Source organism: Hyaena hyaena, unplaced genomic scaffold (genome assembly GCF_003009895.1).
Source record: "Hyaena hyaena isolate Hyena2069 unplaced genomic scaffold, ASM300989v1 scaffold_80, whole genome shotgun sequence".
Lineage (NCBI taxonomy): Eukaryota > Metazoa > Chordata > Mammalia > Carnivora > Hyaenidae > Hyaena > Hyaena hyaena.
Window position 1 is genome coordinate 883,992 of NW_024080712.1, and position 72,089 is coordinate 956,080.

Genomic DNA, 72,089 nt, shown 5'->3' on the forward strand with positions numbered 1-72,089 from the left:
GGTATTAAGAAAGAGAAAAAGAAATTTCATTAAAATTAGTCGGTAAATGGGTGATACTCTTCATTTAGAGATAACACTATTTTTACCATTTCTCTAATTTGCCATTTATTTCTTTTGGTATAGTAATTTAGGCCAACAAATAATTTACATTGAATGAATATTTGTTGACAGATGATCCCTATAAAAACATATTTGATAGAATTGTTCCTCATTGGAGATTTATCCATTCACCTAAGTTCTTTATGAATATGCATTTGGCCTGAAAGGCTCATGAAGGCAAGACTGTGTATGTGAATTTAGATTTTGAAAATTTTAATTTTGCTTCTCATTATTTTCCTTTGAATGGCTTTAAAATTATTTTCTCTAATTACATGAATGACATTTAAAAATTTTAAAGCTTCATTCCTTACCCCTCTGTATTGATGTTCATGCCTCCTTTCATGAGACCTATATTTTCCTTCTGTTTCCAAATTTTCTGTCTTTATTGGTAAGCCTATTATAGATCCATTCTGACACAAAGATCTTTTCATTTTCCAGTGTAATGTCAGCATCAACACCTAACACTTAATGTCCTTTGGTTGTCAGATTTTTTGAGAACCATAATTAACTGGATGCTTGCATCATTGATGTTTACATGCAACAGATGGCTTAGCTGGGAGAGGTAGATAAATTTAGCTTCGGTTGGGCATGTATGAGTAATATACTGGAAGGAAAAATGTGTAGAAAAAAATGACTTGAATTTTCCTATATTCTGAGAGTTTTGTACATTCAGCTTTGGGGAGCTATATCTTTTTATAAAATTGAAGTTCCTTGAAGGTAGAAGTCTGGTGAATGTTTGTCTTGGTGAAGAGGTGGCCTGAACAAAGGGAAGTTCATGGCTGTGGATTCTGGAGCCGGATACTCAGCTAATTGTGGATTCCCAGGGAATAGGCAGATCCTAAAGGACAAAATCTATTTATTATTCATTGTAGTTAGAATAGTTGCTAGGTTCTCAGTAAATGATTGCTGGCAGATAAATGAGTGAGGGACTGAGTGAATGAATGAACAAATGAATGACACTAGGGAGCATTAACAAGAGCCAGTAATGTCACAGTTTACAGAATCCTTCCATACCCATTTTATTTGAACTTCATGACAAATTCATGTGGTAGAAACTATTGTCCCCATTTTATAGCTAAGAAAGCAAAGTTCAGAAAAGTACAGTGACTTATCCACATTTCTTAGCTGGTGGCTCCAGCTTCTGGCTCCAAATTCTCTACACCTTTGGTTACACCCTGCCATGTCCTATTATTATCTATGTTCAATCTAAACATGGGTGTCTAGGAGGATAATGTAAGGATTTCTGGTGGTATATTGGTGGGGTTGCAAATTTTCTTGAGGGCCTAACCTAAGTCTCCATTTATTTACGATTTATGAGAGAGGGGACCCAATGACCTCTGACCTTGGAGAAATACACCTGACCCCTGTGAGGGTGACAAGCTTCCAACATAGAAACCAGAGTTAGCTAGTATCGATCGATCGACTGATCGATCGATCTACCTACCTACCTACCTACCATCTTTCTGAGGTAACTGACAAATGAATTGTAAGATAGATTGTACAACATGATGACTTGATATATGTATAAATTGTAAAAGGATTCACCCCATCAACTCCAGGAAGGTAGAGTCATATCTTGGGAAAATAAAAAATGATTTCTAACCATCTTCCCAGATTAACTGTAAACACTAAGAAGGCAGGAACACCACTGGTCTTTTCTATGACCTTTTCCTAAGTGCTTAACACAATTTCTAAAACACAGTAGTTCCTCCATACCCGAACCCTGAACCCTAAACCTAAACTGAACCCTCTGGAGAGGTCCCTGGACTGCAGGATACCAGGCACATACCCTCACCCTAGTCCTAGCCCTAGCCCTCACCCTGATCTTAACCCTAACCCTGACCCTAGTACTGAGGAAAAGAAGATGTGTGAGATATGTATATACCTCCACACACAATGGAATATTACCCAACCATAAAAAGAATGAATCTTGCCATTTGTGTTGACATGGATGGAGCTAGAGAATATTATGCTAAGTGAAATAAGTCAGAGAAAGACAAATACCATATGATTTCATTCATATGTGGAATTTAATAAACAAAACAAGTGAGCAAAGGGAAAAAAAGAGAGGCAAACCAAGAAACAGACTCTTAACTATAGAGAACAAACTGATTATCAGAAGGGAGATGGGTTAAATAAGTGATGGGGATTAAAGAGTGCACTTGTCATGATGAGCACCAGGTGACATATGGCATTGTTGAATCACTATATTGTACACTTGAAAATAATATTACATTGTATGGTAACCAACTGGAATTTAAATAGACACTTAAAAAACGTAGTAGTTTCTCAATAAAAATACTTACCCCTCAATTTTTGACTTTAAGTTGTACCCAAAAACTTGACTGCAAAGTGAGAAGTCATTAAATAATAAAACATTTCCATTAATACTAATGGGGGTGGTGCCTAGGTGGCTCAGTTGGCTGAGCATCCAACTCTTGATTTTGGGTCAAGTCATGATCCCAGGGACATGGGACTGAGCCCTGTGTCAGGCTCCACACTAAGCATGGAGCCTGCTTGAGATTCTCTCTCTACCTCTGCCCCTCTCCCCCACTCACACACACTCTCTCTCTAAAATAAAATTAAATATATATATATATATATATATATATTAATGGGAAAGATTATGCTGCATCTCATCCCAACCCTAGACCTCTCACTAATTTTTTACAGGGAGAAAAATATTTCAATTTAACAATGAAAATAAGCTTTTATAAATAATAAACAACAACGTGAAATTAAAGGTATACTATTTGACATGAAATATAACAAAAGTTTATTATACTTGGCAAAGGCAGAAGAAAAGTCTTGAGTGGGTGGTGTGGTGGAGAAGAGGTGTCAGGGAAACATTCCTTACAACAAGTGATTTTCTTACAGCCTAATTTTATCCACCAATTTTCCAACCTTTTGGGAGATTATGATTATTTTGCACTTACACTGGCCTTTTAAATATGGCACAGAAAACCATTTATGGGTCAAGATAAAGGCTAATTTATGAGAGGAGTTTTAAACACGTGGAAATATTGCATGCAGCCAACAGCTTGAAGATCTAGAAACAACTGTTGCCGGCTATATGAACCCAAAGCAAAGCCTTTGGATTTATTCCAATATGTCACACAATTCAAATATGTTCCATAAGATTTTCTCTGACTAAGAAATTGTTGTTTCAAGTAAATCATGGAAGTGTCTTTTTATGAAGTGGTCATGTTGGTATATTATTTCTTTTGTGTATTTATTTAGTGCTTTGTAGGTGAAAACAAACAAACAAAGAATTATTTCCAAAGTAGAATACTTTCTAAGAACTCCTAGGAGAACAACTATTAACTGACAGTCACTATGTAAAGTAAGTGTCTGTAGTTGATGATCGATCAATGAGCAAACTAGAAACTCTCAATTGACTTGGATGGTGCTGACCTCTGTTGATAAACATGCATAGCTCTGTCAAAAACTTACTAACTTTGCTTTTGTTGGAACAAAGCCCAAAACCAGTTGATCTGCTGCTTAAAGAGGGAAATGAGGGCACGGTAGGGAGACGGGTTGGCTCCAAAGACCCCCACAGCCTCGTCTTTCCCCCCTCAGGTCCCATCTGTCTACCCAGATGCCTTTCTCCTTGCTTCCTTGCACCCCTGTGATTCATAGCATTTTTAGTTTTGAAAGTCTCAAAAACGGTTTGAAAAGGCAACTTGAATTTCAAATCTTGGAGATACTTTAAAAAATCTTTCTGATGTTGTTAAAAAATGCACCCAACTCTTCAATTAGAATTTAAAGGTAGATAGACACTCCAGTAGGACTTTTAGTTGATAACTATTTTTACTTTACGCAATAATTACTAGTTCAAGTATCTTTCCTCTCAAGGTACATGCAATTCCTCATGGAGAGAACTTATCTCCTGTGCGTCCCATATATAAGGCACTCATGTCTCTTGAAAATATGAATGTGATGGATGCCACACTGACAGACTGGAAGAAGGCTACTCTAAAGATCTCCCATATATGTGCTCATACAGTCATGCACTTCTATGCATGTTGATTTCCCAAAGAAGAATCCAAATATGTGGCCGGTAGCCTTCATTATCTGGTTGACATGCATGCTAAAATTAATGTTAGGTTTTTAGTTTTGATCATAGCCCACTGTCTGAAGTCTAGTGACCCTAAGATACATTCCATAGCTGTGGTTAACTATATCCTATCTAATGCAGTGATTTTGTAATCTCTGCGTTTATTTCTGTATATATGTACTTTGAAACTCTCCTTGGAGTTTCATGTAGATATATTTGATTTTAGGGTCCCCTACCTTTGGTTCACGTGGTTACAGATCATCGTGGGATTCTGGCACATTTATCATTGGGGATTATTCTTTAACATAGCATATGATAAGATGACGTTTAGTTTTTAATTCTTTGTGGCATTGAAATTGACCCAATTGTATTCCTTGCTTCAATTCTTACCCATTTATTAGTTTCCATCCTGTAATACAGGAATTGGACAGTCCACGTAGTAACTTAAAAATTCTTAGGAATCTGAAATTAGTAATATGCAAACCTCAAGATATGCATTAAGTGTTACGTGAATGTTTGGACTTTGTAGAACATGTTCAATGATCATGTTTGTTTTGTTTTTATTTATTTATTTAAAATTTTTTAATGTTTTATTTATTTCTGAGAGAGAGAGAGAGAGAGAGAAAGAGACAGCATGAGCAGGGGAGGGTCAGAGAGAGAGAGAGAGAGAGAGAGGGAGATACAGAATCCAAAACAGGCTCCAGGCTCTGAGCTGGCTGTCAGCACAGAGCCCAACGTGGGGCTGGAACCCATGAACCATGAGATCATGACTTGAGCCGAAGTTGGACACTCAACCGACTGAGCCACCCAGGCGCCCCTGTTTTGTTTTTAATAAGAAAAAGTTGGTTGTAGCACACCAGTGATAATGGATTATATGAACACAAGATGGAGAATCTGGATTTACAAGTCTTCAAGAAACAGAAAGATATGCTGAAATCTAAATAAAAATGAAACATCCTTTGGTATTTGGAAAGGAAGATAGAATACAGAGATTGTTTCCCTCATCAAATGAGGGCTAATAAGAACTGATGACTGAGACAGGTGGTAGAATTAACTAGGCCAACCATCCAATCATACAAGCTGACACAAATCACTTGAATGTATTTTTTAGGCTGAAAACATGGGCTCTGAAACCCATCAAAATAAATTTTACAGATGGTTTGACAAAATGTCATCATGTAGGATGCAAATCATTTTCTGTACTCTTTTAATACATATTTGTTTTTTGTTTGTTTTTTTAAAGTTCCATCCTAAAGGTTTCTTTTAGCTTATAACGCTGCTAACAGGAGTTATAAAAACGAATCTATCTTAGGTATTGCATGACAGTATCTGAAAAAACACACATGCACACACCTATGCTTTTCCCCTTATTAGAAAGAATGTGTATTCATGAAATTGTATTTTAAAGTGTTTTTGATATTGCAATGCCTTAATGCCAGGTTTTAAGGATCCCGTCTCCTGGAGCAAGAAGGGAAATGAGAGGGTGTTGGTTATTCTTTAACACTGCTGATCTAATCTAGGCCATTGTCCTTCCCTGCGCTTATGGCATGATAACGTTCGTGACTGGTCCCATATGCTACCAGGGAGAAGGTTAAGTACTGTCCTAGGAAGGATCAAATATCTCACCAAATCACATAGTAGTTACAACCCAGAGGGACCTGGGCTGCCTTAGGCACAGCCTGGTCAACTGTCCCACCAGATAGAGTTGGGCAGGCTACTTCCCCAAATATGAGACGGTAACGGATTCCCATGGCACCATGTGAGTAGAGTTTTCAACATATGTCATCTTGGGAGAAGGGTATCAGTGTACTCTCGCACAGGAGCTCAAGAGACATTCAGTGACTTGTTCAAGGTTGGCTGCTCTATCAGCAAGGAATAGAACTGGTGTACTGGGGGGGCGCCTGGGTGGCTTAGTCGGTGAAGCGTCCGACTTTCGCTCAGGTCATGATCTCGCGGTTCGTGGGTTCGAGCCCCGCGTCGGGCTCTGTGCTGTCAGCTCAGAGCCCGGACCCTGCTTCAGATTCTGTGTCTCCCTCTCTCTCTGACCCTCCCCTGCTCGCGCTGTCTCTCTCTCTCCTAGAAATAAATAAAACATTAAAAAAAAAAAAAGAACTGGTGTACTGGGAGCTGGTTAACATTTGGGTCTCCAAGGGAAAATAAAAAAGGTCTGGCTTGTAGTAAATTCTGCCACGATGGTCTCTTTCAAGCTACCAACATGATGTCACTGTATGCAGAATTGGGAAGTGATGCACCAGTCACACATCATTATACAGTATTTTCAGCATACAGATACATTAGACACAAATAACTTCAAGCATATACATAATAGTAAAATAATTAGGAAGTAATGAGTTTGAGTATTACCTTTGTTTTGGTAATTTATTTCATTGTAAGTTTGTATAATTTAATTTTTAACAGCTAATGTTTGGTCACTGGCTTGCAATATTTTTAAATATTTAGCAATTGGCTCTCACAAGCCAGTACACACTGGCTTCAGCACACTATTGCCTGATATTTGCATGAAGACTAGGGATAATGAATATCAGCATTTTAAAGATTTCATGTTAAGTCCACAACTTACTCACTGTTACTTCTCATCTATCTCTGTGGTATAATAGGAATCCTTGGATGGGTGGCGAGAGAGAGAGAGAGAGAGAGAGAGAGAGAGAGAGAGAGAGAGAGAATGTGAGCTTCTTTTTGAAACTCTATGAAGGAGAAAATTTGGAAAACTGAGCCAGGCTTTGAAGCCAGAGCTGGAGAGCGGAACTAGGCAGGAACTGGGAGCTACCTCAAGATTCGGAAGGAAGTTAGAGCCTGAAGCAACAAGCAAGAAGGCCTTGCGGTGCTGGACTGATTCCCAGAATAATTTTTGTCATTGCCAATCACCAATGTGTTTTTCCTAGACAACTCACAGAAATATATGCTGTTTTTATTTTAGTGCTATAAATCGCTACAGGCCTATTAAAACTTTACTTCCTCTTTTCCCACTTCCCTAGATGACTCAGAATTTTTAATTTCCACGATGTAAGACCATTTGAGCTTCATTTCTGGAACAAACCCAACTCTTCTCTCTAGCATACAGCTCTTCCCTGATACAAGTTCTGAATCGCTAGCTGCCTATAAGAACACCCCTGCCAGGGTGGCCCTAAACCTCAATTTGGCCACAACAAACTCTTCATACTTTTCCCAAGCAAGCTGAGCCCACCTGACTTTCTGAGCTGGGCAGGCTAATTATGTTGGTGGCCCACTGTTCAGCTAGCTGTTCACACTTAAAAACTTCTGAGTTCATATTTGACTTTTCTCCTTTACCTCAGTGGCCAAGTCCAGTCCATTCTCTCATTGAAAGGTCTTCCTAATACGTCTCTTTACATCTACGGAACGTTTTCTTTCTTTTATCTAAGGGTTTTCCCCCCTAGCTTTTATTGAGATATCATTGACACATAACATCGTGTAAGGTAAGGTGTGCAAAGTGTTGATTTGATACACTTATATATTGCCAAATGATCACCACCACAGCATTCGCTAAAACCTCCATCGCATCACATAATTTGTTTTGTGCTGAGAACATTTAAGATCTACTTAGAAAGTTTCAAGTATATAATATAGTATTATTAACTATAACTGCCACGGTGTTATAGTGCTTTGGATCCCTAGAACCTATTCATCTCATAACTGGTAGTTTGTATCCTTTAACCAACATCTGATCCCCCAGGCCCCTGGTCCACAGCCAGGTAATCACCATTCTATTCTGTTTCTATGAGTTTGGCTTTTTTATATTCCACATGTCTGATATCCAAAGTATTTGTCTTTCTCTCTTTGACTTCCGTCGCTTGGGAGACTTACGTCACCTCTTCTATGGAACTCTTTCTTTCCACCTTACTGCCCCACACTTTTGTGTCTTATAATTGCACACTGCACTAATTTCCCTTCTTATCTCATTACTTCTGATTCATCCACTCTGCTCAGTTTTTCAGGTTTATCTTCCTAGAGTGTCTACCTAAAAGCTGGCATTGTCTCCTGAATCTAGCCCAGATGTCTTCTGGCTCTGCAGTCTTACATTCCAACTGTCTGTCCCATGACTCCAATCTCTACCCTGCACTAGTCAAAGTCATTGTTTTTTGAGTATTCCCTTCCCTTCTCCAACTCTCAACTTTTACCCATTCAGCTATTTCTGCTTGGAATTACCTTTTCATCAGTTATATCACTTTTTTCCTGACCTCAGCTTTCTATCCAGATTCCATCCTTCCTCTCTGCAAACCTCTGCGAAAATATTTGTTCTTCTTTTATAGCACCCAGCACCTTCTGCCTTTTATAAGTCATTTGGGTAATTATTTTAAACCTCCTACTAGAAAAGAAAGACCACATCTCACATTTATTTTTGCATTTTTGCAGTGCTCAGAATACAGACATTTGCTGACTTGTTAAGATGAGCAGCCAGCCACATTTTAGAGGGTTTCTTCCAGATTAACTTTATTAGGGCCATGAGGGGAAAAAATGCTGTGGACTGTCAATTGTCATGATGGGAAATATCAACAATCACCATAATGTAAAAGTATTAATAGTTACAATTTATAAGTGTCTGCTCTGTTAGATCCTTGCTACGTGATATATCTGTCTCCTGATCCTTACTGGTCACCAAGGGATGCATTATGTATATATATGAGTAAACTGCACCTCAAAGAAGCAAAGCGACGTTTGCTAGAATTTCAACTCAGGACTCCCTTTAACTGGAGCTCGTGTTTGTCTCTATTTGGGAAAGTGGTCACTGAGCACATGAATGTCTGACAACAGGAGGATGACCCCACCCCTCTCTTTGTGGCCTCTACACTCCCGTCAGTCCTTCTGCACAAACATTTAAAATTTGTCTCAATTTTACACTGTATAGCCCGTGATTTCAAGGACGGTATACTTCCGACTTCCTACTGTGCAAGGCCTAAAGCCCATTGCGTATGTTGAAGGTTGGGTCTTCTGGCTTGACCCCTTTCATATCCTATTTCATATGTATGCGGTATTAGCATTACCTCAGGGAAACTTCTTTATACTCAGAAATGTGGTAAGAGAGAAATGCTAAAGGGGCAAGAGATGTATAAATATCAAATCTAATAACGTCAAGTCACCCTCAAATTTGTGAAAAATTCTATTGGGGTGAAGAACATGGATTAGTATCTATAAATAAAATTCCTAAGTGTGATGCCAGAATGTTGTCTTTCAGGTGATGTTTTATTAGATATTAGGCCACTGGATAACCAGCTTCTGGGCTGGAACAGGGCATCGGGGCTCAAATGACAGCACTTCCCGCTGTTGACTACTGAGCAGCATGAATTTGTGCTCAAGGGGGGTTGAGATCATGTAGAAGTTGAGAGCTCTAAATTTTCTATTTATTTATGTACATGTTACCTTATAAACAGTATGATATAGGAGAAAAGGGGCTTTGGGATTAGGCAGGATCTGGATTCCTGGCTCTACCTCCAGTCACCTAGCCTCTCTGAACCTGTGTTTCTTCACAGATAAAATGAAGCTAACACTACTTACTTACCTCAAGGCACTGTTGCCAAAATAATGAAATACACAACCATTGTCTATGGATGTGAAACTTAGTGGCTTAAAAAAACAATCACTATTGTTTTAGCCTAAGGGTAATTGGATGGTTCTGTTGATCTGGACCAGCCTTGGGCAGGCTGATCTAGGATGGCCTCACTCACCTGTCTAGTGGCTGGCCCGCTGGTGGCTAAGATAAGAGAGTTGGCGCCTGCGTGGCTCAGTTGGTTAAGCGTCTGACTTCAGCTCAGGTCATGATCTCACGATTTGAGAGTTCGAGCCCCATGTCAGGCTCTGTGCTGACAGCTCGGAGCCTGGAGCCTGCTTTACATTTGGAGTCTCCCTCTCTCTCTCTGTCTCTCCCCTGCTCGTGCTCTCTCTCTGTCTCTCTTTCTCTCTCTCAAAAATAATTAAACATTAGAAAAAGATAAGAGAGTTGACCCAGCCACATGCTTCTCATCACCCAGTATGCTAGCTTGAGCCTGCTTAGGTGTAGGTTGAGTAGGGTTCCTTGAGCTCTAGCCAGAGCAAATCACAAGGCCAACCCAGATTCAAAGGTGGGGGGAGGGGGGAAGACTCCACCTCTAGATGAGAGGAGCTGTGAAGTCACATCTTAGAGGGATACGGTTATGGGATGTGGTATGGAAATTGTGGCCACTTGTGCAGTCTATCGCATGACCACTTTGAGAGACTGCCAGTATTTAAAAACAACAGCACATGCATTCTTTTTCACACAACAATAGCATTCCTAGATATATACCTAAAGGCAGCATTCATATGAGCTTGAAATAAGTGTACTGGAATGTTCATAGCAGTCCCATTCATAAAAGCCTTAAACTGTAAACTACCCAAATACCCATTAGCTTGCCTATTTAGAATAGATAAATACATTGTAGTATCTTTACACCATGGAATACTATGTGCAATGAAAATGAACAAACTACAACTACATGCAATAAAATGGATGAATCTCACAAGCATGATTCTGAAAGAAAAAAAAGGCAGACACAGACAAGTACATATTTTCTGGTTCCACGTATATAAACTTCCAAAACAGGCAAGATCCATCTATTCTGTCAGAAAACATGATAGTGGTTACCTTTGGGATAAAAGGATTGAAAATGGGCACAAGGCAGAGGGGGGAACTTAAGGGTTTTCTTTCTTTCTTTCTTTCTTTCTTTCTTTCTTTCTTTCTTTCTTTCTTTCTTTCTTTCTTTCTTTCCTTTCTTTCTTTCTTTCTTTCTTTCTTTCTTTCTTTCTTTCTTTCTTTCTTTCTTTCTTTCTTTCTTTCCCTTCTTTCCTTCTTTCCTTTCTTTCCTTCCTTCCTTCCTTCCTTCCTTCCTTCCTTCTTTTCCTCCCTCCCTCCTTCCCTCCCTCCCTCCCTCTTTCTTTCTTTCTTGTAAGCTCTAGGCCCAACATGGGGCTTGAACTCATGACCCTAAGATCAAGAGTCGTTTGCTCTACTGACTGAACCAGCCAGGTGCCCCCATGTTCTGTTTCTTGATCTGGCTGCTGATTAAACAGGTGTGTTCAGTTTGCAAAAATTTATTGAGCTATACTCTCATGAATTAAGTACTGTTTTGTGTGCATATTTTATATCAGTTAAAAAGTTTATTAAAAATGGCATACTGTGAGATCATGACCTGAGCTGAAGTTGGACACTTAACCAACCGAGCCATCGAGGTGCTCCAGACCATTGGGGAATAATCTTAATGATTACCGTATATCATCACATTGCAGGTCTTAAAATAGCTTTCTTTTGGTCAGAGAGTATAACTTGATTCCTATGCTCACTACCCAAAATATATCTTGATAGTCCTAAGAAGGAATGACTGAGAACTTGAATATGAATTAGCATAAATTTACCCTGGTATTATTCACAAGATGTTAGAGCTGGAAGAGACCTTCCATGGCATCTAGTTCAATCCCCTTATATTAAAGTTAGAGAAACTGTAACTCAGAGGTGACCTGCTTCAAGTTAAAGAGCTATTTATGATAAAGCCAGAACTTAAGCTGAGTTTAATGTTTCAAAGTGTCAAAGTGTCAGCCTTGTATGTAATGGAAAGAAGCTGCATATTACAATAATATTCCAAGCATTTATAATTATGGCCAGTTCCAGTCTTTGTTCATTCAATAAATATTTATTCAGCACTTACAGGCAGTGAATTAGATACTGCAGGGAATAAAAGATGAAATAGCAACAGAATCTACACATAAAGAAGCAGAATCTGACAGAATTTCAACCAAGTAATTGGGTAAGTATGGTAAGAGTTATAAAGGGAATAGCAAAGATCATTTTTGCTCTCTACAAGATTAACTGTTAATGATAGCTGGTCAAGACTTGATATGCAACCATCAACTGACCTTTGACGAGAATGCCAAGAGTACACAATGGTGAGCGGACAGCCTCCTCAACAAATGGTGTTGGGAAAACTGGACATCACATGCAAAAGAATAAAATTGGACCATTATCTTACACCATACAAAACATTGAACTCAAAATGGATTGAGGACTTAAACGTAAGACCTGAGATGTACAACTCCTAGGAGAAGACATAGGGGAAAAGCTTCATGACATTGGCCTTGGCAATGATTTCATAGATGTGACAGGCAACCAAAACCAAAACCAAAACCAAACCATGGGACTACATCAGCCTAAAAACTTCCGCACAGCAACGGAAACGATAGAGTGAAAAGTCAACCTGCAAGATGGTGCTTGATCTCCTGAATCATGAGATCATGACCTGAGCCGAAATCAAGAGCTGGATGATTAACGGACCGAGCCAGTCAGGTGGATTTTTCAAGATAGTTATATCATCTACAAGTTAAGATCAGTTAGCTCTTCATTTCTCATTCTCAAACTTCCTTTATTCCCTTTTTCTAGTATTATTTCATTGGGTAGGCATCCCCCCCATTAAATATTCATTGATAGTAAGGGGTTCGAACAGGGTAGCCAGTCTTTTCCTTGACTTTAGTGGGTAATTCTTAAGATTTTACCAATAAATATGATCTAATATAGGTGTTTTTAGAAGATTTTTTGTTGTTGTTATTTTTTTTTTTAATATTTTTATTTATTTCTAGGAGAGAGAGAGAGACAGCGTGAGCAGGGGAGGGTCAGAGAGAGAGGGAGTCACAGACTGAAACAGGCTCCAGGCTCCGAGCTGGCAGTCAGCACTGAGCCCGACGCGGGGCTCGAACCCACGAACCGCGAGATCATGACCTAAGCGAAAGTCGGACGCTTAACCGACTAAGCCACCCAGGCGCCCCAGATTTTTTGTTGTTAATGAAGGTCCTTTTTCTGTCAAGTTTTCTAAGAACTTCACCTTGAATAAATAGGTTTTGAATTTTATCAAGTGTTTTCTTTTTGTTTCTATTGAAACAGCCAAAAGACTTTTCTCATGTAGATTGTTTATGTGGTAGATTATATCAATGTATTTCTCTGTTTTACCAATTTTGTATTCCAAATATAAACAAGCTCTACTAAATTTGGTGTATTCATTTTAAAAACTGCTGTTGGATTTCATTTACTAATATTTTATTTAGAATTCTTTTAAAAAATCTACATGCATCTGTAATTCCTTTTTATTGTACTGTTTTTGGCTGTTTTAAAAAAATTTTTTCTTAAATATTTATTTTTGAGAGAGGGAGAGAGAGCGCATGCAAGGGGAAGGGCAGAGAAAGAGGGAGGGAGAGGAAGCGGGCTCTGTGCTGACAGCAGAGAGCCCAATAAGGGGCTTGAACTCACAAACTGGGAGATTTTGACCTGAGCTGGAACGGAATGCTCAACGGAGTGCCCCTGCTGGTTTTGATATTAAGTTTATACTAATTTTATAAGATGAGTTTAACGGTTTTCTCACAGGTATCTAAAACAGTATAAATGTGTGTGTGTGTGTGTGTGTGTGTGTGTGTGTGTGTACACACACACTGGAAAATTTTTATGGGCCAGCCCATTGACCAGAACTCAAACCTAATGACTGTCCACATCTAATCACTCTGGGAAACAGAATCCAGTTGTGTGGCCAGTAAGAAAAGAAGGACACAGATATTGATTAGCACTAGTAGTCTGCTATAGTTTATATTGTTCTAGAAAATTTCCATTGCATCTACATTTTTATAATGTCTCTAAAATTTATCCTTGGTATAAATTTATTCATTGAATTCTTTATGATTTTTATAAATTTCTATATATCTTTGGTTTTATGGTTATGATATTGTTTTTTATCATAGCCTCCATTTATCAGTCTTGCTGCTAGTTTGTTAGTAATTTCTTTATTAAAGCTACATTTTTGTTTTGTTGAATCTTTCTATCGTTTCTATTTTCTGAATTTCTGTGCTATCATTGTCATGTTTTTCCTTTTATTTTCTTGCTTTATTCTTACTCTGTTGCTTAGTTTCGAGTTTCTTGAGTTTTCCCATTGATTTTCAATCCTTGATGTTTTAAAAAAGTTTTCTCTCTTTTTTTCATAAATCCCACTGCACTCTTTCTCCATTTGTATCACCAGTGATACTAAAGACAGCTCTCAACCTGTCACATGAGGCATTTATCTTGCCTAACGCAAGGCAGACATACCAGGGAATAATCTGCGGTAGCAATAGATCCCAGACAAACTTACTGTACCCTAATCCTAGAACTTTATCAGTATAGATAGCTAGAAGAGCAAAATTTATTTTTTTTTAATTTTTAAATTTTTTAAAATTTATTTCTGAGAGAGAGAGAGAGACAGCTTGAGCAGGGAAGGGTCAGAGAGAGAGGGAGATACAGAATCTGAAGCAGGCTCCAGGCTCTGAGCTAGCTGTCAGCACAGAGCCCCATGCGGGGCTCGAACCCATGAACCGTGAGATCATGACCTGAGCCAAAGTCGGACGCTTAGCCGACTGAGCTACCCGGGCGCCCCTAGAAGAGCAAAATTTAAACCAGAAATTAAAAGTAACCCCAAAGCACACAATCTTAATTCCATCACAGTTCCTTTTACCATCTCAACAGGAACGTGATCCAAGGCACTCAGTTCTTAGCTATTATTTCTTCTTGTTCTACATTAACACATAACAACTGCATATGTGCATCTCAATTATATTTCAGTGTCTTTGTTTCCGGCTAGGTTGTGCATATAGCGTGTCCACATCTCCAGGCATTTAGAAGATGAGTTTACGTTGTTTTGCCAAATCACAAGATACAAAAACAACACGTCTGAGAACAATCCTAGTTGTAGAAATATACAACAAATGTGCTGAATTATTACCCACAGAAAAAGGTAGGACGGTGGAAAGATGTAGCACAATATGGAATTAGTCTTGTAGGGATTAATGGGGGAGAGAACCTGGGAGACAAGAATGTATACATTGGCCAAGAGTCTGTGGGAATGAATTCCTAGTTTGGAGTTGGGGGTGCTTTGTGAGATCCTCGGCAGTAGAGGACACGGTCTTAGTCACGTCTGCATTTATCCATCATGGTCTTGGCTCTTAGAAGATTCTCTGAATGTGCGTGTGTGTGTGTGTGTGTTTGTGGCTGATTAAAAAAAATCAGAACTGAGGAAAAGGAAGCATCAGTGTGGTCAACTCTGCAATGTACATGGTGAGAAATTTTGCAATTGTAAAACTGGAGGGAGTTATACATGTCAGACTGAAAGAGAATCTAGGAATAGTAGGGGCCAGCCCCTTATTGCACAAGTGAGGAAACGGAAGCTCATAAATATAAAGCATGGTTCTCATCGGACCAGGAATATAATGATTAGAATTGATAATTATAGGGGAATTCAGGCCTTTGGGGCCATTTTGTGGTGATAGTAACTTTGTATACATCCAGATTCGATGTATATTTGGAAAGCTTACTCTAGGTCAGCAATTGGCAAATGATGGCCTGTGGGCCAAATCCAACTGGACACTTGTTTTTGTAAATAAAGTTTTATTGGAACACAGCCATGACCATCCATACTGTCTATGGCTGCTTTTATACACCAATGGCAGAGTTGAATAGTGGCATACACCGTACGGACCACAAAGACTAAAATATTTACTATTTGGTCCTTCACTGAAAAGGTTTGCTGACCCGGGTCCAGGTAGTTGTATTATCAAAGGTATCTTTTTATTCCACAGCTGATCTAGGGGGCCTGTCTTTATTGCTTTTCTGGAGCTAAAATTAATCTGACAATTGATTATAATTGAAAGAGTGGCACGACCTGTTATTTTTGAGACATAAAGGCATCGAGGGAAAACTTACGAGCCCCCAAAGTAACTATTCGTGAAAACACATTCTTTCACAGACTGGGGCTTGTGGGTTTTCCTCTGGATGAGAGACGTGGATGTCGGGAAATGGGCTGAACCAGTAAAAGTCATTATGAAAGTAATTTCCAGCGATCCTGTAACATTTAGAGTTCATTTCCTCAAGAGCGGCATTGCCTTCGTGCGTCTTTAGACACTGCTCATTCAGCCAGATCGCCCTTTTGAAAGGCATTGGAATTTGCCCTTCTTAACACAACCCTCAGCAGCTGGAGGAGCGGAGTTTGTTATGGGTGAGGGCTCGCTGGAAGGTTTCCATGTAACCCAGTGGCAGGCATGCCGCTTGGAGGAAAGAAGACAGGAAGCTCAAGACCACAGCCAGTTTAAAATGCTGCCTCATTAGTGGCAATTAGCACTCAGTCATGCCTGGGAGATCGTCCCCGTAAAGCAGGTCAAATCAATTACTGCCTGCCTCGTAGACAAAGGAGGAGGCTCTTGCTGATCGCTGCGGCTAGTTCTGAGACCAGGAACAGTTTTTTGACTACATTTTAAAACCTTCTCCCCAGAGGAGGGCTTCCCTCTTTTCTTATGCTCTGTGTGCACAAAGAAATATAGCTCCTGTCAAAAAAGGCCCGGCAGCGTCTTCGAGGTTTTGGTTGCAGGAGAATTCGGGCCAACTTCAAGGATGCTGGAAACTTTGTGGCTCTGTGAATGGATGCAGGGACCTGGAGGGGTTTGCTGCTGGTGAGAGAGACTGAAAGAGAATGAAGTTCACACGTGATGCGGATGCTAATTCTTCTCACTGACATATATATGTGTGTGTGTATATATATATATGTATATACATATATATATATACCACCTCTAAAGAAAATCAAAGAATTGATCGTGTCCTTGCTACCAGCTAAACTGGTGACAGCGTTTTTGTCTTTTTAGGAGGTGATGGAGATGGGTCGGCCAAGGTGCTTTATGAGCTTCTGGGGAAAAAAGAAATGTGAGTGCTGGACAGAGCCCTGGTGTGGCTTCCTACCAGCCGCTGGATGTGCCCAGAGGCACTTTCTGTCCTGTATGCTGGAGCCCAGAGAGGAGCAAGGCAGATTCCTTGGGAAAGAGCTGGCGACTTCTCCTTTTTGTGTAACATTTTGTGTCAATAGCGGTTTGGGTAATTTTCAGTTGGTGTGCACAGTAAGGCGCTCCCAATTAATATTACTTCGCATTTATATAGTTCATTTCGTCTGATGCTAAACACATTTTACAAGTGCCAGGAGCTGCTATTCTGTAGAGCAGCCTCGTCCTAGATAATAGAAAGCTTTTCTCTTTACCTGCCCTTGGTCGTCGATGAAGAAAACTCCCTAGGCCCCTCCCAAAACACCCCTCAGAGGCTTCATTAGCTGTGACCAGAGGGGTCGGTTTTGGCACAGTGGCGAGCTCAAGGGCAGAGACCCCCTGAGGCGTGGCTGGGGTTCTGAATCTGCCTCCTGAGTCTCACCACGCCAGCCAAACGTCCTCCAGACAACATAGCGCCCCAGAAAAAACTCCAGTGGTCTTGCTCTGCTGAGCTTTAAGGCATGTCCTTTCTTCTGGCCCAGATGGCTGTCCCTAAGTCTCTTCGACACTGCAATTCACCGGTAACAAGCTTAGAGTGGCATTTCTCAAAGTATCTGAGACTACCTGCATGACAGTCACTGGGGGGTGGGTGCCTGCTGAAATGCAGATGACCAGGTGCATCCAAAGCCTACTGGGTCAGAATCTGATGGTAGGGTATTCACATAAATCTTACATCTACTAACGTCGGAGCCGTGCTTGTTTAGTTTCCCAGTGGCATGAAGTTTCACTTATGGTTAATAATACTGAAGATACAAGACCTCCTATGTGCTGTGTGTGATTCCTTAATTCAGGGCTTTCCAAATTGGTACTCGTAAGCATGAACCTTTCTCTGATTTCACCTTTTCTATGTTTGGCCAGTGTTCCCAGGATCAAGTTGCTGCCGGCCTAGGTCAGGACTCAGGGCAGCCAAGAGACCAGAGGAGTTCTTACAGCCCTAGTTCGCCATAAGTCATGGAGGCTTCTGTGGGAAGGAGAACAGAAATTGAGCCAGGCAAGGTATAGAGTGGCGGGCTAGGAGCTGTGGTCGGGAGTCCAGTCACTTAAGCCAAGACACCAGCATCCAGAAGGCAATGACATGAAAATGACCCTGAGCTTTTCAATAAGGCTCCCCAAATAAAGACTTCACAGCATGGACAGGGCTGGATGCACTTTGTCCATCACACCTACACATGGCCCTGTGTTTGCTTCCACTGCTGTCTTGTCAACACCCCTGGCAACGTCCGTACCGGATTTGTTAACCTGTTTATCTATGCAGCATTTCACTCACCTGCCCATCACATACTCTGAGGGCCCCACTATGTTCCAGGCATAAGCTCTGAGCCAGGGACTCAATGATGAAGAGGCAGGGCTTCTGCACTTGAAGGACATCAGAAGGGTCTAGATGGGTGAACGCGTAACCAGGGAAATGTGCCAGCTGCTCTTTCCAGCACCTTCACTTTCCTTCCACTACAGTCATTCCCAAGTGTATTCCCAGTTTGAGCCCAGGCTCATATGCATGACCTTGAATCCACAGTTCACCTCCTTAGAACCTGATGTCTTTATCAGCCATATCTCTCACTCTCACCGACTCTCTAACTTCATGCTGACATTTGTTCTCTCCCCTTTACTTTTCATCACTGGTTTGGACTTTGCTCGTCCTTTACCCATTTTCACTCTGGGTGCACCCTTTTAATACTTCCTTCTTGATCTTTAGAATTTCTTTTCTCCTTGAACTTACATGGACTTCGTCAGGTCAGTTCAAGTCCCTGGGTTCCATTTGCATTTGCTTTCTCCACTCACGTGCAGTGGTCACTGGGGTGGAGAAAGTCATGAAAATGTAGTGGCCGAGACTGTTTCGAATCCATCCTCTGTGGCCTCTGTCTGGCCCTTGCAGTGGCTCTGCTGTTTTATTTATATTTCCCATCTTGCATTTGCAGACATTCTCTCCACCTCTCAAAGCCTCAGTATCACTTCTGTCTCTCTCACTCTGAGGAGACAAACTCGTCTCCTAGGTTTTGTAGAATGTCTAGAAGACTCAGGTGAACTTTCTAATTCCCCCTCTTCCAGGTCATTATATCCTCACTGCTCTAAATTTATATTTCTCACCTCTTTTGTCTCAAGAACCCATCTCATCCTTTTAAGGCTAACTCTTGCATGTGGGTTCAATGAAAGAATATTTCATAATCAGATACTTTTTGGAGGTCTGGTATATTGTACTTCTCTTTTATGTGGTATATTAGCATATTTAAAAATTGTGAGTAGTTAGTGGGGCAGTAATAAAAAAATGTTTGACTTTGTTTAAACCCATGTTTATTATTAACCGTAGAACATTTTCTCCGAGCAATACGAATGAGATACTCTGGGCAACTCATTTCGGAAAACATCACTTAAACATCTAGAAGGTTGGGAAGTTGTTTTAAGAATTTTTTCATCCTATCTCCCAGTATAAACCCCTTTCCTTATGGCCTGGTGTTTTTTGTTTTTGTTCGTTTTTGTTTGTTTTTGCAAACAATTGATCTTCAGTAAATGTTTGCTAAATGAGGAAATGAGGGAACCTAGCTAACTCAATAATGAGTATTTCTTGAGTAATTACTGTGTTTTAGGCACTAGAGATACAATGACGAATAGGACACAAAATCTCTTATCCCCAAAGAGCTTCCTTTTTAGTGGAGGAAGCCAACTATAGATAGATGAATATAGACAGATAAATAGTGTCAGGTGACGAGATATGAGACATGAGAAATGAGATACTATTTCTGATGGAAGTGAGGTTTCAAGAAAGACCTCTGCATGGTGGTAACATTTGAACCAAGGCTTGAATAAAGTGAAGGAGTGAGATCTTGAAATATTTATAGAAGGAAGAATTCAGATAGAGGGAAAAGCAATTGTGTTTTGGTTTTAAAATATGTCTACACCACTCTGTTCGGGGGTTTTATCACAAATGGATGTTGTACTACTGAAATGATCATATGGTTTTTATCCTTTGTCTTATTGATGTGACATATCACGTTGATTGTTTCATGAATATTAAACCACTTTTTAATTCTTAAAAAAATATGTCTACAAATTCTCTGGTAAGCTCCCTTCAAGGGATGGAACTTACTACCCATCTCCATGAGTATGGGCTAACCTAGTGATCTATTTCTTACAAATAGTATATGGCAGAAGTGACAGTGTGTGCTTTTTTGGAGACTAGGTCATAAATGACGCTGCAGCTTCCATGTTGTAAGGACACTCAAGCAGCCCGAGGCTTATAGTTATCCTATTCTCGTCTGGCTTCATTTACATATAATACTGAGCAGTCCAAGATTATTCAGTCCTTCCAAACTCCACTTGGTTGGCACAATCTGTTGTGTTGAGCCTACTTCAGCCTGTGAAATAAAATCAGCCCGAATCCAAAGTCCTTTCAAAGCTAAAGAGATAAATCTGTGTGGTGTTGGCAGAATCTGAATTGAAGGGTAAGCAAACAGCAGCAAGGGATTATAAATCCCTGCTTGCTTCAACTATAAACCAATCTGTCCACAGCAAGAAAGCATTTAATAAAGGGTTTCATTGTACGGGAGGAAATGGAAAATGATACTCCATGAGTGAATGGTCTGCCAGCAACAGCCTGGGAACCAGGGGCATAGATGCCTTTTAATAGTTTAAAAAAATCGATAACTTTAGTCTTTTTAATTAAATTGCTATAAGTGGGAAGAACACTTAATTACAGCTTCTATTCCTTCAGAAAATGTTCTCCACGAAGAACTAGTATAATCATATTTGGATTCTTCCCAGACAGCATACATATGTATTTTTCATTGTGTTAGTGGGCTGAATTCTGTTTTTGGTGCCCTAGAAACAACAGTGAGAATAAACAGGGAAAAATAACAAAATGGAAGCCTACCTAGACAGCACCTGTGACATCATAAATCCCAACATGGGCACTAAGGAAAGGATGGGCGAAAAGAAAAATCAAGATTTCAAATAGCAGACACAGCACATCCTGTTCCTGTTCTAAGCAAGAGCAGGCAAGAATTGGCCAATGGCCAATCCTAGGAAGGCACCTAGAGATTTTTAATATATTGGTGAGAGCAGTGGGTATTTTCAGGGATAAAATGCTAGCGTGGTGCTTCTAAAAATATCCTTAATGCAATGGAAGTCACCTCTTCAGTCACTCTATTTTAATTAGATTCTCTCCTCTGATTATTTCTTATTTGTGCTGCTTTTCTTTTCTTTTTCTGATCCTCTTGCTGTCCTGGGGGCTCTTCTACGTTCACGCAGGCGGTGATGCTCACTGGTACTGACAGGCTGCCAGGCCGATGCTGCTCCTCTCCCCGGGAGCCCAGCTTACACCAGCCCCCTGCTCTGATTCATGATCTAGAAAATTCCCTCTGTTCAGGTATGACACAATTTACCCTGCACAGATGCTGGCCATAGCATAAAGACCCCCGCCTTCCTTATTTTCCATCACTCATTTTCTCAAGCCATAGACCTGAATCTCAACATAAAACCTTCAAACTTAAACACCTCTCTCTCTCTCTCTCTCTCTCTCTCTCTCTCTCTCTTTATCTTACATGTGAGCAATTTAAAAGTCACCTTGCCATGCTATGGGCGATGAAATAGTGTACGTGGTGGGAAGCCATCCTTTTCTCGACCACTATGCAAAGCGATGTGACTTTGTCACATGTGGTGTGAGAAGCCCGGGAAGCGAATGCAGGTTCAACGTGTTCGGTAAGTAACTCAGACGTACTCTAGAAGTTTTATATAAAATCAAATTGTGTCATAGATGAGCTGAGGAACATGGGTTGAGTATGTATCTAGCTATATATAAAGCTGCGGCATCATCAACCAGAAATAGCACATAGGACATGGCAGCTAACCCTTGCCACTACCTCAGCACTGTTCATTCCGGAAGATGTGCTTAATCTCACAAAAGGCAGGGCCAGTTCTCTTGTCTTATTTTACTATTTTAGGCCCAGTCTTCCCAGCCTAAAAGCCCGTAAGTAGGCTCACAGGAAAAGCACCAAGATGAACGGCTCACAAAATGAGTCCTAGAAATAATGCTCATAGAAATGAGAACTGTGGCTTGGAAAAGAGCAGCCTTATAACAGTATGGGGGAGCTTACTTTTCTCACCCCACAAGTGTAAAAGGAAAGCTGTGTGAATGGTCATGAGGAATTAGGTCATGCAATGGAGACCCCCTCTGAGTGTGTCTACCCTTGGCGGCAGTAGGGGGGCCCTGTTTGCTGGCAAATGGTCAGAAGAGGCCTATGCTGGCCTGATACTTCCTTCTGTCCCCAACCTTCTGCAGCCCACATAGTTTTCCCTATTGGGGTTGAGTTGGGATCCATCTCTTGCTTTTGTATGTCCATCGAAAGAATTATTATTTATAGCATTAACAAGGAATATTCTTTTGTGATGAAATTGGGATTTTCTTTACTGGCACTTCTCTGTCAGTCTTTCCTAGGAAACTTCCGAAGAGAGAGACCATGCACCCCTTCCTTGGTGAAGCTCCCAAAGAGTGATCTGGGTGAGAGGTCACCATCCTATAGCTAATTGCCCTTGAGCTCTGTCAAAATCTGGATTAGGCAGACTTGGAAAGGAGTGATAGGGTGTACCCTCTCTGACTGAAATATTGGCAACTATCAATCAGCACTGACGCAACGGGAAGGAAAAGGCTCACCTTCCCAAAGCACAGATTAGTGGAGGGAACTGAACTGCTATGGAAGATTTCTTTTTTTAATTAAGGGAAGAAAGCATACATTTAGGAAGAGGATCATACTTGCAAAAGTCAGAGGAAGAAAGAAATAGGAAAAGTATTGGCCCTTCCAAGAAATTGTACATGATAAAATTCTGAACATGCCATCTGATACAAATCTATTTTAGATACCTTCTGTGATTCCGTGGTAGGTAATTGGCTCTGTAGCCAACCTCGCCATTGCTAAAACACATGTGCCTCTCCCCTTCCTCCATACCCCCAACAAGCCCCATGAAACACATACCACTGAGAGCAGTGATTAGGGGGACCTACTTCTTCTAGAGCGCAGTGCCTTGAATTTCCGTGGTTTTAGCACTGAAAGTCCCATATCCCAGAAACCCCCTCAGTCCTAGGCAAACCAGGATGGTTGGTCTCCTATTTGGCTGCACAACAGAATCAGCTGGGGGGCACTGAAAGATCTTGATGCTCATGCCTCACTCCAGACCAACTGCATCAGAAACTCTGGGGGTAGGACCTGGGTGACTCCAGTGTGCAGTCAATGTTGAGGACCAGAAGCTGAGAAGATGTGCTAACTTTCTGTGCTGAAGCCAGAGCCTCCAAAGGTAAAATGACATAGATATATTTATCTTTCATATCTTATTTGTGATAAATGGTGCCTTCACTTTCACTAGATTAAATGTATCAGATGCATTTCCCTAGTCCTTTAGATTGAAGACCATTTTGCATGACAAAGCCATCCCTTGAAGGAGCTCTGATTATAAAAATGGGTAATTCTAACAGTGAGCAAAATTTGAACAGAACTTTGGAATGCCACCCTCCCGTCCTGGTCTCATTTTCTTTTAGCTCATTGAGATAGGAGACTAGAAGGAGCTACTTGGAGCTTCTCGTTCTGAGTATTGGTCACCATCTGCAGGGGTCTTAGTGGCCTGCTGCCTTTCTCATCTTTGGGACCATCACCAGGAAACATGTCACTTACCCCACTTGGGCCACCTCATTTTCTTAGGGCTTGGTCACCTGTACTTATTCTGAAAAATCTCCAAAAGAAGATAATATCATTTTTTCCTTATTTTTAAAATTTAATTTATTTTTGAGAGAGAGAGAGAGAGAAAGAGAGAGAGAGAGAGAGAGAGAGAGAGAGAGAGAGAGAGAGGGAGGATGAGTGGGGGCAGGGCAGAGAGAAGGGGACAGAGGATCCAAAGTAGGCTCTGAGCTGAAAGCAGTGAGCCCGACACAGGGCTTGAACTCACAAACCGTGATATCATGACCTGGCCAAAATCAGATGCTCAACCAACTGAGCCACCCAGGCGCCCCATAATATAATTTTTCTTCATGCAAGGAGGAGGACAGGTGTGTAGGTGTCCTCAGTGGCTCTATAGTCATTACCTTTCCTGGCTTTTAATGATGACCAAGGTCTTTTAGGAATAAAGGTAATCTGGAAAACTCACTCATCATGGAAGGCTAAGATTCTTGAGGGCTGACATCCTGGGGCCATTTGCATCTGGAGGGCAGTATTTTCCATTCATTTATATAACACATAGTTGAGTCTTTTTGTGCCAGGCTCTATGCCATTGGCTGCAAATACAAGGTAAACAAGGCACTCTATGGTCCCTGACTGCAAAGGAGTGGCATTCTGATGGACCTTTCATTACAAAAAAGGATTGAATTATTAATCTCAGAATTTCAAGCATTTATAGAGAAAGTTTTCAGTCATCTCGGATTTCCTTATATCATCGTGTACAGGACACCAAATACTCTACTGGCAGTAAGTGTGGCCCTACAGTTCTCTTTTTTGCACGGTCTGCGTGATGTTTATATAAATGTATTCGTGTGCCCACGCACAATTGTGTTGGAATATTACTTAAATTGCAGGCTAAATACTTACTGAAAGCTTATTACAAAGCAGGTACTGCTTGAACAGACGTGAGAAAATGACTTTAAAGACAAAGAACATCTTATTTAAAAAATTACTACCAATACCATTCTCTTGTCTTTCTGTCACTCTGGTATGGAGTGAAGCCTGTAGAAAGAAGAATCATAGAGGCCTGTGCCTAGATTTGCTTCCACAAGAGCCTTAAGCCACTGAACCTCTGGCGTTCAGCACACTCCAGGCAGTTTGACTCAAGAGACGGTTGATAAGCTTTGAAGAAAACAAATCTTAGCAGGTTACAGAAGGGGAAAAATGAGAGATGACGAGTGCCGCTCACTGGAGTGGTGTTGGAGGACCAAGGGCCGGCTGTGCCCCATTGTACCAATGCACAGATGAACATGCTGAAGAGTCACTTATGTTTGTCATTTAGTAGGATTATTGCTTGGCATTTCAAGACTCTCTCTATTGCATAAATTGTATTGTTTCCTTCTTTCCCCAGAATTACTTGTTTTTCTTAATCTTTGAGGAGATGAAGTTTTACTAAATACACTTTTTGTGTTGTGCTTGGTTTTAACTCTCAGCATGAATGCTATCTAAAATCATGCACTTACGATAGATTGTATTATGTTACTAGGGAGGAATTTTTTTTTAATAAAACAGGAATCATTTGGGAGAATGAAAACAGTCTTTAGGCAGTTGTAGAACCTTAATAATTTCATCTATGTACTTTCATTTACCTATTATCATCTATCAGTCAGTTTATTTCCTTTAGTATATATGTCTTTATGCTTAATATAACCAGGAATTATATAGGAATATGAAGGTCATAAAGACAAATAACCTTTTTCCCTGGTCTTCATTGTTATATAATCTGGTCTTTAACCTAATAATTGCCTGATGTGTTTTTGGTGATGGTGACTTAAAGGCAGTTCCTAACATGTAGGATGCACACAGTAGCAGGTGATGACAATTCAAGGACCCTTTTCTTTTCTAAAGTCAACAAAAACATTGCTGCCTAGGACAGCTTTTATAGGTCCCTCTGGACTGTGGCAATCAATTACACCATAAGTACTAATTAGCCACTCTGGGCAAGGCCCTCACCAAGTGTGTTTTAAGGGATGGATGAATAATCCTCCCTCCCATTTCTATTTGTTTGTTTGTTTGTTTTGAGAGAGAGAGAGAGAGAGAAAGAGAGAGTGAGAGAGCGCATGCATGTGCAAGGGAGGAGCAGAGATAGAGAGAAGGAGAGAGAGAATCCCAAGCAAGCCCTGTGATGTCAGCATGGAGCCCAACACAGGGTTCGATCTCACAAATGCTAAGACCATGACCCTGGGCTGAAATCAAGAGTTGGATGCCCAACCAACTGAGCCACCCAGATGCCCCCTCCCTCCCATTTCTAAAAGAACCTATGATCCAGGTGGAGACAAATGGATAGTAGAGTGGACAGGCATGGCCCCAGGCACACTTAGCCAGGTGAGTGTGAATGATGCAGAGGGATGTACATGGGGTCTTGGAAGCTGAGTAGGGGATAGACAGGTGCAGAGGAGGTGTCAAGCATTCCAATCTGAGCACATGGTTGCCATGGATAGCTTGAGAACGAGAATTTCCCCTGGGCCCTGTGGCTGACAACATAACAACTGGCACCAGGCCATACTGTCATGTCAGACACCTGCTCCTCTTCCTTGTCAAGGTCAGCAAACTTTTTTAAGATAAGAGGCCAGAGAGTCAATATTTCTGGCTTTGTGGAACATGCAGTCTCTGTTGCAACTACCTAATTCTGCTGTGATAGTGAAAGCAGCAGTCAACAATATGTAAACAGATAGGCATGGCTGTATTCCAATAAAACTTTATTTACAAAAACAGGTGGCAAGCCAGATTTGTGCTGTGGACTTTCATTTGCTGGCCCCTTTTCTATTCTATAAATCTGCTATTCAGTGGTCCCCGTTTTTCTTTCTATTCAACGGTAATAAAGCAGCCATTTTCTAAGTGGAAACATAACAAGAAATGAAAACCAGTGAGCCCATATAAGTCAGCTTAGAAGATAAATGTTAGAGAACAAATGATGGACCAAACAGAATCCATAGATGATCTTGTCTCTAGTTTACTTGTCCCTTTCTTGGCTCTAACTCCATCTTAACAAACTCCAGTTTCCAGCTTACTTTCAATGATGAAATGGTTTTGGGCTCAGTGACTGGATAGATGTTATCTGATTTACCCATGTTTTGTCTGAGCCTCATCTTTTGGGCAAGGCCAAACTGGTGGGGAATGTCCCCTTGAGTCACCAAATTGCATCTTTGCAGCATATGCTATTGTAAACGTACAGTGAATTCTTAGTCATTAATTCCCAGCAAGAGTAGAAGAAGCATTTCCTTAGAAGTCATGATCTATATTATGTACAGTGACAAAGCCCATTCTTTTATGTAGTGCATAAACAAGACGTTATTAATGATATGTAGGTAGATTATATTAGAGAGAGCATAATATCTTCAAATTTAGCATTCTATTTCCCACACAACAGTATGGATCCATTAATCTTTATGGAATACAAGGTACAATGATAATTTCTGATTCTGAAGCCCTTAATAGACCATAGTTCACTCACACACAAGGGATAGAAACAGCGCCAGTGATATTAACAGAGACGATTTACTATAAATAATATTCTCAGGCACTGGAAAACTAAAAAGGCAAAAAGGGAACGTGTATCATGAAGGTAGCAACTGTGGGAAGTACTATCACCGCTATGGCTCAGCAAAAAAGAAAGAAGAAGAAGGAAGAGGAAGGGAAGGAGGAGGGAGGAGGAGGGAGGAGGAGGGAGGAGGAGGGAGGAGGAGGGAGGAGGAGGGCAACGAGAAGGAAGAAGAGAACCGGTTGACATTATTGAAACTTAGATGCTTGAAGGAGGGGCTCACAGAAGTGGCTGGTGTTGGGGTCTTTGAGCTCAAAGAAGGGGCATGTGGAGCTGGGGCCTAGACCTCTAGGAAAAGTACTTCTCCAGTGAGTGATATCTCCTAGAGGACACTATGAGGCTGGTTCTGAGAGGGTCAGCCAAGCTCCAAAGTAGAATCAACTGGTACTACTTGGCATAAACTGTCACTGCTAGGACAGAGAAGCATCACTAGGGTGACGCTGACAGAAGTAAAATCAAACAGAAAGCAGCAATCAATTCCCTTTTTCCTCTTCCGGGCTTGAAGTGTTCCTCTGGTATCTCTTAGTGGCAGAGCCCAACAAAGCCACTGGTAAGCTATAATGTGGTTTGGAGAGTCCCAGCCCTGGCATCACAGAGCTGAAAATGGATGGGTGGGTTTGGAGCTGAGAGTTAAGACCATAGCTGTGCCCTTTAAGAGTGTGCTTCTGAAAAGTTGCATGTAAATACAAATTTTACTAAACGGAATCATTTTTTTAAGAGAGAGAGTGTGAGTTGGGGAGAGGGGCAGAGGAAGAGAAAGAGAATCTTAAGCAGGCTCCATGCTTGGCACAGAGCCCGGTGTGGGGCTTGATCCCATGACCCTGGGATCATGACCTGAGCTGAAATCAAGAGTCAGTCACTCAAACGACAAAGCCACCCAGGAGCCCCAAATGGAATAAATTTTTTTTCACCAACTGTCAGAATGATTTCAATAGCTGCTTTATCTATATTCTGAAAAAAAGAAAGGAAAAGAATGCAGACGCTTGATTACTGGTCATTTTGAATTTTCCACATCTCTCCTTTCTTCAGACCAGGGGATGGCAACCTTTTTCTGTAAAGAGCCAGATAGTAAATATTTTCAGCTCCATGGGGCCATATGGTCTCTGCCACACTACCGAACTATGCACTTGTTGTGTGAAATCAGATGTAGACAATACATGGAAATGGCTGTTTCAATAAAACTTTATTAACAAAACAAGTTGCCAGTAGGATGTGGCCTTCTCTTGCTCTAGTGCAGTATTTCTCAACCTTGAATGAACAATTTAGGTTAATCCTGGAAAGTTTTAAAAACACCTATGCCTAAGTCCAGCTTCCAGAGATTGTTATTCAACTGGTTTGAATGAGACCTGGGCATTAGTATGTTTTAAAAACTCCCTAAGTGATTTGAACGTGCAACCAGAGCTGAGAACCACTGCTTTAGACTCCCTGTAATTCCTTAATCAAGTGATCAATCATCAATGATTCTTAAATGCCCTAAGGGGATTCACTATTTGAAAGAACCCAGAGGTGATTTTTTTTCATGAAAAATTTTTTAGAAGCCCAGCAACATCATATTCTCATTGATCTTTCATGAATTCAGATTTCCATATATTAATTTTTAAAAAGTAGGAAGCAAGTGTATATATACAAACAGGGCTCTTATGCATTTGTCGGTTTGGTGTAACAAGATCTATAACAAGACCCTCGTGTCTTATTCCTCTTTGTGTGTCTGGAATGCAGTGAATGGTTGAAAAATGTTTGTTGATGGAATAAATAAACAAGTGCATGAAGAAAGGAAGGAAGGAGTTATCTTAGAAATCCTAATCATCATTCAATTGAGATTATACCAAGCCTTAAGTGACAACTACCATTGAAAATCTGTCATGGACATAATAGCCTTTACTTCTGCACATAGATTAATTTCCTTCAGGATATTGGTAAAAAGGAAGTTACATGACACCATTATGACATGGCAAGACCCAATGGCCACTTCATTTCCTTAGGCCACACTTGTAAAATTCTCACTATTTTTATTTACAGTCTCACATGTAGACTCCTCAAAATTGCAACAGTGGCTATTACTGCAGTGGGGATTATACCTGAGGTCATTAAGAAATCAGCACTGCCAGGGCCACCTAGGTGGCTTAGTCAGTTAAGCCTCTAACTCCTGATTTCATCTCAGGTCATGATCTATGGTGGTGGTATTGAGCTGGGCACAGAGCCTGCTTGCGATTCTCTCTCTCTCTCAAAATAAATAAATAAACTTTAAAAAAAAAAGAAATTAGCATTGCCAAAGCTTTATAGTCCAAGGTTTCCCTATTATCTTACATTGAATGCCTTAATTACCAACAAGTACCCCTCTTTTGGAAACACCCAACTATTTAGTCCCTTTTTTAAATAACGAGGTTTTAAAGTATTTTGAATAGCTTAGACATTTTAAAATTGAAGTCAAAAGTGGAAAGAAGCCATTGTAACTTGCTAATGTATTTTCCCCATTAAAATGATTCTGTAGGTATTATTATACCACAGAACAGCTGCCAAATAAGATGCCAATTTCTATGACTATTGTGTGTTTTATATACATATACATTTGCACAGCTAAGTAAGGGCTCCTAATGACATTTTTTTCCTCTCCTGCGGGATTTCCAGGCTTCTAGTCTCTTAGTGAGTCCTGACATTAGTTAGAGAGTTAAAGATGTATAACATACTACGCACTACTCATCTGTTCTCAGCCTTGATTTTACACTGGAAACACCTGGGGAGCTTGAAAAATCACTGGTGATGAGGTCCCACCCACAGATGATTTAACTGGTCTGGGGGGGGGGTGTCTGGTGGTAAGTTTCCCTAGATAATTCTTTTTTAAAAACTTTTTTAACATTTATTCACCTTTGAGAGACAGACAGAGCACAAGTGGGGGAGGGGCAGAGGGAGGGAGGGAGATAATCTGAAGCAGGCTTTAGGCTCTGAGCTGTCAGCAGAGCCTGATGCAGGGCTTGAACCCACGAACCATGAGATCATGACCTGAGGCGAAGTTGTCCACTTAACCAACTGAGCAACCCAGGCACCCCAATTTCCCCATTTCATTCTAATGTGTAGTCAATGCTAAGAACTTTTATGTTATGTCTTGTGCTGCTGATAACCTGCTTTTCTAATTCAAACCATTTTGCTCCCCATCCCCTCCATATCAAAGGTCTTTCTGGGACTGGAATCTTGTCTTTTCTGAAGACCAGAGAACTATCTTTGAGTGGTCATGTAGCAAGGGTGCTTACTTGCTTATTGACCTTTATTCTATCTGCTTATATTTTGAGTTTGAGCTCTTTGTGGAGTCTTTGCTAGACCTTCCTGTTAAAATGCGCTCTGTACTGGACTGCTAAGTGCTGCATGCTTGGCTGGGTGGCATTTATTATTTTGCCTATTATCAGCACACACAGGCTTTCACACTCTGTCTCCCAGCCCTTGCCTACCTTCCCAGCACCTTTTGCACCCCAGAGGACAGATCTCATTTATTCTAAGCATTTGCCTTTCTCAGCCTCTCATTACGTTTCAGTCTCCTGGTCTGTATCTGATTGTGTCCAAAGATATGGGAAACCACACATAATTTACATAAGCCTAGATATTTCATATAAAAATACTTTTGCTCAAAGAACTCAGGTATGTGTAAATGATGTCAGAATTCTTAAGTCTCTTCAAGTCACATGGTTTGAAAAGGAAGTAAAAGTTTTCTTCAAGTTCTTTAGAAAGAAGGGAATTCTCTAGAAAGAAATGTACAAGATTCAGTTTTAAACCAAAGCAATCAGAAATCTTATAAAGAAATTTATTTTATTGACCACTTTCATTACTTTATTCTCCATTCCCATAGTGGTGGTGATAAGGCTATCTATCTAAAAAGTTCAACAAACTCTGTTTCATTTTCTTCTTCCTGGGCATACAGGAAGACTCATTTCCCTGGCTTCCTCATAGTTGAGACGACAAAACTAGGTTCTGTCCACTGGGATGTTGGTGAAAGCTGTCTAAGCCATTCCTTTTCTTTTTTAAATGTTTAATTAATTAATTTTTTCTTTTCTTAAATAGTTTATTGTCAAGTTGGTTTCCATATAACACCTAGTGCTCATCCCAACAAGTGCCCTCCTCCATGCCTATCACCCCCCTTCCCCTCTCCCCCACCCCCATCAGCCCTCAGCTTGTTCTCGGCATTCAAGAGTCTCTCATGGTTTGCCTCCCTCCCTCTCCCCCACTAGTTTTCCCCTTCTCCTTCCCCATGGTCCTCCATTAAGTTCCTCCTAATCCACCTATATATGTGCAAACATATGGTATCTGTCCTTCTCTGCCTGACTTATTTCGCTTAGCATAACACCCTTGAGTTCCAACCACGTTGCTACACATGGCCAGATTTCATTCTTTCTCATTGCCATGGAGTATACTATTGTATAGATAAACCACATCTTCTTGATCCATTCATCAGTTGATGGACATATAGACTCTTTACATGATTTGGCTGTTGCTGAAAGTGCTGCTATGAACATTGGGGTACATGTGCCCCTATGCATCAGCACTCCTGTATCCCTTGGGTAAATTCCCAGCAGTACTATTGCTGGGTCATAGGGGAGTTCTCTTGTTAAATTTTTGAGGAACCTCCACACTGTTTTCCAGAGGGGCTGCACCAGTTTACATTCCCACCAACAGCAGTACTCACAGGTGCAGAGTGCATAAGAAACTTTTAAAACTAACAAGAGACAAAAAGCTTGCCAAAATGATGAAATGGAAGAACTCTCCTCTAAAGAAATTCCAGGAAGAAATGACAGCTACAGAACTGCTCAAAACAGATATAAGCAACATAACTGAACAAGAATTTAGAACAATAGTCATAAAATTAATCGCTGGGCTAGAAAAAGGCATGGAAGACATCAGAGAAACTATTGCTACAAAGACTATGGAGCTTAAAAATAGTTGTGATGAATTAAAAAATGCTATAAATGAGATGCATAATAAAATGGAGGCGTCCAATGCATGGATCAAAGAGGCAGAGAGGAGAATAGATGAATTAGAAGACACAATTATAGAAAAAGAGGAAGCCGAGAATGAGAGAGATAAACTGATCCAGGAACATCAAAGGAGAGTTTGAGAGCTGAGTGATACAATCAAATGGAACAATATCTGTATCATAGGAATTCCAGAAGAGAAAGAAAGAGGGAAAGGCGCTGAAGGAGTCCTTGAACAAATTATAGCTGAGATCTTCCCCAATCTGGGGAAGGAAACAGACATTGAAATCCAAGAGGTACAGAGAACACTCCTCAGATGTAACTTGAATCAATCTTCTGTCCAACATATCATAGTGAAACTGGCAAAATAGAAGGACAAAGAGAGAATTCTGAAAGCAGCTCGGCATAAAAGGGCCCTAACATACAAAGGGAGACCTATCAGAGTGGTGACAGACCTATCTACTGAAACTTGGCAGGCCAGAAAGGAATGGCAGGAAATCTTCAGTGTGATGAACAGAAAAAATCTGCAGCCAAGAATCCTCTATCCAGCAAGCCTGTCATTCAGAATAGAAGGAGAGATAAAAGTCTTCCCAAATAAACAAAAATTGAAAGAATTCGTCACCACTAAACCAGCCCCACAAGAAATCCTGAGGGGGACTCTATGAGGGAAATGTTGCAAGGAACAAAAGGTACCAGAGACACCACCACAAGCATGAATCCTACAAAGAACACAATGACTCTAAACCCATATTTTTCAATAATAACACTGAATGTAAATGGAATAAATGCTCCAATCAAAAGACATAGGGTAGCAGAATGGATAAAAAAACAAAATCCATCTATTTGCTGTCTACAAGAAACTCATTTTAGACCTGAGGACACCTTCAGATTGAAAGTAAGGGGATGGAAAAATATCTATCATGTTACTGGAAGTAAAAAGAAAGCTGGAGTAGCCATACTTATATCAGGCAAACTAGACTTTAAAGTAAAGGCAGTAACAAGGGATGAAGAAGGGCATTATATAATAATTACAGGATCTATCCATCAGGAAGAGCTAACAATTATAAATGTCTACGCACTGAATACGGAAGCACCTAGATACATAAAACAATTAATCACAAACAGAAACAATCTTATGGATACGAATGTGCTAATAGCAGGGGACTTTAATACTCCACTTACAGCAATCAACTAGACAGAAAATCACTAAAGAAACAATGGACATGAATGACACATTGGACCAGATGGATTTGACAGATATATTTAGAACTCTACATCCTGAGGCCATGGAATTCCCTTTCATCTCAAGTGTGCATGGCACATTCTCCAAGATAGATCACATACTGGGACATAAAGCAGCCCTCAATAAACATAAAAGAATTGAGATCATACCATGCACACTTTCAGATCACAATGCTATGAAACTTGAAATCAACTACAGGAAAAAGTCTGGAAAACCTCCAAAAACATGGAGGTTAAAGAACACCCTACTAAAAAATGAATGGGCCAATAAGGCAATTAGAGAAGAAATTTTAAAAATATATGAAAACAAATGAAAACAAAAATACAACAATCCAAACTCTATGGGATGCGGCGAAGGCAGTCCTAAGAGGAAAGTACATTGCACTCCAGGCCTATTTCAAGAAATCAGAAAAAGTGCAAGTGCAAAATCTAACAGCTCACCTTAAGGAACTAGAGGGAGAGCAACAAGAGCACCCCAGACCCAGTAGGAGAAGAGAAATAATAAAAATCAGGGCAGAAATAAACAATATAGAAACCAAAGAAACAGTTGAACGGATCAATGAAACCAAGAGTTGGTTTTTGGAAAAAATAAACAGAATTGACAAACCTCTAGCCAGACTTCTCAAAAAAAAAAAAAAAAAAAAAAAAAAGAGAGAGAGCATTCAAATAGACAAAATCATGAATGAAAATGGACTTATTACAACCAACCCCTCAGAAATACAAGCAATTATCAGGGAATACTATGAAAAACTATATGCCAACAAATTGGACAACTTAGAAGAAATGGACAAATTCCTAAACACACACACTCACGACTAAAATTCACACGAGAAGAGATAGAAAATCTGAACAGACCCATAACTAGTGAAGAAATTGAATCAGTTATCAAAAATCTCCCAACAAATAAGAGCCCTGAGCCAGATGGCTTCCCTGGGGAATTCTACCAGATGTTTAAAACAGAGTTAATACCCATTCTTCTCAAGCTATTCCAAAAAATAGAAATCGAAGGAAAACTTCTGGACTCATTCTATGAAGCCAACATCACTTTAATTCCCAAGCCAGATAGAGACCCAGCAAAAAAAGAGAACTACAGGCCAATATCCTTGATGAATACGGATGCAAAAATCCTCAACAAGATACTTGCAAATCGAATCCAACAGCACATAAAAAGAATTATCCACCATGATCAAGTGGGATTAGTTCCTGGGTTACAGGGCTGGTTCAATATTCGCAAATCAATCAATGTCTAAGCCATTCTTAAACCAAGTCCTTAAAAGCAGCCACCCAATTGTTCAATCTTCTCTTCTGCTTCTGTACCCTTGGAGGCCAGATGCAGCTACAAGATGGTAGAGTCTCCACCATCATGTATCCCTAGAGATGACAAGATCCTCTTTGACCATCTATGTTGGATTTTTACCTTGGTTAAACCATTGTGTGTTTTGGTCACCATACAATAGCCTATATATCCAATTAATACATTTCATTTCTATGTTTTCCTTATATTTTGCTTCAAGATATAATTGAGGGAAAAGTACAAAGTTTGATGTAGAACCACTGAAGACAAGTGGTCAAAATCTTTTACCATGGCAGGAAGGCAATACTATGAAATATTTCTATTACCATAGGAATTTATTACATTTATTTATAATATTTCTACAGTAAATGAGTAATTGACCTATTTTATGCCATATATACACATAGCAAATGTTTACTAACACAAATTCACACAGAACAGAGATCTAACTCTTTCATGTATGTTTCCATACATCCATAGTGTCATGAGGCCCCAAGATGGAAGTTGCCACAATATCAATCACATCCTTCTCCTTGAAAAAAAATTTTTTTTTGTTTCTAGGACACCACATACTTCTTGTTTCCCTCCAATCTCAATATTTATTCATTGTAAGTCTCTTTTACTGGTTTCTTCTTATCTTCTTCAACTCTGAAGGTCTCGTTGCCCCAGGCGTCAACCCTTGGATTTGTTTTTTTATTACATAAAATTCTCGTTTAATTTTCCAAATTATTTTCAAGGCTATAAATATTATATATACATAAAGGACTCCCAAAGTCATATTTCCAGTTTTGATTTTCCCCTGAACTTTAGATTTGTATATATAGCTGACTTCTTGACATCTCCATTTGGATATCTAACAGACATGTCAAATTTTGCATAAGCAAAACCAAACTCATGATTTCTCCTGGAAACCTACTCCTTCTAAAGTTTTTCTTGTTTTGATAATAGTCCATTCATTTTACTATGTGCTCAGACTAAAATTTTGGGGGTCATTTTTGACTTCTCTCTCATCTCACACATTCTCAGACTGACTGCATAGAGAAGAGCCTCCTTGACCACTGACAGTGGAATCAGTTGCACTCTGTCAACACATATAGAATCTAGCTACTTATTTCTCCACTGTTCCCAGTATGTTCTCTGTTCAGATTATTGCCTTCCAACTGCATTACCATAATCTATTCTCAACACAGAAGCTAGAGTAATCTTACTAAAATGTAAGTCAAGGCACAATATTTCCTTGGTAAAATCCTTCCATTGGCTTCCTACCACACTCATAGTAAAAGCCAAAGTCTTTATAATGGCATTCAGAATGTTACAGGATGGATCCTACATTGCCTCTCTGACATTCTCTCCTACAGCTCTTTCCCTGGAATCAAGTTAGCCTGGTTGGTCTCCTTCCTCTTCCTTGAACAAACCAGGCATCTTCCCAAGCCAAGGCCTTGAAAGGGAAGTCTTGCCATTGTTCTTCAAGGAACACTTTTTCCTCCAGATACTCACATGCTTTCTCCTTCATCTCCTTTAGGAGTTTGTTGATGTGTTATTTTCACAGGGAAGTCTTTCCTGACCAGCCCATTAAAAAAATATACCCCCAGACCCAGCCCTCTTTATCTTCCTTCTATTCTTTAAATCCCTCCACATCACTATTCACCATTCAACACTTAAATTTGTAGTACTTACTTGTTTACCTCTACTAAAATATAAAGTCTATGATTATTAAGGTTTTTGTACATGTTATTTACTATTATATTGCCAGCACCCGGAATAGTGCCTGGCACAAATTAAGTGATAAATAAATGATTATTAAATGGATAAGTAAATAAGGGAAGGAAGAAGTGGATTTTCCTCCAGGATTTAAGTGGCACTGGCCTGAAACCATTTCAGAAAGATGCTTAAACTATTATTGAAGGGTGGCCACTCATTTAGTGGATTCCAATTAAATTCCATTACTAACAGGATATACATGCTGATGTTACAGCTTTCATTGTGTGTGAGTTATTTATATCTGACCTGCTGAGGTTTAAAGAGATTTTTATTCCTTGCTCAGTGAAGATGGAAAAACTGATTATAATGCTTCATATGATCATATTATCCAGGGTCTAGTAAAGAAAAAACAGAAATCATAGTCAGCACTTCAACTAAAGACACTTAATGCAGGGAACTAATTGCACAGTATTGGAGTTTAGAAAGAATGAAAGGGAACATGGAGGTCATCTAGTGTTGATAAGTGAAGGGAGAAGTTGCTACTCCTGGGTTTGTGGGAATATGATAAAGAGATAGAGATGATCAGAATTAAGAAGCTTGGAAAGTATCATATGGCTCAGTAATTCCACTTTTAGATATATACCCAAGAGAAATGGACACATAGGTATACACAAAATTTTTACACAAATGTTCATAGTAAAAAAGTTTTCATAATAGCAAAAAAGTAGATGGGGCGCCGGGGTGGCTTAGTTGGTTAAGCGTCCAACTCTTGATTTTGGCTAAGGTCATGATCTCATGGTTGGTGAGATCGAGCCCCATGTTGGGCTCTGCGCTAACAGTTTGGAGCCTGCTTGGGATTCTCTCTTTACCTCTCTTCTTGTCCCTCCCCCACTTTATCTCTCTCTCTCTCAAAATAAATAAATAAACAGTTATTAAAAAACAAAAGTAGAAGCAGTCCAAATGTCTACCGATTGATGAACAGCTGAACAAAATGTGCTATATTCATACAATGAAATACCATTCAGCCATAAGGAATGAAGTACATGCCACAACATGAGTGAACTTTAAAAAAAATATGCTAAGTGAAGGGAACCAATCACAAAAGGCTGTAAGCGGTACAAATTCATTTACACGAAATATCCAAAATTGGTGAGTCCCTAGACGCAGTAAGTAAAGTAATGGTTGCCTCGGGCTGGAGGAGGTATGGAAAGTGACTACTAATAGATACTGGGTTTCTTTTAGGGATGGTGAAAATGTTCTAATTTTAATGTTTTTTGTTTTTTTTTTTTTAATTTTTAAATTACACTCCTCACCCAATGTGGGGCTTGAACTCAAGACCCTGAGATCAAGACTCACATGCTCTACTGGCCGAGCCAGCCAGGTGTCCTGAAAATGTTCTAGAATCAGATTGTGTTGATGGTTGCACAACCCTGTGAATATACAGAAAAACACTGAAAGGTATACTTCAATGGGCACATTTAATGGTATGTGAATTATATCCCAATAGAGCTGTTGGGAAAAAAAAAGAAGCTGGGAAGAGAGGCTCTGTGGATCAGACTGCAGATGAAGGGCCCAATCTGACTGCTTCTGGTACCTCTGAGGCTGGTTTGGGGGTAAAAATAAAAGTTGGAGGCTGGATTCTTTTTTTCTCCTCCAGCCTTTTCATCTCTGTCTAGCTCCCCCTACCATTTGAACTTCACGGGAAGCCATTGGCCAAGAGGAAATGTAGTTTGCTGAGATCCAGTCCCAAAGCAGAGTAGAGGAGGGTAGATTGGAGGTATCAATGGCATAATAAGTGACAGAATGCAGACCCACGGCATCGCAGGATCTAAACAGACTCTTGCACATATTTTAAATTCTATTACACTAAAGCCACACAATTCTTATTGCGCCTAACAATATACAATTATCCTCTGCAGAAACAAAGATGCTCTCATATTCTTTTCAAAAAGGGGAGAGACTAAGTCCCTACTATCATGATAGTCATCTGTGGTTGGCAGTCACTATTTCTCTTTCTGGATAATTTTATCCCTCCTTGAGTTTAGTCACAATCACACTTGAATATTCTGGAAGCTATAGGCTAAACTATGACAATTTTTGCAGTTTCTAAGTGAGTCTAAAATTACTTCAAAGTAAAAGAAAGACTAAATTTTGAATTAACTACCATGAACAATACTTACATTAAAAAAGGAGAGAGGAAAAAAGGAGTTGGTATCATATGTACACACATACATGCATACACACCCAGCAGGAGGCAAGGAAGAAAATATAACGGAAGGCTTCATTTCTATAACCTAAGACCTATAGCCATTTGCAGTGCCATCACTGAGGCTTCTAACAGCCTTCTTCCGGTAGCCATTTCATGTTCCTTTTTTTCCTGGGCCAGCCAGTTGCAATTCTATTCTTTTACCTGGTTGGGTGGTTCTGCCTTTTTTTTTTTTTTCCCCCAGGGGCAGGGGAGGGTTAATGCTGCTACCATTAACTTTTACTCTTGGACATTGAAAGTGCCAGAAAGATTCCCAGAGAATTCCCTTGGATTCCAGACATAATCTACTCTAACCCCACTGAGTAGCAGCAACTCGAGCTCCCCTTGGTAATCCAGATCATTTGTCTCAACCAGGACAGGTCTTTACCCTTCTTTGCCTTTGGATTCGGGGACCCCAGGAGAACAAAATGGCCAGGGCCAGTGTCAACTACCAATTTAATGAAAGCATGGTCATGTCCCCTGCTTGTAACTAAGTCCTCTAAACCAGCAGAACCCAAAGAATGGGTTTTAAATGAAATATTTTGTGAGTAGGATATTAGGTGTTAATGGTGAGAGGAGCCACTCCCACTTCCTTTCCTTGATTCCTGGGCCCATGATTTCTGCCTATGGGAGCTAGACACAGATATTTGTTGCTGATTTAAAGCATACTCTGCCTCCTTTCAGTCGCCAATCTTTTTTTTGTTTTGCTTATCTCCCAACTGGTCATAACTAAATCTTTAGTCAGGCTTTCGTTTCTTCTATTAGACCAGCTGCTTCTGGGTGATGAAGTACATAGTAAGATCAGTGAATTCCATGGGCATGCAGTCATTGCCACACGTCTTCCCCTGTGAACTGAGCTCTGGTCAGAAGCAGTGATGTGTGGGCCATCGTGATGGTGAATAAAGCATTCTGTGTGTGCACAGATGGTGGTGCTGACAGAAGCATTATTGGCAAGGAAGGCAAATCAATATCCAGAAAACATGTTGCCCAAGCGAACAGAGAACACTACTCGGTGGGTGACAGAAGGGATCCAGTGTTAATTAACCTGCCACCAGGTGGCTGGTGTGTACCCTGAGAGGATGTTGCCATATTGGAGACTTAGTGTTGGTTTCTGCTATTAGTAGTTTAGACACTCAGCGGTGGCAGTTGCTGGATCGGCTGGATCAGGAGGAGCTAGCTTACAGGAAGAACCTCCCCCCCTTTCCTCCTCCTGCCTGCCAGCCTTTCTCTAGTTCCCCTTATTGGCAAACCCACACAGGGAACGAACTGGTAAAGGAGAAATGTAGGTCAACGGGGTCCCAGCCACAGCGTCATGAAGCAGAATAAAGGCTGGTGGATTTCACTGTGAGAGACAAGAGCTGAAAAGCCATGTGTACTTGGTAAATGTAACTCCCTCCTTCCGGGGCAGAAGACACAGCATGGTGGGCTGGTGAGGCTGAGCCTTTTTCAATTTGAACTGAGAATCATGAAGGCATAAGAGAATGAGCATGAGCTTTGTTGCCAAATCTCCACTCTACCACAGAACAGTTACATGGGAAGTCGAGCAAATCGCCTGATTCTTCGGAGTCTCTGTTTCCCACCCATGAATGGGTAATGAAAACTATCTCATAGACCTGTTGTGAAAATTACATGAAATATACGAGGTCATCTGTCGAGATACGAGAAATATCTGTCAAAGCACTTATTGCTCAATAAGTATTGTTTCCTAGCCCCCATATGCTCCCAGTTTGAATCTATGATCACTTACCTTGAGCGTGGAATTACTCATTACCTTTTAGCAGTGGTTCTCCAAAGGAGTGATTTTGCCCCCCTCTCCTCCCCCCGAGGGTTCACTTGGAAATGTCTGCGGTTATTTTTGGTTGTCACAACTAGAGCAGGGGTGCTAACAGCACCTAGTGGGTAGAGGCCAGTGGGATGCTGCAAACATCCTACAATGTACCACTCTCCACAACAACAACAAACATCAGCCTTCACATGTCAGCAGTGCTGAGGTTGGGAAACTCTGCCTTATAGCCGGGGCCACTATGATTATTATATGCTAATGCCGCCTTCTCAGATGGGAAGCCCAAATAGAAGTAACTGCAAAAGTGGCTGGACTTAGTTAATGGCCTCCTTGCCACGTTGCCTTGATTTAGCGCCGAGCCTTGCTCACAAATGGGTTCATAATGGCTCTTTTAGATTATATTGCAATGGAGGAGCAAAGAGCAGTTACAGAAGATAAACAGCAGCCAAACTGGCCACAGACAAGCCATCTTCCTTTCTAAATTTATAGCACTCTGTCCCTTTGCCTCACGGAACAGAGAATGAGCCAGCCACACATTCGCTTCCCCAGGTTAAACAACAGTGACATCTAGGACAGCTTCGGCAGCAGCATGAAGAGCTAAGATTTATGTATGGTGTGTTCACTGTGTACCGGCCACTATGCTAAACACTTTCCATGCATTATCTCATTTTGCTTTTCTTCAAGGGTTCTGCTTTTTGGGTTTTCTTTCACACTCAGCCATCCTATCAGAGCAGATCAAAGTGTTAACCCTTTAAGTGGTGCTGCAAGGACATTCACAGGGCCCAGGCATTAACTGTCTAAACGGTAAGTGCTACTGTTGGTGGGAATGTAAACTGGTGTAGCCACTGTGGAAACCAATACGGAGGCTCCTCAAAAAGTTAACAACCAAACTACCCTACGACCCAGTGATTGTGCTACTGAGTATTTACCCCCCAAAACACAAAAACACTAATACAAAGGGATACATGTACCCCCCCTCTGTTTATAGCACCACTATTTACAATAGCACAAGTATGGAAAAGCTCAAGTGTTCATGGATCGGTGATTGGATCAAGAAGATGTGGTATATGTATGCAATGGAATATTAATCAGCCATAAAAAAGAATGAAATCTTGCCACATACAAAGACATGGATGGAGCTGCAGAGTATAATGCTAAGTGACATAAGTCAGTCCTCTTATGTGGAACTTAAGAAACAAAACAAATGAGCAAAGGGAAAGAAAAAAGAGAGACAAGCCAGGAAACTCGTAACTACTGAGAACAAACTGATGGCTACCAGAGGGGAGGTGGGTGGAGAGAATGTGGGAAATATCTGGTGGAGATTAAGGAGCACACTTGTCGTGATGAGCACTGTGTGATGCGTGGAACTGTTGAATCACAGTGTTGTACACCTGATTCTAATACAACACTGTATGTAAGCAATACCGGAATTAAAATTTAAAAAAAAAACCCAAAATGGTAGGTGCTATGTATGTATTATGCTTTTAGCATTTTCCTTCCCTGGGAGACAAACTAGCTGAAGAGAGAAATAAATCATCGACTTTCAGACAATCAGTTTGATGCAAGTGCTGTCTACATAATACTCAGTAGAAAAACAACGTCTCACAATTTTCAATTTAGGAAATTATTTTGCACTTGTCTTTTGGCTACCAGATTACAATAAACCAAAAGAAAATAACATCACAAATCTTGCAGAGGAAGGCTCAAAGGCACTGTGATTTTTGTGTAGGACAGAGAAATCTTCCATAAATTTTGATCACTAAATATTTAGCTTTGTTAATCAGTAACAAAAGACTATTTCTGAGTCTGTGACTTGACAGATCTCTTCCTTTTTAAAAACATTTTTTAATGTTTCATTTATTTCTGAGAGAGAGAGAGAGAGCGAGAGCGAGCGAGCGTGAGCAGGGGAGGGTCAGAGAGAGAGGGAGATACAGAATCTGAAGCAGGCCCCAGGCTCTGAGCTAGCTGTCAGCACAGAGCCCAACGCGGGGCTCAAACCCACGAATGGTGAGATCATGACCTGAGCTGAAGTCAGACACCTAACCGACTGAGCCACCCAGAAGCCCCTTGACAGGTCTCTTCCTTGAGGACAATAAAATTGAGAGTCAAACTCTAGGAGAGTGACAACTCACACTTACATGTGCCTGGGTTTGCTGTTAATGATTTCCTATGCTAAAGAAACATTTGTCCAGTGCTGGGAAAAGCCCTGGCTTTGGAGTCAGACAGATCTTTTATGACTTTGGGTGAGCTACAGAACTTTAAGAGACTCAACGAAATGGGGATAATGAGATTTACTCTACAGTCTTTAAGATTATAGGAAGAACAAAGGCAGTGTGCCTAGTATATAGTTGATGCCTTAAAATACTATTTGCACTCTCTTTCTGAAGCATTAAAATGGCATTTCCAAGAGATCAAGGTAAACAGCACCAAGTAATAAGATGTATCAACATCGTGAGACTCTCGATATGATGTCCTCTTGCCAAAAACACTTAACTTCACTCCAGCTGTTAGAAATATCAGACAAATTCCAAATGAGGGATGTTCCTCAAAATACCTGCTCAATACTTTTCAAGTTTCAAGGTCGTGGGCTCGAAGAACCACGTGGGTCGTGAACCCACGAAGGGCGAGATCATGACCTGAGCCGAAGCCAGACGCTTAACCGACTGAGCCACCCAGGCGCCCCTAATTTCCTCTTCTTGATAATTGTGTTGTGGTAGCATATAAGGTCAGGAAGAGTGGGCGAGGGATCCATGGGGACTGTCTATTATTTCTGAACTTGTATGTAAGTCTATAATTAGTTTAGTGTAAAAGAAGGCAGATCCAATAATTTGTTGGAGTTAAATAAATACATTTATAACTTGAACCCAAGTTCAAGTTATGTTAACATTATGTGTTAATGGTATTATATTAATTGTGAAGAAGTTTCAAAAACACTTTTGTTCTTCTCTAAGGACCAAATGTACATTCTCTTCCACACACTCACACATTATATAAAAACGTACATACGATTGCAGGACAATTTGAAAATATATACCAAATGTTGTAAAATATGCATACATTTTGACTCTGCTACTCCACATCTAGAAATGCATCCCAAGGAGATCATACTACTCTTTTATAATAGGTCCTCAATAAATATTAGTTAAATAACTGAATGGATTGACGTATATAAATAAAGATGTCTTTCACATGGTCATTTATCACAACAGAGAGAAGAAACAGCTTCAATCTATATAAAAAAGGAATTGATGAAATAATGGTAGATTCCATACAATGGAATAGCTTTTAATTGTTAAAAATGCGAATGTAGAGATTTACTGACATGGGAAGATGCTTAGAATACGTTGTTAATCGACAAAAATTCAGGTTACAAAATAACCTCAGTTTTGTTAAGAAAAATATACTTTATATATATAAAAGCATATATATACAAATGTTTTCAGTGATTGTCTCTGGACGATAGAGTTTTGCATGTATAACCATGTTAAGATGTAAGTTTCAGGCCAGATAAGAAATTACAACAGAAATTACAATAGATATGAAAGTGTCAGATGAGTCAGTGCCAGCATCATAAAAGTGATTTTATTTTTATTTTTTAAATGTTTTATTTATTTCTAGGAGAGAGAGAGAGACAGCATGAGCAGGGGAGGGTCAGAGAGAGAGGGAGTCACAGACTCTGAAACAGGCTCCAGGCTCTGAGCTGGCAGTCAGCACAGAGCCCGACGCGGGGCTCGAATCCACGAACCGCGAGATCATGACCTAAGCGAAAGTCGGACGCTTAACCGACTAAGCCACCCAGGCGCCCCATCATAAAAGTGATTTTAAAGGAAATGAGTCTAAGATCTTGTTCTAGGACTCTTGGACTCCTCAGCTGTGTCAAGGCTATAAAGCATCAGAGAGAGGACTTAGTAAAGGAGATTGCAAAAGAAATTTCTCTGCGGATGACTGCCACTGACCTATGGGGTGTCGTTGCCTTTAGAGGTGGTCTGGGAAGGGGCTGCGTCCTAGCCCCACCCTAGGCAGGGGGCCATGGGGCAAAGCACCGAGAGAGTTTGAAACGCGTTGGCTGCTGTTGAGAGATCCAAGGACTCTGGCCCGAGAAAGCTTCAGAGGCCTGAGGACTAAAGTCCGACTCTTGCCCAAGCAATGAAAACAAGGGTTCAGAAAGGGCCAAGAATCAACTTCATTTCCAGAGCCAGGAGGGGGCATGTGGATGGCCCGAGCTTCCAGTTTGTGGATGTCACATATGCAAGTCGGAGTATTCCCTGGGGAGTGGAGGGAGGGTGTAGGGGCAACAGAGGTGTGCCATGAAATATTCAAGGTCTAAGGGAGAAATCAGAAGGAACTCAGTACAGAGTAGACCGGCAGGGAAACACCAGAGAGGACCTCCCATGTCCCAGGAGACAGCTGTAAACATCTTTGAAGATCACAAGCGCAACGAACGACATCTTCTGGTGTTATAAGATCACATATGAGCATCCTTCCCTTCCCCTCCCCTCTCCTTGCATCCAGCCAGTCTAAAGGAGTGATAGGGTGTGGTGTAGCCCGTGGGGATTCTAATGTGCATTTATCCAAGGAGTGACAACAAGCCAAAGCTCAAGTGGAATATCAGAATTTCGCAAAAGATCACATTCGAATTGAGGCCCCAGTCAGGAGCTTGGGTGTTCAAATGTTTGTGGGTCCCTTTCTTGTCAATTATCTCGGGTTATGTAGTACTAAGGATGGTGTGAAATGGAATGATCCCTGCCTTCAGGAAAGAATGGGCATAGCATCTGTCCGGGAGCAGGGAAGTTTCAGCGGGGACATAGGACAGGTACTGAAATTGGAGGCTAAAAGCCACCTGCACTCTTTTTCAGGAGAATAAACAAGTATGAATCACAGAGGAAGTTCATATTCTACTAGAGAGATCTAGGAAGATATATACAAATAATTTAAATACATGGATTAGGTTTTCACCAATGCTGTGCTCATTGGAGAAGATAAAAGCACTGGAATTTAATCACTGAAAAGACGACACGTTTATTTTGGGAAACATGGCGATTCTTTTGTCGAGACCACCCTTCTTTTTCTTCTCTTCTAACTCCCTTTTGGCTGTGTCCACTACATTTTGACTATGTTTTCATGATGATTATGCTCTAATCAGCTTGACATTCCTTCAACAGCTGTACTAATTTCCATCCATAAAGCTCAATCCACTGCTGTTCCAAGCAGAGCGTGTCCATGCTTGGGCTGGACTAAGGATCTCTCCCGGGAAGACTCAATATGTACCTCTTAGATCTTGGGCTAACTCACTTGAACTGGGCTTTTATCTTCGTTGAGGATGAAAATGACAACTATGTTTCTTTTGAGGCATGCTCTCACTCTAAACATAGGAAATGCAATTCCACCAACTTCTTTCAATAAAAGGATGGAAAATCCTCGTACTACTTTCCCTCCTCACATCCAGTTCAAGCACCGGAAGAGTGTGGTCAGAAAGCAAGAAATTCCACTTAACTGGTTGCTGAATCAGCCATTACCTTCCTTCTATGGAAGGCAGTGACCGATGGCCACTGCCCAGGGATTGCTTCCGTATGGAAGGATGGTCTCCTTTATAGCCCCCTCAACACACACACACACACACACCTAACACACCTATTCCCACCATTAAGTTCTGTGATTATTAAGTGTTCATTTCATTCGCTTTTAAACCTACTTATGCCACGTTTCTTTGTCATAGCAATTACACAATTTAGTAAGGAAGAAAATTGCTATTTTAAGATTGGGTGCTTTGGCAAAACACCGGTAAAGGCAAATTTTTCAAACAGTGCTGTCAAAAATTGTGTTGTGGGGGCGCCACTGTAAAAGATTGGGGAGGTTTGTAAAAACTAGAAGCATTCTGTACCTTGAATGAATTTGTAAAGCTTCAAATTCTCAACCCTTTTAAGGCTAAACTGAACTATAAACTTTAGTCTGGGGCACCTGGGTGACTCAGTCATTTAAGCATCCGACTTCAGCTCAGGTCATGATCTCATGGTTCACGAGTTTAAGCCCTGTGAGCTGGCAGCTCAGAGCCTGGAGGCCGCTTCAAATTCTGTGTCTCCCTCTCTGTCCCTCCCCTGTTTGTGCTCTGTCTCTGTCTCAAAAATAAATAAGTATTAAATTTTTTTTAAAAGAAGAGAAACTTTAGTCCAAGTGTTAAGTTAGGCTATCTGAAATCTAACTGGCAGACTTCTGCTAAAATAAAAAGTCATGGAGCTAGAGTATACTATGCTAAGTGAAATAAGTCAGCAGAGAAAGACAAATACCATATGATTTCACTCCTATGTGGAATTTAAGAAACAAAACAGATGAGCGAACATAGGGAAAGGGAAGGAAAAATAAAATAAGATAAGAACAGAGAGGGAGGCAGACCATAAGAGACTGAAGTATAGAGAACAAACTGAGGGTTGCTGGAGGGGAGGTGGGTGGGCTAGATGGGTGATGGGCATTGAGGAGGGCTCTTGTTGGGATGAGCACTGGGTGTCGTTAAGTGATGAATCGCTGAATTCTACTCCTGAAACCAATATTACATTCTATGTTAACTAATTTGAATTTAGACAAAAACTTGGATGAAAAATAAATTAATTAAAAGTCACGGTTCTCTATGGAAAGGACTGGTAAGGAAATATATATTGAGCGGTTATTATTTACAGTAGTTTACTAAAAATAAGTATCCTTATTTTGCCGATTCCTGACTTTAACTGGCTTTTTCAACGTAACCACCAACTTCCACTCAGTCCTAAATGAATTGGAGAAATTCTACCCTATGGCCAAGAGCAGGGGTTGGCAAACCACAGCCCCAGGGCCAAATCCAACCCACTTCCTGTTTTCAGAGAGCCCGGGAGCTAAGAGTATTTTTACATACCTAAGCGGTTGAAAAATACTAAAAGATAAATTATTTTGAGCTCTATGAAATCGCAAAAAACTCACATTTCTCTGTCTGCTAATGAAGTTTTAATGGAAGCTGGACACGCCTATTCTGTGGAGTTGTGCCTATGGCTGCTCTGCAGCCACTCGAGCAGAGCAGAGTCACCTCCACAGGGACAGCACGCCTCCCAAGGCTGAAAATATTGACTATCTGGTGTTTACAGAAAAGGCTTGCTGACCTCCGTCCTAGGGCGTTATTGAGCACTTTCCTCCTCACCTCCCCCCTGTTCTCTCGTGGTGTGGCGGAGGGAGTCAGGCTGCCCGCACCCCCCAAGGCTGTCTGGATTATTGCTGCTTCTCTGTGCCCTAGGACTCACACCAGGACAAAACCCTCCTCTTGGCCATCAGACTTTTTTCTGTGGCGGGACTGAGTGAAAGGAATCAAGAGTGACCTTTTAATGAACATTATTTACTCACAGGAAGGCTTTATTTAAGGACAGACAACTCGGAGTTCATCTTTTCTCTTCTGCTTCCTTCGGGCCAGGTTGTCTGAAAGAACAAAGCAATTCTTTTGCTTTGTTTCTATTCCAAAGGAATGATGTAGGTGAACGACCTGGAGAAAATTGATTTTTTTTTTCCTGCTTGTGCATCTTGGTTTGATTTTCCTTTCAGGGTTGACAGATAATCCTCTTTTCTGATTTACTGGAAAATACTGGTATTCAGAGTTAGGTATTGGACAGCCAAATATACAATTTTAAAGGGGAAAAAAATAAAAATAAAAACCACATCGATTTCTCCCGTTTTTGGCAGGAAGCAATCAGAGGCAAAAGACAAAATAGGGAGGATCTAGGATTGCAAGCTTTTTTTCTTTTTTTTTTTTTGAGGCAAAGCAATACCTTCTTGACTATTAAAAAGTGTTCCAGGCTCCCGTGATGCACAAGAACGCCGAGAGGAAACGTCTGGAAAGGAGTGGAGAAAGCAGGAGAATGAAGGGGAGAGATGAAGCAAGAATGTGGTTTCAGGTGAAGCGTAGCCTCAGCTTGCAACTTTGGGGAGCTCTGGAGCCTGAAGGGTACCTGGGGGTCTGCTCTCCCCTGGCCCTCCGGATGCTGGTGAGGCATCTCAGGTGGGGCAGTGAAGCTCCCCGGCCCTTCCAGCAAGGCCACTCCCACTGCCAAGGGCACGCTTCTCCAGCTGGAGAGGGTCGCAAGGGAGTGAGCAGCAACCTTCAAAGCAGGTGGTCAAAGGAGCCAGGGGAGCCACACCCAAGCCTATGGGATCGGACCCCAAGTCAGGTGTCTAGGGCCACCATTACACAGTTCTTGCAAAGAGTTAACAATTCTGAAGCCTCTCAGCTTCGCTAAGAAGCTAAAGGTGATTGGGGCAAATCTTCACCCCTAGGAGAGAGCCAGCGAGGTGCTTTTATTTTATTGTATAGTGGACCAGACCCGGGAGAGGAGAACAAGGGCCTTCAAGTGAAGATTGAAGGGTTCGTTATTATATGGGACTGAACACTGATGGGAGACTGCGTTCTGAGATTTAAAGTGACCACTGACTTTGTATGACCGTGGACTAAATAGAAACGTAATTGCATTTCCCAGTATGAATCCTGGAGCAAGGGAAGATTGAGCCCCACCTGGGGGAATTTAAAGAGGGCAATGGGGGGTGGCAGGGCGTGTGTGGCTCAGTCGGTTGAGCGGCTCACTCGATTTCGGCTCATGACATGATCCCAGGGTTGTGGGATGGAGCCCCGCGTGGGGCTTTACCCTGAGCATGGTGCCTGCTTAAGATTCTCTCTTTCTCTGCCCCTCTTCCCAGACCATGTGCGCTCTCTCTTTCTTTCAGATTAAAAAAGATAAAAAGAGGGGGCAATGGGGGACCAAAAAAATGTACTTGCTTTGTGGCAGCTTCCTGCAAGTCTTGTGGAAACAAGGTACCACTTATGCAGAAGACAAATTATCAGCTTAGAATGTGGGTGCTAGAATTGTATCTAGAATTGATCATAACCGTCAAATCCAAGGAAAATGATTTTTCATGTTTTTAAAAACTCTATGTCTTAGAATCCTCTTTGGATTTTAAATTTCTTAAAATGTTTATTTATTTTTGAGAGAGGAAGAGAGACAAAGCGTGAGTGGAGAAGGGGCAAAGAGCGAGGGAGACACAGAATCCAACGCAGGCTCCAGGCTCTACGCTGAGAGCAGAGAGCCTGACGCGGGGCTCAAACTCACACACTGTGAAGATCATGACCTGAGCCTGTCGATGCTTAACCGACTGAGCCACCCAGGCGCCCCAATCCTCTTTTGATTTTAAAACATCAAACTTAGAGATACAGATGTAGAGAGAGGCACAAGGAAGTGTTGCTGGCAGTTTTCCATTTCCTGGTTTTGATGGTCACTGGGCTCCGAGAGATACAATAATACCTTCTAATCAACTTCTGCTCAGCTGGCTTGAATGGGCTTCTGACGCTCAAACCCCAAACCTTTGTCTTATTACTTGGGAGGGTCTTAGAAGTGGTGATCTAGTTCTAGGAGGGCTGGAGGGAGGAAATGAGAAGAGTTTAAGGATCTAGCTTAAAGATTTGTTTCCAGGGCAATCACGCTATTGTTAGTTTATCTGTCCTGTGGAGGCTCTGGGGATGGGTGGTTAATGCAAATAAGGGAGGGCCTTAGGGCACACTTCCCAAGCCATCCCTGGGAGGTTGTCCTGGACAGTATCCTTTACCTCCTTTTCACAGATGAGGACTGGGACCCGGAAAATCAAATCAATTGCCAAAGATCACAGGAAGGCCAAGTGGTGAGGCCTTTCCGGAAGCTCCTTCCCAGCACGGTGGAAAAGACCCAGCTTTGGGGAGAAGTCAGTTTGAATGCATCTGCCATGTGCATCGTGGAACGAAGCTTTTGTTTGGGAAGATTTGAAAGGCTCTGGAGGAAGGTTATTTGTTTCTGTGCATGTAATGCAATTAGCCTGTTGAACGTGAGATGAGAATGAAATGTTTTTCTCTGCTCAGTCTATCCATTTTAAGAAGAGAACCAGATCTGCCGCTGCTGACACTAATGTGCATGGGGAAGCTCACCAGAAGTGAAAACACTAATTTATCTCAGTCTAGTTATTACTTTGGCTCTTTCCTTCCCTCGGAGTGTAAATTGCTCAGAACGTGAGACTGTGTCCTGAATGGAGGTTTGTTATCATGTTGCTTAATTAAATAACTTTCTCCAAGGCATGGAATTGTAATTATTTCCTCTCTTTCTTATGCCCATTAGTTGAAATCCTCACATTTATTTATAAAACAGGGTAGGTTTTGCTTCCTCTTACTGCTCCTGCCAGCATGGTGGATATTTCTTGTTCTTTGATTTTCACTGTATTGGAACAGATTTTCATTAAACTTTATGGCAATTACTTGTACCACATTTACAGGATTCATCTTTTCTCTATAGATGGCAAGATTCTCATCTTGGGCAATTTTCTTGGGAAGAGATTTTGATCATGTAATTTTAAAATTCTATAAAATGAAAAGAGAGGAAATTATTATAAAGGCTTAAAAAAAAAAAAAAACCCAAGCAGCTGGTTTCATTATCATTTTCCCCCTGAGTGCCTGTTGATGTAAATAGTAAGCTTTTGCATTGAAGAAAGTAATGGTTTTATGTACAAGTTTCATCAGAGAAACTAAGCCTAATAGCATCACTATAATGGGCATATTCACTTGTAAGTCCATGAGGGGTAGGTGCTCTTAATTTACCCTAGGTGGATATTTTATTCCACTTGAGATCAATTTCTTTGGCCAAATTCAACATCAAAATCATGGGCAATGGAATCCCTTCTATTAAGTTTCTTATAAAGCATCAAAGTTATTTTTTTCAAGGTAGAAAATACAAAAATAATACCACATAATAGTAGTATGTCTGACCCTGTGCCAAGTGTTTTACGTGCACTATTCAATTTTTTATTTATATATTTAAAACCACATAATTGAGGTATAACATGTCAAAAGCCGTATTTAATGTATGCAACTCGATGAGTTTGGGGTCAAGTACACACTTAGAAAGTCATCATCACCATCAAGGTGACAGGACATAAACATATCCGTCACGTTCCAAAGTTTCTTCCTGTTCCAATTATTGTTATTATTATTATTACTATTATTGTTGTTATTTTGACATGTACTATTCTAACGTCCATTTAATCTAAAAATCCCTATGATTTAGGTATTATTGTTATTATTTCCACTTTACACTTGAGCGAACTGAAGCTTGCAGACGTGGGATTTCAACTTTTCCCTGTCCAATCTTAGCTCTTAATTTCTTTCTTTTGCTAGTTCTCATCCCAGAATACGAGGGGGGGGATTCTAGAGAGTTAAATTTGGAACCAGAACCCTTTCCTACGGTGTTATCCAATCAGAGAGTGAGCTAAAAGGAGGTAGCCAAAGTACCAGTTCGAGTCATTTTATCTGGGAGAGGCTCTAGAAGGGCCAATAATTTAATGAGAGAGAAGTTCTCCGGGTTGAACTGTTCTAATCCAGAAATAGTTTACAAATGGTAATATCATCATGTTGCTACCTCAGGGCCTTTGTACTAGCTGTTCCTCTGCCTGAGTATTATTTTTTTTCTTCATTTATATTGACGTTTATTCTCTTCTTTTGTTCTCTGCATTTCTTTCTCTCTCTCTTTTTTAAAGTATTTTAATTCAAGTTAGTCAATATATAGTGTTAGGTTAGTTTCAGGTGTATAATCCAGTGATTTAGTACTTCCATACAACACCTGGTGCTCATCCCAGGTACCCTCCTTAATGCCCATCACCTTTCACCCCTTCCCCTCCCCCATACCTCTGGGAACCATCAGTGTGTTTTCTATAGTTAAGAATGTGTTTCTTGGTTTGCTTCTCTCTCTCTTTTTCCCTTTGCTTGTCTGTCTTGTTTCTTAAATTCCACATATGAGTGAAATCATATGGTATTTGTCTTTCTCTGACTTATTTCGCTTAGTGTTATACTCTCTAACTCCATCCCTGTCACTGCAAACGTCTGCCTGAATGTTCTTTTTTTTTTTTTTTAATGTTTTATTTATTTCTGAGAGAGAGAGACAGCGTGAGCAGGGGAGAGTCAGAGAGAGACGGAGACACAGAATCTGAGGCAGGCTCCAGGCTCTGAGCTGTCAGCACAGAGCCCGAGGTGGGGCCCAAACCCACGAACCGTGAGATCATGACCTGAGCTGAAGTTGGATGCTTAATCCACTGAGCCACCCAGGTGCCCCCTGAATATTCTTAACTAAGATATCAACATGGTAAACTCCTTTATCTCCTTGAAGTCTTTGCTCAAATGTCAACCTCTGAATGGGCCTAACCTGACTCCCCTATTTAAAATTAGAAGCTCCAGAACTTCTGAACCCCCTTTGCTTTGTTTTTAAGTAGTGCTTCTCACCTTATTTAACACAATACCCAGTTGACTTAACTGTTGTCTACTGTTTATAACTATTTCTCAACTGAAATATAAACACTCCAAAAAAAGAGATCTTTGTCTATTTTGTTCAGTGATGCACCACCACGTTTTTAATTTTTTTACTGTTTATTTATTTTTGAGAGAGAGACAGAGTGCAAGCAGGGGAAGGCCAGAGAGAAAGGGAGACGGAGAACCTGAAGCAGGCTCCATGCTCTGAGCCATCAGCACAGAGCCCGATGCTAGGCTTGAATTCACAAACTGCGAGATCATGACCTGAGCCAAAGTTGGACGTTTAACTAACTGACTGAGCCACCCAGGCACCCCCAGACCCCAAGTTTTTAAAACTGTACCTGGCATAGAGTAGACACTCAATAAACTTAGTTTGATGAGTAAATCAGGAAGATATCTTCTCAGGAATTATAAACAAGCAATTGAGATATTGAGATATCAGGGAGGTCAAGCTCAGGGCTTTCATGAATGTCAAAGCAGGAAGTCTTTTCTCAGTTGAATTCTCTCTCTCTCTCTCTCTCACACACACACACACACACACACACACACACACACCTTCCCTTGCAAGGCCATTAGAGTATTTTTGAGGTAGCGATTCATTTAAAAAAAAATCACATTTAAGTTTCTCTGGGAACATGAACACAAAAGTCTTTTTCTCTGCTCTATAACACAATTGTAAGATGCCCAGTTGCTCTAGTAATCCATGTTAGCTTGTACACCAGATGACCAAAGCAGGGAAGGATGAGCAACAAAGAACTAGAAATGGGCTTCTTATCAAGAAAGCCCGCTCACTGTGAACTGACCGGCTCTTCCAGAGCAAAGAGTAATTTCTCTCATTCTCAGAATGGCTCTCTCAGCCAACACCATTGATTATACCTAATGCACAATACACAGCATCTAATAAAGACATCTGGGAGGTAACTGGATTATAGGAAGGTGTTAAGAGCTTGTAAGTAAAGTAAACCCAAGAGCTTTGGGGCAGAAGGTGAAAGACAGATGGGGGATAGGTTAGAAGGGGAACAAGGATCATCATTCCAAATCAGACTTTGAGATTACCATGAGTAGAAAGTGAAAAAATAGGGCACTGCTTCCATTGAGTACCTGCGACAGGTTTTTGAAAGTCAACCACTTAGAACAGGGGTTGACAAACTATAGCCCTTTGGCCAAATCTGGCTTGCCATTTGTATGGTCTACAAGCAGAATGGTTTTATATTTTTAAGTGGTGAAGAAACAAAAGAAAGTTAATATTTTGTAACACCTGGAAATTATATAGAATTCAAATTTCAGTGTCCATAAACAAAGCTTTGTTGGAACATAGCCACACTCTGTTTCCATAACTGTCTATGGCTACTTTTGTGTTACGCTGGTAGAGTGGAGTATTTGTGACGGAGACTGTATGGACCACAGTCTAAAAGACTTCCGATCTGTCCCTTCCAGAAAATGTTTGCCTGCTCCTGACTTAGAACTTTGGTTACTTTGCTATGTTTTTGTATTAGAGGTGCAATAGGGTTTCTTTCCTACAGATACTTTTTCTTAATAAATCCTACAATATTATATTTATTATATTGTTACAATATATCTTAGACTTTTTCTAATTTTGTGGCTGCAAAGCCTTGTTAAATGTCTCTTGCCTTGTAGGCTGCACATCATCTGAGAGCCATATATCTGGCACTGAGGAATAAGCATTGTTCATTAATTTAAGTAAGATTCCAATCTTATTGAGTTTTCCTTCAAACTGTTTTCGATTTAATAATATCAAACTGTACCTAATAGAGAATTAAGTGTCTTTATTTGACTCAAATGTCAAAGTCGACGTTCTCATGCAGACTTTTATTAGGATGTGCTGGAGTTTCTTTTCTTAAGCCAGCAAGGGTGTATCTGCAGTAACACTCTTCCCACCGGCTCTGAAGCTTTTGGATCATCGCCGTGTGTGGCGGGAAAGGTGGAAACCGTGGGCTCCGTTCTGAGGCTACAACAATCAAAAGATCTTTGCTCTATTTTTGGCCATCCGTGCACTTGCATGTCTCCACCTCTACCAGCTTGTGAGGACAAATACAGCCTTACTCATATTAACAATAAATACGGATCCATTAATTTTAATACCAATCCCCCTTAGCTCCCGCCTTCCATCTGCTTACACAGAAATGCCAGGGTCTTGCAAATTTCCCCTCCCCAGGCATTTTGGGGATCCTCAGGGCTGCCTCGCAGGTGCCTGTTCAGGAGCCTCAGTCCTGGCTCCCTGTGGCTGCTGGCCAAGTGGGGTCTCTATGCACGCAGGTCCTAAATCTGCCAGGAGGGCTGGGCAGTGGTGTCATTACACCAGCCAGAGCTACCCCCGGCACCTCGGTGTGGCTGAGCTGGAGGTGTGCTGCCCCTGCGGAACATTCCGCCACCCCGCCGACCCGACCCTGATGTGACAGCCGTGCACAGAGGTGTCGCTGCCTCTCCTGTGACACAGAAGTGAAGCTGCTGCTTCCAAACGTCATTCCTTGGATCATTTAATGTCGGCGTCCAAACAGCCCCCTTAGAGGTGAAAAGGAGACGCGGTCTGGGGCTGTTCCACACCTGGGCTGCTTGGGAACGAAAGTGCCGCCAGATCTGGGGAGCCCGCAGGTCCCACTCACTCCCACTCACGCCTTTTCTGCCTTCCTCCGGGTCATCATACCACAAGCGTGGTGAGTTCCCAGAAAAGCCAAACCCACTAGCTCCTCCCATCGTCAGGCCACACGACAGAGATCAGAGATCGTCTGACGAGTTAATCTCTGCCGTGGTAAATGCACTCCCAGGGACTGGGCAGCACTCCCTGCCACCCAGCCTTTTCTGGGGCCTCACCAGCGTGCTGAACTTATCCACACATATCTCAACTCAAATTGTGCTTAGGGTTAAATGTACTTCACTCGCACCTCCCAGTTCCCAAGTAAGTATGTAGAAACAAATGCGTGGGCGCACGTGTGTGTGTGTGTGTGTGTGTGTGTGTCTAGTCTATCAAACCTCGAAATCTGACCCAGCCAGGGAGCCCTTCTACAGAGTATCAAAAGATTCTTTTGTGAACGGAAGGTTTGATTATGCTCTACTGTGAGAAATATTATACCTACCTTTTTACATAAGTCCTTTAGTTTGTGAAAGTTATGTGGCTAATAGATGTTTTTGTGATGATTTTATTTTTATTTTTAATTTTGTTTATTTATTTTTGAGACAGAGCAGAGCACCAGTGGGGGAGGGGCACAGAGAGAGGGAGACACAGAATCGGAAGCAGGCTCCAGGCTCTGAGCTGTCAGCACAGAGCCTAGCGTGGGGCTCGAACCCATCAACCATGAGATCATGACCTGAGCTGAAGTTGGAGGCTTAACTGACTGAGCCACCCAGGCGCCCTTTGTGATGATTTTAATAGATGATTTTGAATAGATGAACAAATGCTATATTTGATTAGGTATATTTTCAATTTTTATTCATTCACTTAAAAAATTTGTTGTGATCTATTATGAGCCTGGCACTGCAAACAATGTGGAGCCACAGGGGTCTCTGCCCTGATGGGGCTCATATCCTAGTGGGTGACTGATAAACAAGGGATGACATGCATATATCATTTTCAAATCATGACAATTTTCGTGCGGCAAATGAAAGCAGCGTAAGGAGGTAGAGAGTGACAGTGGGGATGATGCGACGGTAGAGAGGCAGCATGGAGACAGAAGGCCTCTAGGAGCATGGAACTCTGAAGCTAAGACCAGAGTAAGTGAAGGAATGAGCTTCCTGGCACTCTTGGAGAAAGTGTGCAGAAGAAAGGCATGTGCAAAGGCCCTGGGAGTAGGTTAAGATGGAGGATGGGCAGAGCCCGTAGGCTAGCAGTTCCTTTAGGTCAACCTTCAACCTTAATCACACTCTCCTCCCTCTTTCCCTTTGGGAAAGTTTACATATGCTGCCTGAAGCTAATGCAAGAGGTAACCCCCCCCCCGCCGCCCCAACAATAAAACAATCACCATTTATGAAGATCCACTATGTTCCAGAGATTTTTACATAACCCATTGCCTAAATTTAAAATGATCCTGGAAAGCAGCCATTTTTATCCTCATAGCCGATTAATCGTCTGACTTGCCCAAGACGACATGACTAGTAAGTGGGGGAACTCAGGTCTGTTGCGCTCCAAAGCCTGGGATATTTCCATCATTTATAAAGTCCCCAGTCTTCTCCAATCCCAGCCTCTTTCATCATATTTACTGTCCTGCACTAGATGGCTTCTGAGCCTCAAATGAAGACCCATTTGACAGGAACAAAGAGAATGGAAAAGGAAGGCTGCGAGGGCAGGGAGCTAGGTAGGTCTCAGCTGACTGTATTGCTTCCACCAACATTTGGAGGCTTCTTCCCAGGCTCTGACCGTGAATACGTGGAGGAGAGTCTCACCGGAAGTAGGGGAAGCTATTCTCTTGTGTAAATCCAGCTTAGATGGGTAGGGAGTGCACTCCCTAGTGCCTGCCTGAGGACAGGAAGCTGTTTTGTATTTGTGAAATACCAGTCATGCTTCTGCTGCCTCTCAAGTCCTCTGCCTCCAAATGGGAATCCTAATTAGTTATGTACTCATTATTCAATGAATGTAATTGTTCACAGATCCAATCGTCTATTCATTACTCCTTTCATTCTTTTGCCCTTTGGGCCATCTCATTCAATTATCTCATCCAGAGAATGTAATGTAATAGTTCTCATCATCCGCACATGGCCACACATGGCAGTATTAGAAAAAAAAAAATCACTTCACACGGGTGAGGATGAGTACAAGGCTAGAGTAAGTGCTGTGACAAACCATCCTCCAAATTTAGCAGGTCAATGTAGTCAAAATGAATGAGTCACTTACATTGGAGAGCGTCATGTGTCTTCCCACCCAGACGGCTCCCCTGGGAGCTTGCTGTCCAGTTGCTGACTCGGGAACCCAGGCTCCTGCCTAGTTGTGGCTCCATCTTCCTCTAAAGTCCTTGGAGTCCTGTCTACTCAACCATCTGATGGAGAAAGAAAAGGAAAGGCCACATACATGAGGATTGTGGAGGGTCAGGAAGGGGGCTTCTATCCCTTTGTCTCACATTCTTTCGGTCCAGACTCAATCATTTGGCTACATCACAGGCTGGAAAAACACAGCCTTGCTGGTTATCCTAGAGGAAAGGAAAGCGATTTGGTGAACAGGTGGCCATCCGCTGTGAATCCATGGTCTCTAAAATCAACTAGGATTCTGCCTGCTCAGCATCCCATGTCACCCCAGCCAGGTCTTTCTACTCTATCCGTTATTTCAAAATTTAGTGTTTCCTAACCGACTTGACAATAAACTATTTACGAAAAAAATTTTACTGTTTCCTGAATTTCTGCCTCTACCGCAATCCCCATTATTTTTTTTAAAGATTTTTTTTTCTTAAGGACTCTCTACACCCCACATGGGGCTCGAGCCAACAACCCCGAGATCAAGAGTCTCATGCTCTACCAATGGAGCCAGCCAGGTGCCTCTCCCATTACTCGTTTTTTGAAATAAAATATTTCAGACATATGAAAAAGTATAAAGAACAAAGTTCACTGTATATCTACCACCCACATAGGACATAAAATATTGCAAAGACAGTTGAAGCTTTCAGTCTATCTATCCCTGATTCTTTCTCAGGAGGAGATCTTGTCTCCTATTTAACAAAGAAAATAAAAGCTCACCATATCGTAACTCCCTCAATGTTCTGCCATCAACAATACAAACACCCCTGCTTCCATCGCCATTTCCTCCTGTTTTCTGTTGCTACAGGAGAATGCTGTCTCCCCTCTCCTTCATCTACTCCTTTCTCTTGCTCTCTGTCTCCTCCATTACTAGCGACGTCACTGTCTCATCTCATGTCTCCATGTGTTCGGTTTCTTCCTTCTCATCAGCATTTAATGATTTTTAACTCTCTTCCACCTTACTTACAAATACAAAAGCAAAACCTCACAGCGCTACTTGACTTTGTATTTCCTTCTAGGCTCGCTCTCCTCTGCATGAAAATTCTTTCTAAAAGAGCTGTCCACTCACACTTGAATCCACCGTACTCTGATTCCATCCCACTGCTCTGGGGAACCAATTCTATCCCAGGCCATTATGAGCATTCACTGAACCCAACGGACATTTCTCAGTCTTTATACTCTTTCACCTCCCAGCACATTTGGCCCCCTGGATCTATATTCTTTTCCTTCTTCAAACACTCCCTTTCCCTGGTTTCCCTGGAACTATGTTTTGCTTCGACTCTTATTACTGTTCAGATCTTAGTACATTTGTCCTCTACATTTCCTTAAGTCACAATATTTCTTAAATGTTTTCTTCCTAGACCATCTTCTCTTTTCCTTTTATGTATTTTTTCTTTAGCGATCCCTTTCACTTTGTATCTCCTTTTTTTCTTCCACATGTCATTTTCTAGAGAGTCATTGTCAGCCCCAAGCACAAATCTCTCTCACTAAAACCAACCAACTAAACAGAAAATGAACAACACAGATCTGTCTAAAACCCTTGCTATGCCATCCACCTACTTTGCAATCCCTTCTTGGCCAAAATTCTTTCTTTTCTTTTTTTTTTTTTTTAACATTTATTTATTTTGAGAGAGAGAGAGAAAGAGAGAGAGAGAAAGAGAGAGAGAGAGAGAGCGAGCATGAGCAGGGGAGAGGTAGAGAGAGAGGGAGTCACAGAATCTAAAGCAGACTCCAGGCTCTGAGCTGCCAGCACAGAGCCCGATGTGGGGCTCAAACCCATGAGTGAGATCATGACCTGAGCTGAAGTGGGATGCTCAACCGACTGAGCCACCCAGGCGCTCCCAAAATTCTTGATAATTATCTACAAATGCCCCTCCATGTCCTCACCTCCCACATTTCCCCAGCTCATTCTAACATCCTGGCTTCTGTTCTCATCACTTCACAATGATGGCTCTTGAGAAGGTTGTCGGTAGCCTTTATATTGCTAAACCCAGCGGACGTTTTTAGCCATCTTTCCCCTGACTTCTTAGTGGCCTAAATCCTATAGATGAGTGCTTGGATTCTGACACCACACTTTCCCTCCCACCTCTTTGACTTCTCCACCTATGCTACTCTGTGGGCTCATCTCAAAACATCTGTCTTTTAAATACTGAGTTTTTTACGCCTTGGTCCTAGGAATTTTTTTCCCCTCAAAATTTCCCTGCCCTTGACTTTAGTTACTATTTATATCCCGATGATCCACAAGTTTATTAAATGTCAAGTCAGATCTTTCTTCTGAACTCCAAACCTGTGTATCCAATGTTCTCCCCCACCTTGCCACTTGGATATTTTATTTATTATTATTATTTTTAATATTTTTTATTTATTTCTAGGAGACAGAGAGAGAGACAGCGTGAGCAGGGGAGGGTCAGAGAGAGAGGGAGACACAGACTCCGAAACAGGCTCCAGGCTCTGAGCTGGCAGTCAGCACACAGCCCGACGCGGGACTGAACCGTGAGATCATGACCTAAGCGAAAGTCGGACGCTTAACCGACTAAGCCACCCAGGCGCCCCGCCACTTGGATATTTTAAAGACTTCTCCAATTCGGTATTTACAAAATGGGTATCTTGCGTTTTTCTCTCTAAACCTTGATCTAGCTCTCCAGTGTTTCCTGTTTTAATGAATGGCATTATCATCTATTCAGGTATACAGACAATTGCCCCCAAACTACTTTCAATAATTTCTCCTCCATTTCTCCCTCTAATTCATCCTATTGTTAGTTTTGCCTCTCAAATATTTTCCAAATCTGTCTCTTTCTATCCACATCTACCAGAACTCCTCTCGCTATATATCTTATACCAGTTTCTTTCTCTCCCTGTGATCCTACCACACTGACTCTAAAGGCCTTTACACTAGGCCTACTGCTTCTGTCCCCTTTTCTGGAACATTCTCTTTTTCTACTCTCTCCCTACTGACCTTGGAAACTCCTCTCATAATTTTGATCTCAGCTTAAGCATCCCTTTTTTTCAGGAAACTATGCCTTGATTCCTCAGACTGGATCAAGTTTCTTTGTTATATATTCTTATGGTTTACTGTTTCTCTTTCTTTCACAGTACTTAAGACAGTATATTTATATTTGTATGATTATTTGACCAAGGTTGAATCTTCTTCACTAAATTACGTAGCTTAGTCTGTATTGCTAACCTCCATATTCTTGGCATATAGTAACACAGTACACATATTTTAGGTGCTCAGTAAATGTTTGAGTGTTTTCAAATATTGACTGTAGGCTAAGAATTGCCAAAACTATCTCCAACCCAAGTTGCTTTCCTGAGCTTCAGATCTATATAAACAACTCTTTACTAGGAATCTCTGACTGGAATCCTACTGGCATTGCAAACTTAACAAATATCTAACTATGCTTTTATCTCCTCCACCCCCATCCAGACCTCATTTCTCTCCTGCGTTTTTATCTCAGAGAATAATTCCCCCCCGCCAACCTTTCATTTGCCCAAATTGAATACCAGGTATGAGCTCTGGACCTTCTGTCTCCCTCATCTTTCATTTTTGATAAAGTACCAAGTCTTCCTCATTCTGTATTTCAATTGTGCTTCCAATCTGTTCTTTTCTACACAACCTCATGGTCCCTATTCTAATTCAGGATATTATCAACTCTAGTCTGGATCACTACAAATGTCACTTTACTGGTCTCCCTCTTTCTAGTGTGTGTTCCTCCTAGCCATTAACCTTTATATACAGTAATATGTCTAAAACGAAAATCTGATCATACCTCTACTTTAAGCCCCTAGATAGTTCCCCATCACTCAAAAAGGCTTATAAAACTCTGAAGGAGCCAGATCTTGCTTGGCTCTCCATCCTCCTCTTTTTTTTTTTTTTATTTTTTATTTTTTTTTAAAATGTTTTTTTTTTAAATTTATTTCTAGGAGAGAGAGAGAGAGAGACAGCGTGAGCAGGGGAGGGTCAGAGAGAGAGGGAGTCACAGACTGAAACAGGCTCCAGGCTCCGAGCTGGCAGTCAGCACAGAGCCCGACGCGGGGCTCGAACCCACGAACCGCGAGATCATGACCTAAGCGAAAGTCGGACGCTTAACCGACTAAGCCACCCAGGCGCCCCTCCATCCTCCTCTTTTATTCCTCTCTCTCATACTTCATTTTCCATCCATGCTAGATCACTTCCAGTTTGTTGACTGGGCCTTGCTCTCTTTATCTTCAGATTTTCTGTATTAGCAAGTTACTGCTGCATAACAAATTATTCCAAAGCATAATGTCTTATAGCAACATTAATTTATTACTTCCCATGGGCCTATAGGTCAGCTGAGTAATTCCTCTCATTTGGGCTGGATTCATTCACCTCCACTGGACAAACTCATTTGTCTTTGCTCATTTAGCAGGCCAGATGGGAGCTGGATGGTCTAGAATGATCTAGCATGGCCTTATCTGGCTCTCTTCCACACAGTCTCTCAACCTTCAGGAGGAGAGCCCCGGTTTATTCTCATGGTGATAGCAGAGTTAAAAAGAAAGAGGAAGGGAGGGAGGGAAGGAAGGAGGGAGGGAGGGAGGGAGGAAGCATGCAAGGCTTCCTGATGCTTACACATGAAACTGATATGCAATCATTTCTGTTGCATTCTATTAGCCAAAGGAAGTTGCAAGACCATCCCAGATTTAACAGATCAGAAATAGGCTCCACCACTTAGAAGAGTTGCAAACCTACATTGCAAAGAGCTGAGTGCATAAATGGGTGGAGAATCTGGGCTATTTTTGCAGTCAGTCTAGCACATCTTTTACATTCATTTTGCAGAGAATACCTGTATCTCAATCCTTCTCTTTAATACCTCATAATTATCTCTCTAGTCTCAATTTAGATGTCACTTCTGGGAAGCTTTTCTAGATTCCTCTAGATACCTCTCCTTTGGACCGCATCATTATAGCACATACATGAAATACCTGACTATGTATCTGATTCTCCAATTAGGACATAAATTCTTGAAGACAGAGACTGTGTCTTATTTGGTCACCTCCTAGCACAATGCCTGGTAACAGCAGGGGCTTTCATAGGTAAATTTAAATTTAAAATGCACAATAAAAATCAAGCAAGCAAGACCTCAATAAGTAAATTTAAATGTGAAATGCACAATAAAATCAATCAATATCAACACGTGCTTTGCTGCCACTTAAATCTCTGGTTTGGAATAACACAGCAGCAAATATGGCCACCAACTTGGCTTTCTCCCTTTCTTTTCCTTTCTTTTTTTTTCTTCTTCAGTAGAAGCAAGGGAACAGGATTTGAACTTTACTGTGTGATTCTACTCATGTGGAGTGGCCACAAAAATACAATATCAACACAAGAATAATGGGCATGAAACTACCTTATTTTCTTGTATTTCTTCTGAGCCCCCACCCCCTTTTTTTTATGGCACTGTTCTCTACTCACAGCCGTCTGGTAAGAAGCATTGCACTGCTTTATCTATAAATTGCTTTTTCTCAGGGCTCAGTGATTCTCATCGCTAGTCTCATGTCTTCTGCAAATCCTCCATGTCTCACAACAGAGCTAAATCTGGTATTCACAGTGCCGTCTCTAGAGCAGTGAGGCACAAGATGACTCCAACTTCCTTCACTCGGCTGGCTTCCTTGTTGCCATCTCATCACATTCACTTCCAAGTTGTTATTGCCTTTTTTTAATCGCCTCCTTCACTTTCTAATGGACTTTCCTCTTGCTATAGCTGCTTCCTCACCCACACCTCGCCTCCCCTCACCCCACAGATTCTCATGTGTTGCTGTACTGTCCTCTTGAGACATGGGAACCAACAATTTCTAGTTACATTTCTTTTGCATTCCCATCCACATATTTTGTTCTCTTGACAATTATCACTGTTTTAAGTATCTGAGCAGACCAGAAACGCTAAGTCCCCCCCCCCCCACATAATTCATTTCAATAGCAAGTTGTGAGGACTCGGGCAGCTCTCTCTTTCCCAATATTAGCCCATCAAAGTTAATACCATCCTCTGCCAATATGTACCCACTTCTGTGGTTCCCATCTTTGCCACTGTAACACATTTTCTTGACCTTTCAAAAACTGCCCCTGAGGTTAACTACCATTTCTCATAAAAGAGAGGATTAGTAATGATGACAGCCCACGGAAAAAGTGTTCCTCAGCAGCTCTCAACAAAGAACACTCGTCAACTATGGCTCTGATTCAGCAAGATCAGCCTTAGATTCTCAAAGTGACAGGACGAACCCTAAATGAGCCACTGTTCCCAGCAGTGGGAGGTTCAGTATTCACAAGTTATGCCAAAGCAGCACCATTTACCTTTTTGACAAGTTTATAAGACTAGGACTTCAGTAAAATATTTGGCAAAGTTTCCTTGGCAGTCTTGAGAACTGTGAAGAGAAATATAGGTAGGATGATTCTGTGGCTGCATAACCGTGTGGATGGCAAGTCATGCCTACTCATAGAAACTTGATTAATGGGGCTGGAATTTTTTTTTAATAAAGGGTCAGGTAGTAATTAGTTAGGCTTTGTGAGCTGAACTATTCAAGTCTGCCACTTGAATGACCGAAGAGCAGCCCTAAACAACATAAATACATAAAATGTGCATGGCTGTTTTCCAATACAACCTTATTTATAAAACAGGCATGGGCTAGATTTGGCCCAAGGTCACAGTTTGTTGGCCCCTGTCTTCGGGTCTAAGCTACCAAGGGACAGGACTATCCTATGCAAGCTTTAGTGACCTGTACAGCAGAAAAATTCAAAACCTTCAATCTGCAACTGGACTGTTGTCTTTAATTACTCGACCTCATTGCACTCAGTGTTCACACCTGCTGATGTACCCATGGTCACACACAGGTGCTCAGTCACTACAGAGAGGTTTTCTTTTATTCTAATTAATATCAAATATCTTCAGAGAGAAAAGCAGCATTGAGTCCTATTACTACTGAAATCAGTGCAGATTAAGAATTAATCTACACATAGATGAGTTCATAAAGAACATAAGAAAACATTAGCAGTTGATTAGAAATTATTGCCAAAATGCTAAATGAAGTTCTTAGATTGAAGCAAGTACATCACACTTGAATTGTTAATATGGCAATTAGCTCAGCCACCTACCAAGTGCTTGTTAATAAGTACTTCTGTTAAATGAGAGCACACAGCAGGTTTATAAAATGTAAGTTTATATGGTCTTGGAAGATGTACTCAATATGTTTCTCTTTTTTCTTAAATAGTTTATTGTCAAGTTGGTTTCCATATAACACCTAGTGCTCATCCCAACAAGTGCCCTCCTTCATGCCCATCACCCCCCTTCCCCCACCCCCATCAGCCCTCAGTTTGTTCTCAGCATTCAAGAGTCTCTTATGGTTTGCCTCCCTCCCTCTCCCAACTATTTTTCCCCTTTTCCTCCCCGACGGTCCTCCGTTAAGTTCCTCCTAATCCACCTATACGTGCAAACATATGGTAGCTGTCCTTCTCTGCCTGACTTATTTCGCTCAGCATAACACCCTCAAGATCCATCCATGTTGCTACACATGGCCAGATTTCATTCTTTCTCATTGCTATGGAGTATTCCATTGTATAGATAAACCACATCTTCTTGATCCATTCGTCAGTTGATGGACACTTTCAATATGTTTCTTTTTAAAACGTCTAGTCACGGTGACTTCTTGAAAGAGTTTGTGCCATAGCTAAATTTCAAATATTCTGTCCTTTCTGAAACTAAAGCCCGATAATCTACAAAATGGTTCTCAAAGTGTAGTCTGCAACTAGCAGCATCGGCATCACCAGGAAATATGTTAGAGATGTCAATTCCTTTTTAAACATTTTTTATTCTTTTTTTGAGAGAGAGAGAGAGCGAGAGAGCGAGAGCACATGCAAGTGAGGGAGGGGCAGAGGGAGAGACAGAATCCTAAGCAGGCTCCAGGCTCAGCACAGAGCCCCATGTGAGGCTCGATCCCATGACCCTGGGATCATGACCTAAGCCGAAACCAAGAGTAGGACACTTAACCGACTGAGCCACCAAGGTGCGCAGAGATGTCAATTCTTGGGCTTCACCCCAGACTTACTCAAACAGACACTCTGGGTGGGGACCAGAAATCTGTGCTTTAATAAGCCCTTCCAATGATTCTGTTGTGGCTCAAGCTTGAGAACTACTGTTTTACAACACTAAGGATTAACTGCAATTAAGGTTGAGCTGTGTGTCCTGCTGGGTGTTTGCATCGGCATCACTTGAGGTACTTCATAAATACCGTCCTACCCAGAGATTATGATTTAATTGGTTGGGGATATGGCCTTGAAATGTTAAAAAATTTCCAGGTGAAGGGCGCCTGGGTGGCTTAGTCGGTTAAGCGTCCGACTTCAGCTCAGGTCATGATCTCACGGTTGGTGGGTTCGAGCCCTGTGTCGGGCTCTGTGCTGACAGCTAGCTCAGAGCCTGGAGCCTGCCTCAGTTTCTGTGTCTCCCTCTCTCTCTGACCCTTCCCTGCTCATGCTCTCTCTCTCTCTCTCTCAGAAAGAAATAAAACATTAAAAAATTAAAAAAAAATTTCCAGGTGAGGGAGGCCTGGGTGGCTTAGTTGGTTGAGCATCCAACTTCAGTTCAGGTCATGATCTCACAGTTCTTGGGTTTGAGCCCTACATTGGGCTCTGTGCTGACAGCTCAGATCCTGGAGCCTGCTTCAGATTCTGGTTTCCCCTCTTGCTGTGTCCCTCCCCTGCTTGCTCTCTCTCTTTCTTTCTCTCTCTCAAAATAAATAAACATTTAAAAAATTTTTAAAAACCTCAAACATTAAAAAAAATTCCCAGATGATTCTTACCTATAGACATGTTTAGTAAACATTAGAGTAGAAGAAGCCATGCACCAACACAAACATGGCAGAAAAAACTGTCTTGGTGGTATGGAGGATGAATATCTACCTAGTTTCCTTCAGGTTGGATTTGGCTCTATTTTGGTTGAAAAATGGCTTGTTTGCTGTATTTGTCTTTGGGAAAATCCTAGGGTCTTAATAGCATCAGCTTACACATGATCTTTGTGATGTTGAAAAGAGCAGCATATAATTGTATGGCTAGATCTATTCTTGTTTTGCATACATTAAAATATAGTTTCTTATGCTCAGCATCAATAATCATTAGGGAAATGCACATTAAAACCACAATGAGATATCACCTGACACCTGTCATAATGGCTAAAACCAAAACACAAGAAATAAAGTGTTGGTGAGTATGTGGAGAATAAGGAATCCCCATGCACTGATGGTGGGAACCTAAATTGGTGCATCCACTGTAGGAAAAAATATGAAGGTTCTTCATAAAGTTAAAAATAGAAACATCCACATGATCCAGTAATTCTACCACTGAATATTTAACTAAAGAATATGAAAACACTAATTCAAAAAGATAAATGCACTCCTATGTTTATTGAAGCATTATTTGCAACAGTTCAGATATAGAATCAACCCAAGTGTCCATCCATAGATGAATGGATAAAGAAGATGTGGTATTTACATACAACTGAGTATTATTCGGCCATAAGAAAGAATGAAATTTGCCATTTGCAGCACCATGGGCAGATGTAGACAGTATTGTGCTTAGTGAAGTCAGTCAGAGAAAGACAAATACTATGATTTCACTCATATGTGGATGCAGGAAGCAAAACAAATGAACAAACAACAAAAAAGATAGACAAATAAAAAGAGAGTCTTACATACAGAGAACAAATTGGTGGGTACCAGAGAGGAGATGGGGGGGATGCGTAAAATAGGTGATAGGGGTAAAAGAGCACACTTATCATGATGAACACTGAGAAGTTTGTAGAATTGTTGAATCATTATATTGTACACTTGAAACTAATATAACACTGTATACTAATGATACTTAAATAAAAAAACAAAAACAAAAGTTTCTTCTATCCTTAAAATATTTACATACACACACACACACACACACACACACACACACACTTATCAGTTAGCTGGAAGTCCATGACGGCATGTACACCATGCCCTTTGCATTAGTAGATGAAATCCTATGAATGGGGAGATGGTCTAGTTCTAAAGATAATGGGTATGAAGTAAACTAAAAACAAAGTACAAAACCAGAAATTTCAAGAATGTAAAGATTTAAAACTACTACACCAAAATAACTAGTAAAATCAGCAAGTGTAGAACATCCCAAAATAATGATAATGTCAATTAGGCATATAGGATATGACCAATATTGTTTCCAGACTGTAAGTCACTTACTAGAAAAGTGAAAATTAAAAAAAATGAATTTAGGGGTCAACTGCAGAAGCAAATAATAAGAAATACAAACTGAAGGAAAGCAGAAGAAATTCATTAATAAATACGGAAACACAATAATAAATGAAAATACAGAATAAACAGTGTGTTTTCCTTAAAAATGAGAAAAAAATAGATGAACCATTAACTAGTGTAATGAAGAAAAAAGGATGAAACTCAGCAAACATAAGAGGAATAAAATAGGAGCGTCATATATAGGAGGAAATAGAAAGGACTTGTATAAATACTCTACATATTTCTAAGCTAGTATTTTTAAAAATTTGGGTAAAATGGAAAAATTTCTTGGACTACATAGTTTTTAAGAAGACAATCCAGAAAGAAGTAAAATACTTAAATAGATCAATAACTATAGGAGAGATTGAAAAAAAAAGGAGTTTTTCAAGTCTCAAGTTTCAGATATTCCTAAACTATTGAGACAGTTGCAGGGAATAGAGAAAAAAAGGACCATTTCATCTTTTTACAAAAGCCAGAAACTAGAGTAAAGCCGACAAGCATATGTGAGAGCACAAGGGGAGCCGGTGATTTCACAAGGACTTCGCAACATGGCTCTGAGAAAAACTAAATTTTATTGGCTCAAGTGTGAGGCCTGGAAAAGACCTTGAGCCTTCCGGAGCTTTCCATTGTTCAAAGATGAATGGCCTGGGGGAATTAAGTATTTCCCTGATTCTAAATTTCTGTCACCTGTAAAACCATCCATTTAATTATAGATATTTTAGGGATAAAACAAACTATATTTAATGTACGTAAAACAAGAAAACATGCATTCATATATTTATATACCATTTTCTCTTCATTACAAGATTTCATCTAAGCCTTCTCTACACGGCAGAGTGTAAAAATTCCTGGGGCTCATTTCCAGCTGTCGCACTGAAGCACAGCACACAGTGATGGGCTGCTTTTCAGTTTGAGCTGCCAGACTTGACCTCTCCACCAGCTTTCGGATGGCAGTCTGTTGGGTGGACTAAGAAGTCCAAGGCTGTGCCTGCATTTCTTATTTGGTTAAACCCTAGTTTCATTTTTTTTTTTTCAATCAAATCACACATTTGCTTGAAGAGATTCAGCTTCCTCTGAAAGTCAGCCAGAAGCTTTAGGCTAATAGCTTTTTGGTGCCTGGGTGATAGTCCCTTGTCACATGTGTATGAGCTACACCAACCATGCCTGGCTTGCAGAATCCTGTCGTTTCTTCTGAAATTTATTTCTACTGCCTTTGATAGCATGTCCTGGTATTTCACAGGAAATCTTAACATTTGCACAATGACATTTCTTTCTTTCTTTCTTTTTTTTTAATGACATCTCTTTCGAGAGCAACACAAGAGTGGGACATTTTCTTTTTTTTAACATTCATTTGTTTATTTTGATAGAGCGAGAGCGAGAGTGAGAGCGAGAGAGAGAGAGAGCATGAGCAGGGGAGGAGCAGAGAGAGAGGGAGACAGAATCTGAAGCAGGCTCCAGGCTCCGAGCTGTCAGTACAGAGCCTGACGCGGGGCTTGAACCCACAAACCATGAGATCATGACCTGAGCCAAAATCAAGTACCGGATGCTTAACCAGACTGAGCCACCCAGGCACCCCAAGAGTGGCACATTTTAAAAAACCATGTTAAAAGACAATTAAGACACCTACTACTCAAATTGTGGGTATTCTATAATAAAACCATCCCCCAATAAAAAGAACTAGGGCTCTGCGGACCAAGATTTGATTCTAGGACTGGGGCAGGAAATACACAAGACAAGTCTGGAGCACCTTGTAGTGTCAGAAATAAAGTGTTAAAAAGACCCCCACAATGATGGGGGTATGTCAAGGGATGCAAGAGTCAACTAAAAGAGCTCCCAATAGATAAAGCTGGAACAATTCGAGCAATAAAGTAGTATCAGATTATAATCCAAAGCATAGAATAAATATCCATGAGTCCATAGTGATATAAATAAATGATTGAATAACTAACTAGAGGAAAAACAACAAATTTCCCGTGCAGGAAAATTCCAAATAATTGATGCAGATGCTCTGCCCTCAGTGAGGTGGAACATTACTCTCCACTTAAGTGTAGGCTATGCACAGTGGCTTCTTGCCAGAAAGTACACTATGAAAAGGCAGACACTGGGCAAATACTACCTCAGTCAGGTGATCAAGGTTACCCTTACCATGTTAAGTCATTTGGATAGTGTGAAAATTAATAAAGGAAAATCTCACTAAGGTGGACTGAGGATGCTAGAAGGGGAGGTTGGTAGGGGGGAATGGCACCACTCAGTGTCAATTACAGGAAGAACTGTCAATTACAGACCCCTGACAGAAGAATCTCAACAGGAAATAAACATCAATTATGGGCTCCAACAGGGAAAGATACACATTGAATCTCCTACAGGAAACCAACTACCCCTGCAACTCAGCCAATGAGAAACTGTCATCACCTTCAACTCTTGCTTTTCTTCCAGAGACTTTTGTTGAAAACAGCCCCTCCCAATTTCCTCCTCCTCCATAAAATAATGTTCTTCCCCTTTGTTGGATTTCTTGATGGCTTTGCTGTAGCTTGCTTGCCTTGGATTGCAATTCTCTGCTATGCACAAATGAACTCGTTTTTGCTGGTAAAAATGGCAGTTTTATTGTGAAGGTTATCAACAGCATGTGTGATATATTTAGAAGGGCGCTTTACCTCTGTGGTCTTTCTCCTTAAAACTCATAACCCTAATCTATTCATGAGACAAACATCAGACAAATTCCAAGAGAGGGACGCTCTACAAAATCGCTGACAAGTTCCCAATACTGTCAAGATCATCAAAAGCGAGGACATTCTGGGTCAAGGAGAGTCACAGCCAAAAAGAGTCTAAAGAGACATGACAAATAAATGCAATGTGGTATCCTGGATGAGTTTTTGGAAAAGAAAAGAGACACTAGGGAAAAACTAAGGAAACCTGATAGGGACTTTAGTTAGTAATAGTGTATCAATAATGCTTCATTAATTGTGACACATGTATCAAACCAAGGTGAGACGCTAATAAAAGGAGAAATGGGGGTAAATGGAATTCTTTGTATTCAACTTTTCTTGAAATGTAAAACTATTCTAAAATAAAGTTTATTTAAAAAACAATGAAGGATGTAAATGTAAGTCACAGTTCAACTGTGTGTAGCCCTTTCAAAGCAAGAATCTGAAAGGAAGTGGCAATCAGATGAACAGAGTCCTTCGATATGTATCCCAATTCAAATACTCAGGCACTAACAACTCACTCAGCATTTACCTCTCTTCTAACACGACTTTTGAAACTGCATGTTGATTTCACAGATATTAAAATCTGCAAAACAATTCCCTTAGAATTAGGGATAATTCTTTTTCCACTCATTAAGTTTAATTGTAACTGATAACAGAAAAATATTTTTTCCTATTGTTTCCAATGCTGTGAGCTCCCGGGTGGAAGAATGCCTGGCTCTGTTAACCAGGGGAATCACAAAAATGGAGAGGGGGGGTAGTAAAGGGCACACACTCACCAACTCACACACACACAATTTTCTTAGGGCCCTTTATTCACATAAGTGAACTCCTGCAGGTGTGTTCTTTTAGATGAAACAGGCTAGTGCCAAATTGATTTTCTTATGACTGTTCTTTTGAGTTATTTTTATGTTCGACAAAATGACATTTCAGAACTATTTCACCAAAAGCATTTGCATTATATGTTTAAATAAAATGCAGCGGGCAAAAGCAAACAATGGAGGAACTTTACATTTCCTTGAAGACTTATTTGGAGAACAGTCACCAAGTATCTGCTATGCATGTTGGAGCAACTGCAGTCTCTGGGGATGATGATTCCAAACAACGGGTAAGACGAAGAAGACTTAGAATCTTGTGGCCGAATGCAGGGCCGTTAGATGATCAAAGACTCTTCCATCTTGCACATTTTCTCCTTCGGTGATCCCATTTCCTCCCTGTTACCCCTTCCAGAAGCCCCTGGTCCATCTTTTCTGCATTTCGCCAGCAAATTAACCCCAGCGCCGTGCACATTCTAAACCCAAAGCATCTCTTAAATTTGCTCACACTCTTGAATCTTGCCCCTTTTG